The 69,691-nt window shown below is 39.3% G+C and overlaps 1 protein-coding gene across 23 annotated transcripts; it reads right to left on the reverse strand.

Moving 5' to 3' along the window:
- Nucleotides 1-246: 246 nt before the first annotated feature.
- CAPRIN2 (caprin family member 2) lies at nucleotides 247-48,391 on the reverse strand. Of its 23 annotated transcripts, none has more exons than XM_013057837.2 (20): nucleotides 46,811-46,946; nucleotides 45,888-45,999; nucleotides 44,369-44,431; nucleotides 33,655-33,719; nucleotides 32,069-32,155; nucleotides 27,198-27,436; nucleotides 25,583-25,665; nucleotides 23,693-23,860; nucleotides 22,544-22,587; nucleotides 20,979-21,653; nucleotides 18,419-18,541; nucleotides 16,967-17,048; nucleotides 15,717-15,772; nucleotides 12,542-12,646; nucleotides 10,305-10,451; nucleotides 7,067-7,235; nucleotides 5,508-5,690; nucleotides 4,693-4,793; nucleotides 2,482-2,545; nucleotides 247-1,171 (listed from the first exon to the last, which is right to left on the reverse strand). In XM_013057837.2, exons 6-20 carry the CDS (start codon nucleotides 27,395-27,397, stop codon nucleotides 603-605), a joined length of 2,769 nt encoding a protein of 922 aa, XP_012913291.1. In that variant the 5' UTR covers nucleotides 27,398-27,436; nucleotides 32,069-32,155; nucleotides 33,655-33,719; nucleotides 44,369-44,431; nucleotides 45,888-45,999; nucleotides 46,811-46,946; the 3' UTR covers nucleotides 247-602. The 23 variants fall into 23 exon arrangements, with proteins under 23 accessions (XP_012913291.1, XP_012913292.1, XP_044928863.1 ...); XM_013057838.2 differs by lacking the exon at nucleotides 46,811-46,946 and adding an exon at nucleotides 46,334-46,413; XM_045072928.1 differs by lacking the exons at nucleotides 33,655-33,719; nucleotides 45,888-45,999 and adding an exon at nucleotides 48,099-48,388 and having other exon boundaries at nucleotides 5,508-5,630; nucleotides 46,811-47,076.
- Nucleotides 48,392-69,691: the final 21,300 nt, after the last annotated feature.

Consider the following 69,691-nt stretch of genomic DNA (forward strand, 5'->3'; position numbering starts at 1 on the left):
TTAAAGATAGCTAACAAGTAACATGTCCAGCTTCAAGGAGAAATACATTATGTAAGAGCCAATGGGAAACAGGAAATCTTTTGATGAATGCTATGTATAATATTAAAGTAAAAACTATTATAGTCTTATTTTAAAATAGAATGAACCCATGAATAAATACCCATTCAAAAGTTATCAGTGATGAATAGTAAAAATGAAATATTTTACCTCTCAGCTAAGTGTTTAATCAAATAAGAACACTGAAGGTGCATGTAACTTTTTTATTGAGGCACAACAAGGCATTATAACTTGCCTGAACTTGAGGCAGTCAGTTTAGTAAGCTGAACGTTAATACAGTTAAGGATTAAGTGCAAACAATATACATTCACAGCTTGACTAGCGAGGCTACATCACAATTTATAAAGTGCCAGATTAGTGCTAATTGTCATTCGGCTTGAAATTTTTCACCTTGGGAAGGAAAACAAAAAAAAGTAAGGACTTCCTCCTTCCTCTAGAAATGAAACCATCTTCCTAAACCAATCAGTCACAAGGGCAAAGAATACTTCTCCTTTAACCCCACTAATTAGAACACCATCCTTTTACTATCAATTCTGCACTGACTTTCAATCTTGATAAAGAAGGTAGCCTGAAAATGTAGAGTATTTCCAACTACTTCCATAAATTGCTCCCCTGTGCAAACGTAACCATATCTGGTCTCCCTGGAAGAGCTGCAGAATTGCATGATTGCTAGCAGTTTCATGGTCTGGAGCACCATCATTGGCATAGGCAGATACCAAGACCTCTTCATTCTTCATGAGGTTGACATACAGTGGCACATTCACTGCCAGCTTTAGCATGTGAAAAATGAAAACGTAAGTGCCATTCACCGGGCAACTAAATCTACCAAGCTGAAGATCAAAAGTTTCTCCCAAGTTGTTCAGAAGAAGATCAAACACAATAGGTTGGTCTAGAGTTCCAGGAGCAAGATTAGAGGTTCTGGCTGCTGAGAAGGCAACTCGCATCTGCTGAGGCAGGGGATAGACGTGTACTGGCAGTATGGTGGCTGCTGGATTTGTCACGGGCACATCCACAGGGGTCATGCTACGGGAGTCTCCTTGTCCAGAGTCACCACTGTTAAAGGTTTCGTTGTCTCTTTCTGGGCTGCTCACCTGAGAAGAATCACTCCACCCTGCTGTTTTATTAGCAACAGTGAGTTTCTCATAATGAAGCAGTTAGCTTTGAACACAATATTTAACATTAGTCGGCTACTGAAACACAGATAAAGATACATTTTATATAGTAAATTCTAACACAAAAGCAACAAAGTATAGCTACAGTATACTTCTCTAGATTTTTCTAGCAATACGCTTGTATACTATTCTAAAGCCAAAAAGGACAGAATATGATCTTATCTAGTAGCCTCATTTTTTTCAAGTTTTTTTTAAGAAAATGAGCCTCCTGAAAATGTTAGCTACCTTACTAGTTAAGATTAGCGAAGTCTAAAACCCAAGTTTGAGCATTCTTTTTACCTTTTTATGGAATTCTCACTCCATTCTTCTTTCCTCAAATCCACCCCCAAATATCTAATGTATGAGGACTCAAGAAAACTGAGATTACATAAAAGAACCAACTTTTAGAACTGCTGGCCAAAGATATTTTGTTATGGTACTAAGACCCACAATGAATGTTCATTCCACATTTCCAAGTTAATGTGATATCATGACATTCTAATGCTTTAAGTGCCATACAAAAACACAGCTCAGATATAAGGCCAAGGCAGTGTGAGTATCGACTACTTTCTTAAAAGGGTAAGATTCTGCTTTCTTGAGATAGTTAATCTTCAGTAGTTCTTAATTTTCTCAGTTATACTGAATCTTTTAATAGTACCGTTACATTTTAAGAAATACAATATCCTGCTGTTAAAATTTCAAGTCATGGTATCTTTTTTTTTTTCCTTAAGATTTTATTTATTTATTTGACAGAGAGCACATACACACAAGCTAGGGGGTGGCAGGCAGAGGGAGAAGCAGACTCCTCACTGAGTAGGGAGCTGGATGCAGAACTCAATCCCAGGTCCCCAGAATTTGACCTGAGCCGAAGGCAGATGCTTAACTGAGCCATTCAGGTGCCCAAGTCATGATGTCTTAATTTTTTTTATTCCTATCCTTCAATGTAGTGACATTAGAGTATCTAGAAGTTCCCATTATTACAAGAACCATTATCCTGAATCATCCCATGAAACTATCTTTTAAGTATGCATAGTGAATATACTATGGTGTCAGGCAAACTGAAAAGAGCACACACACAGACTTTTAATTAAATGCACAACAGATTGCCACAGCCATTCCAGTAGTCTAGAATCTCCCAAAGGTCTTTAGTACTGCACTTACACAAAATGAAAACTTTAAAAGATAAATGGTGAAACAATGCACTTTCGGGAGAAATTCACAGAAGATAAAGATCTAGAGGTATGTTTCAGGTAACCCAGTTAATTATCCTTACCTCTTGAATTTGTCCGAGGACCGCCAGATGTCCCTCCTCGCTTGTAACACTGCTGGAAATTATCCTGAAATGAATACATAATATTTAACCTTGGCATCAAAAATGCAAGATAATAATTAGTTATTTCCCAGTGTTACTGGCTGGTAAAACTTAAGATCAAAAGTCCCCTTAGCCTTTTATCTGGCCTTCCGCAGAACCACAGTGGCTCAGATGTTTTCAAACACCAAGAAAAACAAACAAAAGCAAGGGCCACAATGGCAATACTTGCTTCATCTGTTAATTCACCTGACCAACCAGGTATGCTAATATTTGCAAAAATGATAAGGCATCTAGGAAACACTATGTAAAAGATACAATGCTAAGTTATGAGGGAAATTCCAAAATATGGCATGGTCTTCTATCCCTTATCTCAAGATAAAAGGAAATAGTAAGGCAAGAACAGACTATTTCAATCTTGCCCTATTTATAAATCAAACTGTGAAGACAATTATGAACTATGTTAGGGTTTTGTTCAGTTTCAATACAGGAGTCAATAAGAATTATATTGTATGAATGTATTATTGCCTGAAAAGTAATTTAATATCCTCACACAAAAAAAAATTTTTCAGGAGGCAACATTTCAAACAACCTCCCAAATATGGTGAAAGTCAGCCTCCAAAAAATTCATGAAAAGAATATTTAATGGTATGATTAGGTTAATACACGCAATAAAAAAATCAAACAAGAAGGTACACAATAAATAGTTAAGTCTATTACTCCAAACTCCTCATCTTCCCCATAGCAACCACTATTACTGTCTTATGTTTCCTCAGGAAGAAATTTATGTATAGATTTATTTATTTTTAATGTAAAGACCTACACCTAACATGGGGCTTGAACTCACGATTCTGCGACAAAAAGTCATGCACACTCTACTGAGCCAGCCAGGTGCTCCAGGAACGAATTCTACAATATTGGTGTTAAGAACAGCTCCAGTGGGATTCCTGGGTGGCTCAGTCAGTTAAGCGTCTGCCTTCAGCTCAGGTCATGGTCCCAGAGTTCTAGGCTTGAGTCCCACACCAGGCTCCTTGCTCAGCAGGGAGACTGCTGCTCCCTCTGTCTGTCGCTCCCCAATTTGTGTGCACGTGTGCTCTCTGACAAATAAATAAAATCTTTAAAAAAAAAAAATCCTTTAGTCTCATTTGAAATAAAAAAAAGAAAAGCTCCATTACTGAAGTCTGTATTAATCAACACATTCCCTTCACATACATGTTATTAGAACTAATATTTGCATGCTTGATATACATCTGGCATTGTGGTGCTAAGCATTTATATGTATTAATTCACTTAATCCTCACAACAGCTTAGAGTATGGTGAGTAACTCGCAGATGAGTCTTCATCTAACAGGTGAAAACTAGAGAGCTCAGAAAGTTTATGCACCATACCCAAGGTCACACAACAAAGGAAGGAAAGGATCATACCCAAGTCATTTTAGGTGATTTTTTGTGTTCTTTGAAGTGTGTTCTTAACCCCGTTTTAATACTGCCTCTGTATAAACATCTACTTACCTATCACTGTAAGCTCTTCAAATACTTTATATATTACAAAAGAACTTATAAAGGTTTGTAAAACCTCAAAACTGAAAATCCTGATGCATACAGTCACATCAATATATGACCAATAACAGGGAGAGCCCAAGATCTCCCTTTATTATTATTTTATCTTTTATTATAGTTGTAAAGAAGATCTGCTGAGTTATTCCAATAAAAATAAACCAAAAAAATTAAACATATCAAAAAGGCCTTTCCTGCACCTGGTACCTAGAAAAGTTAAATTGAAAGCAATGTACAATGAAGTAAAGCTCACAGGATCTGGAGTTAGGAAACTTGGGTTCTCATCTCCTTTCTACCACTGGCTTATTGAGTGACCTTAGACAAGTTACTTGTTTCTGAACCCCAGTCTCTCTTGTAAGGTGGAGGAGTAAATGAGTTAATACAAACAACGTGATAAAGGTTACACAGAACCTTCCAAGTTCTGTGTAACAGGCAACTGTCATTCATCCTCTATGGGTTACTGGAAAAGCTTCCAACTCAACTACTCTCCACAGTCCTGACAAGTAGTTCTAAAACAAAGAACGCCTTATACAAAATAAATTGTGACTCTGCTCTAGTTTAATCACCAACTAAACATCAACAGCTGTACAACTATTCAACTACGACAACTATTCTTACCCTTTGGGAATAAGGTGTTCCAGGATATTCTCTAGCTTGGAACTGTAGCTGGCTATAATTTCCATTGGTAATTGAAGGTGGTCCTCTATAAGTATCAAAACCTAATAAATAAACAACTTAAATAAAATTATGGGCAAAATTATAATGAAGTTTAAAATAGTCTAATTCTATACCACTTTAGACGTTAAACTGACCCTATAATACCATAGATTTATTCCTTAAGCAAACTCTGACATTGCTTCCACAATAAAACAAATATTTATAAAATATCACTGACTTCAAATAAACCAACTGTAGAAATTAACTGCGTGAATACACGTGGGATTCAGAAAGTGGGGTAGCTAAGGCCTGTCTAGAGCACTTCTGCTAATACCAACCAGTGACAGAACACGTGGAACCACCTCTAAGACTTAGGAGAATATCACCATTATAGTCTCAAAGTTTATGTTTTTATCTACAGTATCCTCTGTTAGACAAACAACTAGATAGTGGGCATTGCCTAGTTATGACATATTTTGAACACTCAAGTCAATTAACAAAGGAAAGTACTTAAATATGAAAAACCAAAATTCATCACAGGAAAAACAAAATGCTCAACTTTTCACTTCAGTAAGTCACAAGATCAATCTGCTTTTCATACAAAAAGTTCCTCTGTTGTACAGACAACAGATATATTAGAAATACTGCATTTTGCAGGAATAGGGAATTCTCTACCATAATATGGAGGGCAACTAAAAAAGGAATAAGATAAAGTAAAAATAGTTAAATACATAAACAAAATAATTCAGTATAATGAAATTTTGTTCAGAGCATACCTTTATAACCACCAGGGGACCGATATGAATTGGTTAGTAATCTCCCACCACGAGTACATCCTCTAACAGATCCCCGGCTATTGACAAATGGTTGAGAGGGTCTGGGAAATACATTCGTCTGTGCTGGGTAAAAGGCAAGGCTACCATTGCTTACTTGAATAGTTCCATCAGGATAACTTGCTGCTTAAAGAAACAGTTTTAGAGTCCAAGAGTTAAATGGTAACAAAGATTTAATATTCTTTATACGTCAAAGTCATTGTATATCAAAACCTTCAATACAATTTTCTCCTTTAAAAAACTACAGTTACTATATATATATGTATGTTTACAGAGATCCTGGAAGCTATACATATATATACTTAGGTAACAGAGTATTATTCAGCCTTACAAGGGAAGGAAATTCTGACACATGCTACAACATGGATGAACTTGAAGACACTATGCTGAGTCAAACAGGCCAGTCACAAAAGGACTAATACTGTATAACTGCACTTACTCTAGGTTAAGCACCTAGGCCAATTCATAGAGTAGAATGGAGGTTTCCAGGGGGTTACAGGGAGAGGGGCTGGACAGTTGGTGTTAAATGGGTAGAGTTTCAGTTGGGGAAGATGACAAAGCCTAGAGAAATGTTGGTGTACAACACCAGCTGTACAACAATCTGGCTGTCACAGCGCTATACACTTAAAGGGTTAAAACGGTAAATTTTGTTATGTATATTCTATCACAATTCAAGAGAAAAAAGGCTAAATATTCTAGACCAAGGAGTAAAAGACAATGAATTTTAATTCATACTGTGACTGAGAAAACATGTGACAAATATGCCTTACGTAAATCATCTGCCCTTTGTTTTCACCAAAGTACAGATGAGAAGAGAACAAGGTCATGGGTGTCTAGGTCCAAGGATTTACATTTAGTACCTCTTGTTAGATTAACCAAGTACCCAGAATGCCTAATTCATTTGCTCAGGCTTGAGTTTTAGAAAACTCAAAAGGGGTCTGAAATACCAAGACTAAAAATCTACAGGTGTTTATTAAATTAGGAATAACTATAAAGTTGCCTATCCTTTCAGTTATTAGACTAGCATGAAATAGCAAGACAGTTTTTCATCTCCAAGCAAACAGTGGAATAAGTACACTAAATTGTATCTTCACCTTGATCAATGCTTTATTTAAGAGGGGCAAAGGGAGGAAAGACCAAACAGCTGTCTGCACTAAAAGATTTAACAGGATGGTTTCAAACCCTTCCTAAGAGCAGCTATATAGTACCCTATGTACCTCTCCATCACTGTCCATGACAATCAAAGCAATCAGATTTGAAAATGCGAGCATACTTCAAGGTTAAATCAACCAAGTAGGTGCTACCTCTATAAAAGTAAAAATTAAGAGGTGAACTTAACTAAATAGAAGAGAAAGCATTTAAGTGTTTCCCAACACTTGAACATGTGAGGAAATAATGCTTAACTAGTCAAGAAAGAACCCCTCAACTATCACTACTGCGCTGCCTTCCATTCGATTAGCTGTCATCTAAGTCTTCAAAAATATCCTATGCAAAGATCTTACCAGTCTCTTGAGAAAGGACAGTTTGTTCTACATGTATAGCTGGCAGTTGGCACTGGGGTGGTGTTTGTGTACTTGCTGTAGTAAAACTTTGATTGTAGCCAGATGAATAAGGGGATTCTTTTATTTCTTGTTCTTTCCGTGGAGGCAGAGGTGCATTAACATTAAATACCTTAAAAGACAAGGGTATGCCGAGTCATTTGCGAAGTTTCATAGAAAATTATTAAGGTTGACAGCTAACAAAACTACAACCTTCAAAAACTTCTATTTGATGAGCAAAGGACTCGAACTGACATTTCTCCAAAGAAAAATGGTCCATAAGCACATGAAAAAATGCTTAACATCATTAGTCATTAGGGAAATACAAATCAAAACCACAATGAGATACCATGTCATACCCATTAAAATGGGTGTTACCAAAAACAAAACAAACAGAAAACGTAAGCATTGGCGAAAATGTGGTGTAAATAGAACTTCTTGTGTTACTGGCGGAAATGTAAAATGATGAAACCAACTGAGAAAAGAGTATCATGATTCCTCAAAAAGTTAAGCATAGAAATAACTGTGTGATCTAAAGATCACACTTCTGACATATACGCAAAAGAATTAAAAGCAGAGACTGAGGTTTTGTATGCTAAGATTAAAACATCTATAGTTTGGTTCTAATCTATATAGTTTAGATATTTATTACACAGAAGCACAAAATATTATTCATAACAGGCAAAAGGTGGAAACAATCCAAGTGACCATCAATGGCTAAATGGATAATCAAAATGCAATACAGGGGTGCTTGGGTGGCTCAGTCGGTTAAGCATCCAACTCTTTATCTCAGCTCAGGTCTTGATCTCAGGGTTGTAAGTTCAAGCCTCATACTGGGCTCTAGTGTGTGGAGCTTACTTTAAAAATAAGTAAATAAATAAATAATAAAAAAGGGTAGTATAGCCATGAAAAAAGAATGAATTTCTGATCCATGATACAACATGGAAAACCTTGAGAATATTATATTAAATGAAACAAGTTAGACACAAAAAGGACAAATACTGTGATTCCATCTATATAAGTACTTAGAACAGGTAAAAGTCAGAGGCAAAAGTAGAAGAGGTTACCAGGAGCTGGAGGGGGGGGGAATGAAGAGTTACAGCTTAATGAGTACAGTTTCTGTTTTGGATGATGGAAACATTTTGGAAATAGTGGAAGTGGCTGTATAACCCTGTGGCTGTACTGAATGCCACTGTATTATACACTTAAAAATGGTAAAAACACTGAATTTTATGTCATGCATATCTTACTATGGCAAAGAAAACACTTCTATTTGGTTTCTAATAGATATAAACTCAAGTATAAAAATTAATCTTCCTCGGGGCACCTGGGTGGCTCAGTGGGTTAAAGCCTCAGCCTTCAGCTCAGGTCATGATTCCAGGATCCTGGAGCCCTGCATCCGGCTCTCTGCTCAGCGGGGAGCATGCTTCCCTTCCTCTCTCTCTCTGCCTGCCTCTCTGCCTACTTGTGATCTTTGTCTGTCAAATAAACTAAAATAAATAAATAAATCCAAAAATTAATCTTCCAAATAAAAAATTAATCTTCCACAGCTAGAATATCTTATGCATACTGAGAATGAAAGCTACACAGGGCAAGACTACTTTCTCAAAAATTAAAAATGAATAAAAAAAATCTCCCATCTACTAAATTTCTACTATATGGCAGGCAATGACATGTCCAGACTCTGGCCATTGTCTATAAAATAGCACTTCCATTACTCTCTAGTCCCTTATCCTGCTCCATGTTTTCCTATAACACACAGCACTTGATAGTATTATATGTATGAATATTTTCCTCTCAAGCTCTCTACTATGAAATATAAGGTCCTTGAGCACAAAGATCTGTCTCGTTTTCATTGCTAAAACCCAATCCCAGTGATTAAGAACTGTGTCTGATTTCATTACTACCTGTTTGTTGAATGAATGAATAAAGAAACAAATGAGAACGAATTCATACTGGATAGGATTCAAACAGGTACAGAAGACAGACTGGCATGAGCAAAAAAGATATACTGCGACAGGAACATACAAGGCAAGTACATGAAACTTGCCTGGAAGGTCATACCAGACTTCGAAAGTTACTAAGTGTCAAGCAAAGGACTTTTCAATTGCATTCGGTAATACATCACTGTTTGCTTTTAATTAGGAACGAGGAAAAAGTTAGTAAAACAAATGTGACAATACTGTACAGGGTGGACTGACAGGGTAAGAGGGAGAACAAAAACTGAGAGATCCAAGTGTCCAATGAGGAAGTGATAAGATCAGTGAATTCAGGTGTCTGAATTTATCAATCTATCTCCCTGAACTGTACCTGCTTTCCATGGCTACTCCACTGGCTCCACCCCTCCACCACTCAAAGGTACCCTAAGTGGGGCATTAAAGTATCATCAGATACTTATTGGCTAAGATTTTTTTTCCCCTAAAGAGCTGTTTTATATTATTCTGTTTCACAGAATAAACATAAACACAGTTGTATTATTACCTTTAAAAAATGTTTAAACAATTTGTAGAGGAATATGAATTCAGAATACCAAATTGGAACAATTCTCTAAAAACTAGCAGAAGACCAAAATGAAATCAAAATAAGTTTCAGGAATGACAGAACACCCAAGGATGTGTTCTATATTTCAGGTTTGATGCTATAGAACACCACTAGTGTGATATTAGTAATGGTTAGTATTATTAAGCTGTTCACAGAAAATTGTGTTTCTCGGGGCACCTGGGTGGCGCAGTCAGTTAAAGCATCCAACTCTTGGTTTCCACTCAGGTCTGATCTCAGGCTCATGAGATCAAGCCCTATGTCAGACTCCATGCTCAGTCTGCTTAGGTTTCTCCCTCTCCCCTCCACTTGAGCTCTCTCTCAAATAAATCTTAAAGAAGAAAGAAGGGCGGGGGGAATTATGTTTCTCAGCCACACAATTCATTTAATTAATATGGATCCTCAGCTTTGCCTGCAACTCATTTTCTGAGAGGGAAAAATATTCTGATAAAATACCCATTAAAAATTCTCAAAGCTTTGGATTTAATACTCTTCCACTACAATTAATATTTGCATTGGACAAAAGTAAATTATCAACCCAAGTAAGAGTAATACAAAGGCCAAGTTCTTCACATACTGAGTACCCAGTAATGGATGTAAGAGAAACAATGCCTTTTTTAACAGGAATAATGAACTGCAGTCAACATTCACATTTCATACTCACTGTCTGCATGGCTTGAAAGGGCGCTGTGTTAATGGTTACTGAACTACTACTTGCTGGAGGTGACTGGAAGCCCTGTTCAGAGCCCTTTGACATGGGAGGATTTGGAGAAGCTAGTGAAGACGGTTGCTTGCTTGGGGGCACTGCTGCCTAGGGAGAAAAAATGCAGCATCAGCCAATCACCTGCCACATAACAAGCAGTTAACTTACACTAAACCCCAGACTGGCATAAGTCAGCAAGTTTTATAGGATGACATTTGGACACAGGAATGCAGAAGAATAGCTTTGCTTACAATTTCAAATCCCAACTGCTGAGGATGCACACCAGCATTTGCTTTCCACAGCTTGCTGACTAGGTGAACAAGTCTTACTATTAATCAGTCTAACAAATGAGGTGCTCAACTTTTTATGACTACTTAGTCCTTTCCAAACCCTGAAATGGTATTTTCCAGCTAAGAATCGAATATTACTTCAAATCTATAGAAGAATTAAGAAAAATCTTAGGTTAGTTGCTTAGTCAGTGTTAATTTTTCTTGATTTTGAAGTCTTGTTCCTAAATCTCTAAGTCAGCTGTCTAAAAAAGAAAACCAAACCTGACCTAACTTAAATAATCCTTGCCTATAGTAATAAGCAAGTCCTTGATATAACAGACTACAAATCCAAAGGCTTAAAAAGATTACCAAAATCCAATCCCAATCAGATTATGAAGCAGAGAGCTGTGACTCACTTGGTCACACTTTCCTCTTAACATGAGGAACCAAGTAATTTTAATTTAGACCAAGTCTGCACAATAAAACTTAATATGTATCTGTATTTTCTTATATTCTATAATGAGCACATTCTCTTGTGTAATGTTTAACCAAAAATAGTAAAACCAAAGAGTTGCTAAATTAATCCAAAAAAATCATGGTATCTTGCTATATCTACTTCAAGGTTTTGTTCAAACTTAGCAAAAACGATCACTTTAGAATTGAAAGCACAAACTTGATATAGTTGACCCCTGCAAAATACAGGTGTTAGGAGTGCTGACCACCCCCCCACCACAGTCAAATCTGCATAGAACTTTTGACTCCCCAAAAACTTAACTATTAATAGCCTACAGTGACAGGCAGCCTTACCAGTAACATAAAAAGTCTATTAATACATATTTTGTAAGTTGTATGTTTTATATACTGTGTTCTTATAATAAGGTAATCTAGAGAAAAATGTCAAGAAAATCATAAGGCCCATCAAGTGATGAATGGGTAAAGAAAATGTGTTATGCAGTTATGTGTGCATGCACCACACACACACACACACACACACACACACACACAATGAAATACTATTCAGCCATAAAAAAGGAATGAAATCTTGCTATTTCCAACAACATGGATGTAGCTAGAGAGTGTAATGCCAAGCAAAATAAGTTGACCAGAGATGACCAATGCCATGTGATTTCATTCACATGTGGAATTTAAGTAACAAAACAAACGGGCAAGGGTGGAGGAAAAAAAGAGCAATAAACCATAAACAGACTCTTAATCGTAGAGAACAAACTGATGGTTACCAGAGGGGAGATGGGTTGAGTGAGAGATGGGTATTTAGGAGGGCACTTACTGTGTTAAGTACCAAGTGATTTAAGGAAGTGCTGAATCACTAAATTGTACACTGTATGTTAACTAATTGGAATTTAAAACTTTAAAAAAAGAAAAACATAAGGAAAATACATTTCCAATACTATACTGTATTCATTAAAAAAAAAAAAAAAACATGTTACAAGTGGACTTGCGCAGTCCAAGCCCATGTTGTTGAAGGGTCAACTGTACTATCAAAATGCTCCTGAGAAAATTACCCAAAAAGAGAATATAACTCTTTCCAACTGAGGCAGTGCTAATACTAACACTAGAAACTTACTGAGCCTTCAGTAACAGTAGATTTTCCACTAAGGATTCCTTCGATATAAATACAGTGAGAAACTTGATTAATCCTACCTAGAACTTTTCACCTTTTTTGACATCAGCAATTCAGACATATTTATTTTATCTGATAAGGCAATCACTATTAAGTCTATTTATATGGCAAAGTCACAACAAAGTTACCTGTATAAGCTCCAAAACCACAACATCTACAGAAAGCAATACATGAGTAAAGTATAAATGTTAAATCATTCAACTGACTGTGCTTGCAATGCATATGGTAAGCTGGTTCTGCTATTCTTTAAGAAAGAAAAAGAAATTAAACAATTGGTCTCTTATTACCTCAGGAGTCTCTGAGGTCATAAATTCTGTTTCAGATCCCGAAGAAGCCTGATCGGTAGCAACCAAGCAAGCATTTGAGCTACAAGTAACTGAAGAAGCAGCAGCCTAGACACAGGAAAATACAGTAAGACATTATAAAACACATGTTTTGTTCACTTCTTACTTCTTGGGCCTTAGGCTTCCTGTTACTCTTATCAAGCACTCACTAGTGCCAAATACTATACCAAACACTTTATACATACTAACATACTGAATCCTAACAATAACCCTGTGAGGTCGAAACAACTATCCCTATTGACAAAAAGGAAGAGGCAAAGAAAGGTTAGGTAATTTACCCAAGATCACACGAAAATTAACTGTTAGAGCTAAGAGTTAAACCCAAGAAGTTAGCTAAACCTTTCCAGGGCTGGTCACCAAAGCTACACATCTAATCCCATCCTCACTGGTCAAGATTCTTGGCCCTGGAAACCTGGGCCAGATTTTCCGTCTGGCACTCAACAGCAGTTCACCAGAAGCAGCTCAGCGTACATGCAACACTCCAGGCACCGCTCTGCCAGGGATCTTACTAACTATGCTTTCACTCAGTGCTTCCAATGTCTTAAAGAGACAGGTAGAAGTACAAATAGAAAGGATACATAAAGCACAGTGGCATCAAAATTCTAACAAAAAATTAAAGCTATTATTAAAAATTAAATATTTGTGAAACAAAAATTAAAGCTAATATTTATAAAACAAAAATTGAGAGCACAGCAGAACTACGGTTTTGACAACTACCACCAATAAAAATCTGAAGTAAGGGGCGCCTGGGTGGCTCAGGTTAAAGCCTCTGCCTTCGGCACAGGTCATGATCCCAGTGTCCTGGAATGGAGCCCCATATCTCGTATCCCAGTGTCCTGGAATGGAGCCCCATATCTCATATCCCAGTGTCCTGGAATGGAGCCCCATATCTCTGCTGAGCAGAGAGCCTGCTTCCTCCTCTCCTTCTGCCTGCCTCCCTGCCTACTTGTGACCTCTGTCTTTCAAATAAATAAATAAAAATCTTAAAAAAAAAAAAAAAACCTGAAGTGGCTAGAAAAGAATTCGTCGCACAAAGATAATAGAACATAACATAGATCTATAAAACTCTAGCAATTGCAGTCTGAAGTATCAATGAATCTACTCCTTTTATCTAAATGCTTTGAGATGTGACCCTCAAAAGCCCAAGTAACATAATTGGGTACACTGGAAACTAATGAATGGCTATCAAATATCTGGAGCAGTTATGTATCAGTGACCTTCTAGAGGTGGTCACCAGAAAAGCCACTTCCTGGGAAGGAAATGGAGACCAACTTTAAAAAGGTCTTAAGAAAAATCATTTTTAAATCCTTTGAACACTTTATATACCTAAATAAATAAGAATAATTTAGATCTGACCAAAATATTAGAATTATTATGAGGCTATAGTGTTTCTAAAATTAGGCCTTTCTTCTGGCCCTCTCATTAAAGTAACAAGAATTGGGCCTGGCTATCGTGGGGACATAACTCTCTCTTGCCCGAGAGAGTTGTTAAGGCAACTCGAGGCACTTGATACTTAAGCTGTTCAATTTTAGTTAAAAGATTCACTTAACAACAAAATAGAGACACATTCTTCACATCAGTACTATTCAGAAGTTATGGTAGTTCAGGGCACCTGGGTGGCTCAGTCGGTTAAGTGGCTGCCTTCAGCTCGGGTCATGGTCTCGGGCTCCTGAGATCGAGCCCCACATTGGGCTCCCTGCTCAGCGGGAAGCCTGCTTCTCCCTCTTCCTCTGCCTGCTGCTCTGCCTACTTGTACTCTCTATCTCTGTGTCAAATAAATTTTTAAAACTTTAAAAAAAAGAAAAAAAGTTATGGTAGTTCTTGCTTACAAATTATTGTTAAGCAGACCAGCTGAAGGTAGTTTTAGGTTAGTGAGTAAACGTGACCTGGAGACCAGTGGTTCCCAAAAAATGGATGTGCAGGGGCACCTGGGTGTCTCAGTGGGTTAAAGTCTCTGCCTTTGACTCAGGTCATGATCTCGGGGTCCTGGGATTGAGCCCCACATCGGGCTCTCTACTCAGTGGGGAGCCTGCTTCCTCCTCTCTCTCTGCCTGCCTCTCCGCCTACTTGTGATCTCTCTCGCTCGCTCTCTCTGTGAAATAAATAAATAAATAATCTTTAAAAAAAAAAAAATGGATGTGCAGATTCACCCAGGAAGCCTATTACCAATACAGATGACTAAATACACCCCTGGAAATTCTGATCTGACAGGTCAAGGGCTTCTGATGCAGCCACCCAGAGCCCTGCCCCTGAGAACTGCTAAACAAGACCAGTGGCTTTTCAAAAAACTTTACCTTGTCAAAATGAAAGCCTCGTGTAGAACCTAACAGCTAAAACAAGATAAAATGGAACACTCAAAGCAATCAGTGAGGTGAGGGACTCAACTCAACAAATGCATTTTGAAAGCTGAGCCACACCTTATCAAACTAAATATAAACCACTGTAAACAAATGGTATTTACTCAGAAATTTCTGGACAGGAAGGCAACAACTGTTGAGCCATCTGGTCAAAATATTTAACCTGTCAGAGCTGTTACTGTTAAGAAAATTGCCATAAGGTTTTCAGACGGATCATGAGAAGTTTGTTTGTTTTTCTTTTTGTTTTTCTTTCTTTTTTTTTTTTTTTTTAAGTAATAAGCAGAAAAGCAGCAAACCTCAAACTCACTAATGATGGAAATGCAATGTGGCATCAGGGATCTCAAAGATCTGGTCCCTCAGGTTAACTCGTATGTATGGAGGGAGGTGGGAGATTAGCTAACCATGGGTTAATCAAAATGAGTAACTTTCTTTAGACCCTTTACAAGCTGCTATACCAAGTGACTTAGGGAGCTCAATGGCAAAGAAAGATTCCCAAACAAAGAACCTCTGTATTCTTCAGACTTGCTTTTTCCTTACTAGAATCAGCTAGCCTTCTCTTTTCTAACAGATATCTTCTTCCCCATGGTCGTTAGGTAACCTTTCGAGTACTAGCTATACTTAATCTAAAAAACTAGACATCCCTAGAACATTATTTTCAATAATTTAGTAAAGTATATTAGAAAACAGCAAGTCTAATCATTCTTATCCAACCAAGAGTTTCTTCCCTGAATAGCCAAAAAAGATTACTTTAGAGAAGTTACCTGTAACGGCTCTTGAAGAAAATCACTTTGACTGGATAGATTTTGTTCTGTAGATGCTGCGAAGAGTGAAATCAACAGTAAACTACTGAGGAGAAAAGTTTATGCATATCAACTGAGTGGAAACAAAAGTTATCACTTTACAAAAAAAGCAGTGATGGAAGAACTAGATCCCAAATTCACCATGAATTTTCTATTAAGAGTTTTAAAAAGTCAGAGGATCAGTGATCAGCCCCTTCTATAATATATAATGATGCTTTAAGATTAGAGGGGCAAAAGCAGCATTCCAAGTCTCCCAAAAGAACTATTACTCTAAAAAATAACTAGTAATAGTAATCTGGAAGATAAAATCTGAGCTATCATGAATAGAAATCAACTACTTACAGTCCAGTTCCAAGTTTCAAAATAAGTCTTAGCTGAGTCACAGATCTTTGAGATTTTTTTCTCTTTGATCATGTATATTAGTATAATTTTCAATTATACAGTTTTGGTTTAGTTTCTTCTTGTTAATGTCCATCACTTTTGTTAATTACTCTCTACTCTCCTTACTTCACCCATGAATTATTATACTAATCTTCTAGTTGGTGTCTGCTCCTCACTACAAACTGGACTATGGCTTTAAATACCTCATTCCTCCCCTGAGATAAATGAGTGTAGAGCAGGAAGTCTAAAGTTTGTACAACAGATCAGATTCGATTCTAAGCTGCATCATTAGTTATTGTGTTAATTAATGTACCAAATGTGAGGTAATTTCACTCATAATGAGGACTGAAAATTTTCCACACTAGATTTACAGAGTGGAAAGGACTCCAGTCACTTCAGAAAAACATATATTGCAAAAACAGCCATTGCACATCTCCATTCAAACATCTGGAGACTTTCCCTAAAATGCAAACAGAGGGACACCTGCGTTCCAGAGTCTTGGAATCAAGTCCCGCATCAGGCTCCTTGATCAGCAGGGAGCCTGCTTCCCCCTCTTCCTGCCTCTCCCCCCTGTTCATGTTCTCTCTCTCTTACAAATAAATACATCTTAAAAAAAAAAAAAAAGTATTCTAAAAGATAATAAATGAAATGTAAACAGATCAGATGAGTATACTAATGTCTTAATGGTAATTTACCCTTACATAACTGATGACATCTAGATATTTAGAATAAATTAGCACACATAGTCTAATGCTTATAAAATTATTTGTAAAAGAAAACAACTATTAAACCTATGCAAGTTTATTCTGAGTATTAGGATGAGTACATACCTACGGGGCTACCTGGAGTAGTTGAAGGCGGCTGTGACGATGGAATTGCACTTGAAGGTTTGTCAAAATCCAGAATAGATTCCTAAAGACAAGATTTTAAACCAATACTACAAACAATTATTCATTTAAAAGCTAATACCAAGGGGTGCCTGGGTGGCTCAGTGGCTTAAAGCCTCTGCCTTCAGCTCAGGTCATGATCCCAGGGTCTTGGGATCGAGCCCCAAATCGGGCTCTCTGCTTAGCAGGGAGCCTGCTTCCTCCCCTCTCTCTCTCTGCCTGCCTCTCTGCCTACTTGTGATCTCTGTCTGCCAAATAAATTAAAAAAAAAAAAAAAAAAGCTAATACCATTAAACTATTCATGATGTCATCCATAGCTATTAGCTATAAAGAATCTAGCTAATAACTACCACAAAATGTTAATAACCTAGTCTTCATTAAGAGGAAAAAGAGAGTTTAAAATCTAAAGTAACTGTCAAACCTTAAAATTATGTCAAGTAATTCCAAGGCTTACCTTGGGGGGGGGTGGAGATAGACGAAAACAAAAACCCCCACTTGACCTGAGTTCTTAAACATAAGCATTAATCCTATAACCTCACTTTTATTATGCCCAACCGAGGAGGGTTTAATTATCTTATCTCAACCACTAAACTAGCTCATGCAGTTATTAAACCTTTCCTAATGAGAAACCATTCTCTTCTCCCATCTGCCTATCTTGGTTCTCCCAGAAATGTTTCCAACATTTTGAATACTTAAGCTACACTTGTAGTGATCACCTTAGTTTTTTCCTTTATCTTCACATAACCTACGTAAGTAAGGAATTCCCTCATTTTACAAGTAGAGGGTTATAGGCTAAATACCTTGCCACAGATTTTACAACTAGTAAGTAGCAGAACTGAGATTAAACACAGCTCTACTCCAGAATTCAGGATCTTTTTACTACACAAAAATATCTTATTTGTCTACTTCCCTCAGTAATTACCATACTATTCTGAAACTCTGGAAGACTCAGTACAACACAATTTAGCACCTAACTACTGCCATAACACTACAATCTTCTACAACTGGAATAACAACTTCTTGAAGGTGATAAATGTCTTGGGATTTTGTACACACAACAGCACCTACCAGATACCAAGCAGAGCAGGTCCTCACAGTCTGAGTGGAAATTACCAATGATCTACAGCAGAAATTATTTAAGCACTTATACTTTTTAAATGTTTAGTTCATTACTCACAATAAATTTAGGAATAAGAACTCATTTTTCAAAAGACACTGAAACAGTGAAGTAGCCTTCCTGAACTGTGTAAGCTAGGAAGCGGCAGAGCTTCCTAGGATTCACCCATATTCTGAACACCAAAATCTATGCTCTTAACAACTTCATTGTAATGCTTGAAATCAGAAACTAGTAGCCCCAGGAATATCATTCAAGATTCATTTAAGAATGACTCATACTTGCATAAAGTTACAAGTTCCTTGAATCTGGGTCATCAAATCCTGCAGTTTTTCTTTCCTCAATACTGGATCCTTTGGAAGGGTCGAGGAAGAACCTACAGGCTGATGCATAGGCTTAGGCACCTACAAAATAAATCCATAATGTGTAAGAGTGAAATTCTCATCCAACATACTAATTCAGTAAACTCAGCTAGCTATCGCTGTGTCTTAATGAAATCAAGACACATAGCAAAATCCATTTATTGGATTTATCTTAGATGAAGAATTTCTCCATAAATGCATTTTTTAAATAGTTAAACCCAACTTTAAACACTTTTTCCTCTTCAGAACACCTTTAATGGCAATATTTCTAAAACACCCTTTTTTTAAAGGGAAGACCGAAAATAACAGAACTTCCTTGCCAAAATTTTTTCATTGTAGATAATCAGCTTATGTCCTTTTAAGATGCCACTAAGAAGACACATAAATGATTCTTTCTCAGAGGAAAAAATTACTACCACGTTAAATATAAACCCCATTGTTAAACATCTGATTTCAGAAAAATTAAGGTATAAAAATATATACATATACACCCTAAAATTGAGGAAATATGCTATTATATTTTGTTACCAAATAAGTATATTTTGGGGGGCTACTTATGTTTATAAAGAGGCTAGCCTTTACACTAAATCACTTACAATGCTGTATACCCTGAATTAGACCTAATGCTTGTATAGTTAACTTCCTACAGCTGCCAGTGAGCCTCCCCCTACCAGACCAGCTCTTCACCTTCTAATTCACCAGGAAGTCACACAGCTAAGCCTGTCCAAATCATCATGAAGAGATGTGAAGAGATCCTCTTAGGAGGAAAGTACAAGCTTTAGTGATTAATTTCACATTATCTATCTAGTCTCTTGACCTGGAACTCTATTTTGCCCTTGACTGTATTTATTCATGTTCTAGACAGCTGAGATTGCAAGACAGAGAAACGGTATACTGTACAGAAAAGTGTCCTCTCAGTCACTGAAAGGCCCTGCAACTTCAATATAATGCCATCTGTACCATCAAAAGCAAATTAAATGAGTTTCGGCCTTTCCAACAAAGCACTGATTTTAAATATTACTCAACAAATAGCATAATATTCTGGTATGTAAAGGCTCAGCACTGTAATGGAATGGAATTTTAAATTAGGTTTTTTAATTTTTTAAAAGATTTTATTTATTTATTTGACAGAGAGAGAGAGAGACCACAAGTAGGCAGGGAGGTAGGCAGAGAGAAGGGGAAGCAGCCTCCCTGCTGAGCACAGAGCCCAATGCAGGGCTCGATCCCAGGACCCTGAGATCATGACCTGAGCTGAAGGCAGAGGCTTAACCCTCTGAGCTACCCAGGTGCCCCTATATTAGGTTTTTTATAACAGCTTTACTAAAATACTAAATTGGTTTCTAAAATAAGTTTCTCAAAATAGTTATATCACAATTACTGTTGTGTGATACCTAGTTAATGAAGCAAGACTATCAATCTTCTACAGGGTCAGAAAGAAATTAAAATTGATACTAGCATTTGAAGAAAAGAAGAAAGGCAAGCAAAAGGAGACAACACTAAAATTCTCTTGCCATAAGGTAGGGACAATTTATTTATAAAATTCAATGCTTTGATTTCTCCACATAAATGTTTTTCCTACTGTTAGAAGACCAAAGATTTATCAGAAAGCCTCTGGGTAAAGCGACATGGAAGTGCAGGGAACATTATGAGAAAGAGACCAGAGACGGAAAACACTGGGAAGATGAGAAGTTCATATTTCTTAGCAAGCAAGCTTGAAACAACTTTACATTTCAATAGGAGTAAAGACCTTGTAATTTAATAAACTAAATAGCAGTGCATCCAAGGATTATTCGCTTTAAGTCTTATCTTCCTGAAATGGGTTATTTATCATTAATTGAATAAGGTCTTATATTTGAACTAAATCTCATACTCCAAAATCTAGTTACAGAATACTAAAATCTATAGTTTCCATCTCCAGAAAATTCTCATTTCAAAACAGAAACAAAACTAATTAGGATCCTACCTCACCTTCTGGAATGTCGACAACCACAAAACCACCGAAGAATACAGGCTAATCTGAACGACTGCAAATGAGTGCAAGAGTAACAAGAAAATACAGAAAAGTATAACTTCTGTCAGAAGTCATGTGTGCCAGGCGGAAGATAATGAGTGAAATATAGTTTAAAAAAAAAAAAAAGCCCCTCATTCTATGGCATGTTTTTATTTTTCTGACTTGTTTGTATTATGATCTTATCCAAACCATCCACTATTTTTATGTCATACCATGTCGTTAAAATTAGGGCATTCAAACAGTATGTTCTAACTGTGGAAATTTCATCTCAGGTTAGGCTCAAAACACAAACTAGGTCTACTTCCAATTTTCTAGGGAAAACAATAAACTACACATCAAAGAATTAAGTGAAATAATTTATATACTTAACATGGGTCTCATAAAATTTTTTTAAGAGGACTAAAAAAGTATTACAAGTTTTTATTTATGCCTACATTGACCAAAGCAGACTGATAAGAACAAACTCACATCTTTGGGTTCTGTATTAAACTTCCTGGGCAGGAGCTGGTCATTTGGTATGAGGCTTGCTGGAGCTACCCCCCAGGACTTTGGAGAAATCTGTGATTGCGGTGTTAAGGGGTGTTTTTGACTCTCAACATTGTTTTCCCAGGATTTTGAAGTCTCTGGCTGCCTTGAATCCTGGTCTTCACACACGGTAGTGGTCCATGACTTGGTGATGTCCTGGTCATTCTGCACAGAAGGTGTCCACGACTTTGGAGATTGCTTCTTTGGATCCTGTTCTTTCTGCAGCTGAACCGGCCAAGGCTTTGATGTCTCCTGCTTCTTCTGTTCTTCTTGAATATATCCTGTTTTGGATTTAGGAGCTTCTTGCTTCCACTGGCTAGGAGCTGGCTTAGGTTTGGAGACATCCTGCTTCTTCTGCTCTTCCTGCAGAGTGGACCTGAGTTTTGGATCTTGTTTCCTCTGTTCTAAGGAAACTGCAGGCTTTGATACCTCCTGGTGCTTAACAGAAGGCTCCCAGGATTTGAAGGATTCCTGTTTCTTTTCCTGACCATCTGGTTCAGTAAGCATATCCCAACATTTGGGGAGATTTGGTTTTCTAGCATAATCTGCTTCCCAGGATTGCTCTTCATCTTGTTTGCTTGAATAATCTACTTCTGTCATGTAGCGTCTGTTAAGAAACTAGCAGAGAAAAATACGTGCTTGAGTCACAAAATTTGTAAAAGACCTTGAGGGGAACACTGAATTCTGTTAGTATTCCTATGTCCATTGGTCTGAGTCACTATGCTAATGGGAAATTTCCGTCTCTATCATACTTGAAAAGACCATCCTACTTTTTTGTCCATTCCTTTTCTCTCAATTAACAGAAATACCACCTTCAATACTTCAAAAGTAGCAATCTGTACCTGACTCACCTAAAACTAGTAAGAACTATACATCACAGTGCCAAGTTTGCTTGATTCAGGTTCTTTTACCAAGGCTGTTCTGCCTCTGCCAACCTTAGACTATTCTACCTATCTGACTCCCTAAAATGTTAAGGCAGAGGATAGTTCAATTATACACATTTACACTATTTAACCTTAAGTGTTACGTTTCCTGAATTACCAGCCTTTTATTTCTTTTACATCTCAATTTTACTTTGACTCTGACTCTTCCATTCTTTTCAGCTTCCAAAAATTTTAATGTCACTTCAGAAAGAGAACAAATATTCAATTACCAATGTGAGTAAATTCTGACAAATGCAAAATCCTTCTTTAAATTCTAACACAAGGGCCAAGCACAGCAGCTAACACTTGAGCAGTTACTGTGCACCAGGCCAAATTCTAAGCAATTTAGAACTGAACTCCTTTAATCCTCACAGTAACATGAAGCAGACATTATTAGTATCCTCATTTTACATAAGAGGACAACAGACACAGCTGGACTTAACATCTTACCCAAAGTCACTAAGCTAAGTAAGCTGCAAGCTGGTATTCAAGCTTAAGAAATCTAGTGTCAGAGCCTCAGCTCCCAAACATACTATACAAAAGTCTCAAAATCCAAAATCAGCAAATTACCTTTCAGAAACTTACCTCCTGGGGTTGTATCTCTGGCTGTGCAAGTTCCATAAGAGACTCTGGAAAGATAATACTCCCTTGAGTACTAAATAAACCAAATGTTTTAGGCTGATTACAACTATAATCATTCTAGTGACATATTTCAGAAGAGTAAGAGGAAAAGGATAGTACAATGAAATATATTCACAGCAGGAGTAATCCCCACTCTTGCTTGTTGGTCAAAAGCATGTGGTCTGAAGCTAGCTGAAGCTAGTGACTCTCCTTAAATGCCAATTTTCTAAAGTCAAGTCCCAGCTATAAACTGATTTTTGATTGAAAGTAAGACTATCGAAAAAAAGAAAAAGAAAGAAAGAAAATAAGGCTATCATTTCTTATGCACAAATACAACTCCTTTCAAGTTGAGACTATAGCTCCAAGCCATGGGGTAAAAATTAGTCATCTCAGCTTGAAATACAGGCCTTAAAAGAGCCTCTTATAGGCCCTTAAAGGCCTCCTAAAAGCCAGTTTAAGGATAGAAGGTGGTAAGGGAATGGAGACACTAAAGCATCAGACTTAGTGTTAAGAACTAAGAGAAAATAAACATGAGAAATAATGTGAACCGTGCTAGTAGAGGCTACTGGAAACCTGCCCTGGACTACCTACACAGAATTGGAATTTTCTAAATAAACTGAGTCCCAACAAACAAGAACAAAAGTGACACTGATTCAAAGTATCTCTTCCCCCAAGAAAAGTGGAATTTTGAAAAGTTTATTCCCTTCACTGACTTTGGCACTTTTTTTCCAAATCTGTTAACTTTATTTCTGTTCTCATTCTACTACCATTCTGGATTCTACTATGACATTTTACACAATTTTAAATTGAATTATCTTACTAGCAGTTTAATAAAGAAGTCCATTCAAATTCCATAAAGGCCTCATTTGAAAAGTAGATTCTCTTATAACAAAGAATAACCTTATGTTTCTGCTAAGGTTCAATCTGTAAATATGGTAATAAAGCCTATAAACATATTCTAAACCTAAGTTTATCCTGCTGTAAGTAGGTATTTCCATGCATAAGAAATTGACAAATCAAAATAAGGCAATCTTTTTACAATGATTTGACTCATTTTGTGCTAAGTATTAAAAAATGCAACCACTTTAAAGAATTTCTGAGATCACAACAAACCTGACTCTTTGACAGATTCAGTTTTCAATAACTGTTTTTTCTTCTCTGATTTTATTAGCATTTCTTCCTCCAATGATACTTCTTTTTCCTTAGCATTTTTTGGGACTGGGATACTCTCAAAATAGCCTGAGTTCAGCAATTTAGACAGCAGATCTTTCATGTGTTTGTCTAAGAAAGAGTGATTAAGACTTAGTTATCACATAACCTAACAGTTCATGAAAATTATTTGGACAGAAATCCTAATATAATTTTATCCTAGTTACAGTATGCCATAATATCCTACATAGGGGGAATTCAAAGAACTGGTCAGTACCATGAAGAGTAAATATGCAGTACATCTTTGTTTTATGCTGAACCAAAATAAATTTTAAAGATCAGAATTTCAAAGTTCAGCAAGTCACTTAAGTTTCTCTGGGCCTCCATTTCCACCATTTGAAATGGGTTCAAGCATTTTAAGTGTACAGTTTTAACAGATACAACATAGGACGTTACTCCCACCAGAACCAGGATATAAAACATTTTCATCAATTCAAAAGTTCCCTCATGCCCCTTTTATATCAATCCCCTCCACCCACACCCTGGGGAACCACGGACCTGCTATCATTCTAGTTATATCCTTTCTAGAATTCCATATAAATGGAATCATTCACTATGTACTCATTTTTTGGTTTGGCTTCTTTCACTCAGCATAATTACTGAGGTTCACATCCATGTTGTTGCATGTATCAACCTTTCATTCCTTTATTACTGAGCACATTCTACTGTATGGACATACCATATTTTGTTTATCAGTTATCAACTGATGTACATCTAGGCTGTATTCAGTCTGGCGCTATCATTAATAAAGCTGATACGAACATTCATGTACAAGTACTTATGTGAATGTACGTTTACAATTCTCTTGGGTACTATGAGTGTAATTGCTTGGTCACATAGTAAGCATTTTATAAGAAACCACCAAACTATGTCTCCCAAAGTTATTCATATCATTTTGCACTGTAACCAAGAAAAAAATTTCTATGATTTAAACTTGGAAGGACTTGGGAATTTTGAATAGTTATACTGCATACTTAGATATTTTTTAAAAGGAAGCAATCACTAGTAACAAAAATTTTTACTCACTTCTAGCATTTTCATTATCCTAAGCTAGTACAAAACTATGTATTTCGGGGTGCCCAGGTGGCTCAGACATTAAGCGTCTGTCCTCAGCTCAGGTCATGATCCCAGCTGGGATGGAGCCTAGCATCAGGCTCTCTGCGCAGCAGGAAGCCAGTTTCTCCCTCCCCACTCTCCCTGTGTTCCCTCTCTCTCTGTCTCTCTCTCTGTCAAATAAATAAAATCTTTTAAAAAACAAACAAACAAACAAACCTATGTACTTCATGTCTATTTGTACTTAGTCATTTGGCCAAAGTCTATTAGGAAGCCAAAAGGACTCTTTCTCTCTAAATCATTTCCAGATAGATAGACAACAATGTTTCAATATACCATGTACCCATACCATTTATATTTTCTTAGATCTGGTAGATAAGCCTTACCATTAACAATGTGTGGATTTAAGATTCCTAAATAGAAAAGGTACTACCATGCAAAGAACTGAACCCCAAAATGGTTAAGCCAGCATGAGTCCTTAGCTCTTGTTCCCAAATCATAGTGACTTGCCACTTCAAAACTCTACTTAGATTCCATTCTAGTGAGTGTAATTACAAAATAGCTGCTTTTAAAAGAACTAAACAGAGATCATTCTCCAAATGAAGGAAGTATTGCCTGACATGTAAATTCTAATGGACTGACAGTTTCAGCCCTCAATATCAAAACAAACAACAAAACAGCCCTAAACTTCGAAACAAAGTCTAGTATTTACTGCTTAAGTCCAGATAAGAGAAAACTCACATGTCGTTCCTACCACTGCTTTCTCACTACCTTCCAAAAGGTCCCAAAAGTACAAGGATGACTGCTCCATCTGGTCTTCAACACTGACAAGGAAAAGCAGCAGAAGCACAAAAGTAGCTTTAAAGATACATACATATATATATACACATATATATGGAGCAATACAATTTATACAGTATAGCTCCATCAACAGTCAAGACATTCAATGTTAATTTTGTCTTTTTACTCTCTCAAAATGAAAAAGTTCAAATTTTATAGAAGATGACTAAATACCCAGTGAGGGATTTCAGATGTAAACATTTTCCCTTAAAACAAAGTATTTTACCAAATAGAACTATTAAGAAATAGACAAAGCAGAGTTTCTAAGGTTGTCAGTGCAGTGTCATTAATTATCAACCATACATCCTAGATGAAAGAACAGTGGAATAGCAATACTAAGAGCTATATTTGACTTTAAAGACAGCAGTTTAGGGGCACCTTGGTGGCTCAGTGGGTTAAAGCCTCTGTTTTGGGCTCAGGTCATGAACTCAGGGTCCTGGGATCGATCCCTTCAACAGGCTCTCTCAGCAGGGAGCCTGCTTCCCCCTCTCCCTCTCTGCCTGCCTCTCTGCCTACTTGTGATCTCTGTCAAATAAGTAAATAAAATCTTTTGAAAAATAAATAAATAATAAAGACAGCAGTTTATTTTCCAAATTATATTTCACTTACACATATTAAAGTAAGCCACACTCCCTAAATCCATTAAAGTGAAGAGAAGAAAACACCCAAATAGATAAAGATGATGGACTAGATGATCAGAATGGAAATAAAAAAATACATATATATGGTTATATATAGGTTAAAATTAAGTTTTATTGAGTTTTTTCCCCCCAATACAGGACTGATTTCCAGTAACAACTGAAATCTGACTGTGCTTTAGCATGGCCAGCAGGCACAACACAGGAAGGACCTTTATCTAACAAAGCAGAAGCACAGAGATCTATTCATTAGCTGATTTCCTCCATCAAACCAGAAAACAGCAAATGGATAACTATGGGGGGAAAATTGGGTAGCCTCAATTTGCTGACTTTGTCTCTTAAATTATCAGATTTGTTTCTCAGTACTTATTCACAGCATAAGACAACCACCAAAATAATTCTCACTTTGAAAGTTTAATGATACTGGCCAAGTTAAATTCCATTTACCTCCACTTAAGTACAGCAGTAGTAAGAAGGCAAAGACTCTCAGGTAATACAAGAGCCCGAGATAATTACAAAAAAAAAACAAAAAACAAACAAAAAAAAAACTTTAAGTATAACATATAATCAGTCTTATAATTAATACTTGTACAGAGGCAAACTTGTATCATTTTTTAAATCAAAGTTACAACTGAACAAGCATGTTAGTGAGATCATTCAAACTGAGTTTCCTTCTGGTCCAGCCAGTGTTTCCCAGGGTAAATGAAATGAATATTTTCTTAATTTCTCTCTCTCAATCTCTCTATACATATATACTATAATACAAACATGTAATTATCTATATGCATATATATGTATAAAACTATAAATATAAAAAATTTTAAAATAGGCTAAAATATCGTATGTTTTCTTTTAGGAAAATATTTTCATTAGCTTACCTCAGACTTTCATTTCTTTCAGGGCAGGTCAGTTTTGAAAATTTAATGAGGTAGTCAAGTTCTTTTAAAGGCAAATACACTGCACCATTCAAGCCCCCTTTGAAATCCTTCTGTACATGTTCCTGTGTCAGGTTCTGTAATACATACTGAACTTGAAGTATAGTACGAAGTTTTTTCTTCTCAGCCTCAAGCTTTAGCATGTGCTCCCTTCTCTGGGCCTTCTTCTGAGCTTTAAGTAGCTGTTAAAACAAATGCTCATTAAAGTTGACAACTTTCTACGACCCCATATTAGTAGTTCACAGTCCACAAAAGTCTAATTCCAAAGGGTTGAGATCAGATGATAAATGACATACACACACACACACACAGTGAAACTGCACATTCATTTAACCCCTTTCCTTTTCAGTTGAGGAAGGGACAGAGTATTAAGTTGGTATGCCTCGGGTAACCAGAGCTGAGAATGTCCAAACATCTCCAAACTCCAGGTTGTATTTAGTACCTCTGACACCACCATGATATGAAACAAAGTACCTATCACTGATACGCACAATAATCCCAAAATTTAACTTTTCCCTATTTATGTAAATCAAACCTTTTTTAGACGTAGGATTTTAAGAAAATGCTTTGGTTTTCAAGTTTGGGGTTTTTTTAAATTACTCATTCTAGGAAGATATTTCAACTGAAATGGTCAATCTTCAACAATCTGAAGGTGACTAGCCAAAGCATAAGGAATTGAAAACCAAACAAAAATAAAATGTCTTACAAGCATAACGCTAAAACATTCATACCAAATAGTTTTTAGGTTAAACTGAGGTATTTTCATAATAGTTCATCAGTCTGGATGGAGCTGTATTTTTCATTATTTAGCTAACCAAACATATACGGTCAGTTAGCAGAACATAAATTTTCCATCAAACAAATATGTATGCAGACTAAGCAGCACTGAGTCTATACTCTAAAGCTCAGAACCATAATCCCTTAAAGTCTGATATAACACATGGGCCCCAGAAGTCCATAAACTACCAATTAATAAAAAGTATCATCTATTTCCAGTAAGAAACCTAGAAGGTCTTTTCTCCCCAGTTGTTCCTCTAATTGTAGTATTTCCATCATACTAGATATTTTCCAAGTTATGAAGATTAAGAGAACAAACAAAAATCTAAAAGAACATTTTGCCTATATGAGATTAAAGTACTTTGGTATATCATCATATTTAAAACTCTACAGAAGACATGTTCATAAATCCTAACAGATTAAAATGAGAGGAAACCTCAGGGGAAAGATTCATTATGGCATTATTAATTCCTTTCTAGGGGGTATGAAAGTCACTTAATAAATTTAACTTGTGCTACTACCAAGGACAAGAGACAGTAAGTAAAGGTAAAATTCTGAGAATGAGAAATGGACTGGTTGGGATTATGTGAGCTAGGATATTTTCAGGATGGTAAAGGCTCAGAAATGCCTTCTCCAAGACTTCAATATGGACTTACCCCAAAAACATTTACCACAACTACAGGACTCCCCATTTCTGCTTGAGAGGAGGAAAGTGAATAGAGGGGGCAATTCTAGTTCTCCAAGACAGTGGGATTCTTCTGGGAAAATTTCATGATGGTACAAGGAAAAGCAACTGACACAGAGGGCATCTTCAAGTTTATATCCTAGGATTACCTCAGAACTGTTCTTAGCCATTCCCTAGGCTGTAGTAAATGTTCTTACAGGCTCAGGATACCCTGAACTTCCCCTATCAAAGTACCTATTAAATGGTTACCTTTTATTTAGATGTATCTCAATTAGGTTTCAGATCTGTGATGACAGGGACTATATCTCTGTTGTTTACCAATATGTATCAATAGTGCCCAGCAGAGAGCCTGACAGATGACAGGACCTCAAATATTTATTGAATCAATCAAGTGCCAAGAAAGTATGTTGTTTTCTACACCATAATCGGGAAACTACGGACAACAGACTATTTCTCCTTATTTCTATAGAAACTAAGAAATCAGGATACATTTTCTTCTCTTCTTTCAGCTGAGGACTGATTTGTAAAGAAGGAAGATCACATGAAGTGATTCCTCTTAGAATGATAAATTTCCACCAATGGACAGAGCTCATGTCTTGAAGACAGATAGAGCTGGGAAGAAAAGAAAGGCTTCCAAATTTAGTTTGAAGGGATAGAAAATGTTATACACTGCAAAACTGACTCCCATAAAAAGAGATATGACAAAAGAAAAACTCTAGTAAAAGGAAAGTCCAAAAATTACTATGCTAGAAGGTAATTGGCAAGCAGCTTTAAGGCATGTTCCAATGTACTTTAACACCTCACCTAAAGTGAAAGTAAACCCACAGTATAAATGAGAAAAAAAATAACCTAATGGTTATCAATATAATTTGGTGAACTGGTAACTACCTCTAGACAAGAGCAGTGGAAGAACATGTATATAGAAAGATACTATATCCTAATATAAAGAACATGGTACTTAGGAGCAAAAAATAGAGCCCTATCCTCACTCTACCATTAACTGGCAATATGATTTTTTCCTTTTGTTCTTAGCATCATATTTCTTACCTATAAAATGGCACTATAATGTATCTATTTCCTAGGTTGCTAAAAAAATCAAGTGAACTTACATTAAGTACCTGGTACATGGGAAGTGTTTTTTTAAAAATTTAAATCTAAAAATTTAAAAAACCATCATACTTTGAAAAAATAAACACCTGAATAAAAAACTAAAATTATCAAATAACTTCAGTAAAGAGAGGTAATAGAAAATTTTAAGTATTACAAAAGTAAACTTCCAAACATCCAACCAGAGAAAAGAGATGAAATGTTTACTTATAGTGAAGTGGGTCAAAACTAAATAAACCTAACATGGGATGGGTAATCATACATGTATAAGAAAAAACTTGATTTAAAAGTAGTATTTAGGGGTGCCTGAGTGACTCAGTGGATTAAAACCTCTGCCTTTGGCTCAGGTCATGGTCTCAGGGTCCTGGGATCAAGCCCCACATCCGGGTCTCTGCTCAGCGGGGAGCCTGCTTCTCTATCAATCTCTAATCTCTGTCTATCAAATAAATAAATAAAAATTTTTAAAAAATAAAAATAAAAATAAAAGTAGTATCTAAAGTAGTATCTAAAATAGCCTACAAATATTTAAGTAACTGTGGAATTCACAGAAAGTACTAGAATTAAGTGATAAATGAGTAAACTTGAGTTAAAATACACTATGGTTGTCACCATAGTATCACCTTAGACTTTTTTTAATTATTTTTTTTATCTTTTTTTTTTAAGATTTTATTTGAGAGAGATTGAGATCGAGAGAGAGAGCACGAGAATGGGAGGGTCAAAAGGAGAGGCAGACTCCCTGCTGAACAGATAGCCTGATGCAGGACTGGATCCCAGGAGCCAAAGGCAGTCACTTAACCAACTGAGCCATGTAGGCGCCCATTAGACTTTTTTTTAAGTAGGTCCTCCCCCAATGTGGGGCTTGAACTCACCACCCTATGATCAAGAAAGAGGCTCTTTTCAACTGAGCCACTATGTGCCCCAATCTTAAACTTGCATTAACAGAATTATCCAGAAAACAGAAGGTAATGGCTCTGTATCCAGCTACTTCACATTTACACACTACCTTCTGAAAGTTAAGTCAAACATCCAGAGAAAGCAAGGATATTACAAAGATTGAGATGGTAGATGTCTTCAGACTAGAAATTATTATGTTAGCTTTTTTTGTTTTGGAGGGTTTTTGATGCCAGAGGATAAAAAAGAGAATTTTAGTTTACCACACAAGAAGAAAATATCCAGGGGCACCCAGGTGGCTCTGTCAGTTAAGCATCTGACTTAGGTTCAGGTCATGACTTCAGGGTCCTGGAATCCAGCCCTGCATTAAGCTCTGCACTCTTTCAGGAATCTGCTTATTTCTCTCCCTGCTCGTATTGTCTCTGTCTCTCTCTCAAAATAAATAAAATAGCCTACAAATATTTAAGTAACTGTGGAATTCACAAAAAGTACGATCTTAGGAAGTATGCTCCCCACCACAGAAATGAATTTACAAAAAAAAATTTCCTTAATTGTTAAAACATGATCTCTGAAGGGCCTTTTAATACAATTCTAAAGCAGCTTAGAATACCTCATTAATGAATGCTTAAGTCTTCATATTAATTACTTCATATTAATTACTAACTAAATCTGTCAGAGATAAAAATTTCAACTGCCAACACAAAGAATATATCAAGCTGTGAAACCAGACTCTTAACAAATATCACAAATCTTCCTGGTATTAGCTATCATGGTCTCAAGAAAAAGTTTACCAATTCTGTTTCCTAATATGTTAAATAATGCTAAACCTATAAGCATATGCTACATAAATTTATAAACCTATATTCTAAAATCTCTTCCATAGAACTGTCTGGGTGGCTCAGTCGGCTGTGTCTAACTCCTGACTTCAGCTCAGGTCATGATCTCAAGCCTGTTTATATTATCCCTCTTCCTCTGCCCCTTCCTCTCCCTCTTACTTTTCTAAAAAATAAATGAATAAAAATAAAAAAGGACTGCTTAAAAATAAATAAATAAAATCTTGCTCATAAATGTATTTATTAAATAGCTGTTATTACCCTTCTCAATGGTTGCCATAACACCACAGTGAATACATATTTAGAGAACTAATACTTTATTCATGGTATCTCATATTCAGATATGATTTTGTGTGAGATTCCAGAAATCTGGAAACAGTAATTCTTCATTAGCTATTGTCAATCCCAATAAAATATCAGCAGGAATTAGATGGAAGATAACCAAACATCATTAATGGACACTAATATTCTCCTCAAGATCAATACAGTAGTTTCAGAAAAAGCAAAGAAAACATACTCACATCTTGGCTCAGTCCAGAAAAGGTTTTCTGAAGTTCCTTGGCAAATTCTAAGTTATGTAATACTTCTTCATATTTTTCTACCGCTTCCTACCAAATAGGATAAGAAAACATCAATTCTGTTAACTTCTAAGTACCAATATGTCAGAATCTAAGTGTTCCTATAAAAATAATAGAGAAGACTTAAAACTTTATGAACTAGCCCATTTATTATATATACTCAAAAAAGTAAGAAGGAGATAGAGCATTTAATAGAAGTTACATATAAAGTTAAATTTAAAAATTCAGTTTTTAGGGGTGCCTATGTGGCTCCATCAGTTAAGTATCTGACTCTTTGTTTTGGCTCAGGTCATGGCCTCAGGGTTGTCAGACTGAGCCCCTGCTTGAGATTCTCTCTCCCCCTCTGCCCCTCACTCCCTCCAAATAAAAAATCTAAAAATTAAATATAAAAATTCAATTTTTAAAAAGATTTTATCCATTTATTTGACACAGAGAGAGAAAGCACAAGCAGGTGGAACATGCAGAGGGACAGGGAGAAGCAGGTTCCCTGCTGAGCAGAGAGCCTGACATGGGGCTTGACCCTAGGACCCTAGGATCACAACCTGAGCCAAAGGCAGAGGCTTAACTGAGTTACCCAAGTGCCCTAAAAATTCAATTTTTATACCAGAAATCTGAGCTATAATAACAGAGCTGAAGCTGAGTTCCTATCTATAAGATATAAAGTCACAGAGATCTGTTGTTCTTAGGAGCAATAAGCCATCAGAATTCCTGTCAATATTGATTCACTACTCAAATACAGTACACAAGAAGCATAGTAAGGATCACACAGATGAATAAGCAACTTCAAAAAATCGGAGGCGCCTGGGTGGCTCAGTTAGTTGATCATGCAACTCTCAGGTTTGGCTCAGGTCATGATCTCATGGGTCATGGAATTAAGCCTCATGTTGGGCTCCACGCTCAGCAGGGAGCTTGAATATTCTCTTCCTCTACCCACTGCCAAATGCAGGCACTCTCCCTCTCTCTCAAATAGTTTTCCAAGAAAAAAAAAAAATTTATTCTATAGTAGAAAAGATTTGTAAACAATTACCTGTAACAGACAAAACTAAGTACTGTAACAGAAATACTGTAAATTTAAGGGTTTTTTTAAAATATCATAGATGAACAAAAAAAGATTTCATTGGTGAACAAAGTTGGTAATTAGACAAAGGGTAGATTTTTTAATGGGACTTTAATTGAAATCTATATGGAAGAACAATAATATGAAACAGAAGAAGATAGGGAAATTGTCTAGCCACATAAAAGATATATTTTAAGGGCGCCTGGATGGCTCAGTCATTAAGTGTCTGCCTTCGGCTCAGGTCATGGTCCCAGGGTCCTGGGAACGGGTTCCACATTGGGCTCCCTGCTCAGCAGGAAGCCTGCTTCTCCCCCTCCCCTCCCACACTTATGTTCCCTCTCTCGCAGTGTCTCTGTCAAATAAATAAATAAAATCTTTTAAAAAAAAATTTTTAAGTCTTCATAAATACAGTATTCCACTTATAGCTATCTACCCAAAAGAAATGAAAATATTTGTCCACATAAAGACTTACATGCAAATTTGTATAGCAGCATATTCCTGATGGCCCCAAATAAAAACAATCCAAATATCCAGCAACTGGTAAACGGATAAACAAAATGTGGTATAACCATTCAAAGGAACACTCATCAGCAATAAGAAATGAATTACTGATATATGCTATACCAAAGGTGAACCTCATAAACAATGCTAAGTCAAAGAAACCATGTGGGAAAGACTATCTTATAGAAAGATCCAGAAAAGAAACTTAGAGTTAGAAAGCAAGTAAGGACACAAAAAGGAACTTGGAGGGGTTACGGAAGTGTTTGAAAACTGGACTATCATGAAGTTGCATACTCTACAAATTTACTAGAAATCATTCACATACACAATTAAAATGGGTTAATTTTATGTACGTGATACTTCAAAAACCAGTTTTAACATAGTCTAATAATACTAAATATTTTAAGATTTTATTTATTGGGGCACCTGGGTGGCTCAGTGGGTTGGGCCTCTGCCTTCGGCTCGGGTCATGGTCTCGGGGTCCTGGGATTGAGCCCCGCATCGGGCTCTCCGCTCAGCGAGGAGTCTGCTTTCCCCTCTCTCTCTGCCTGCCTTTCTGCCTACTTGTAATCTCTATCAAATGAATAAATAAAATCTTTAAAAAAAAAAAAGATTTTATTTATTTATTTGACAGAGAGAGGGAGCATGAGCAGAGGGGAGGAACAAAGGGAGAGGGAGAAGCAGACTCCCCACTGAACAGGGAGCCCCCCACCCCGCCCGGGGCTCCATCCCAGGGCCCTGGGATCATGACCCGAGCCAAACGCAGATGCTTAACCAAATGAATCACCCAGGTGCCCTGATCTTTACAAAGATACAGAACAGTAAAAACTCCTATGATACTACCAGTATTAGCATAGATTAGTAAAATCATTTTGGAAGAGTATAGCATTTTTATATTATGAAGTTAACTACGGGCATACCCTGCAGTCCAGGATAGGTATATAACCTGAAAAAACCTTGCCTTTGTGTCTCAGTAACAAGTGTTAAGCTTGCTCAAAGTAGAAGATGGTCTACTTACAAAACTACTACTGAGTAAAGCAATTTAATTACTTTCATTAACATAAAAATCCTAAACTTAATGAATGAAAAAGGCAAACTGCAGAACATATAATAAGATAACATTTATTGAAAGATACAAGAGGGTGCCTAGGTGGCTCAGTCATTAGGCATCTGCCTTCTGCTCAGGTCATGTCCCGAGTCCTGGGATCGAGTCCCACATCAGGCTCCTTACTCAGCAGGAAGCCCGCTTCTCCCTCTCTCACTCCCTTTGCTCGTGTCCCCTCTCTCGCTGTCTCTCTCTTTGTCAAATAAATCAACTCTTTAAAAAATAAATAAGTAAATAAAAGATGGAAGAGAGCAATTCTGACAGATTTCAGGGCAACAAGCAAGTACTATTAAAATAAACCAAGGAGGGGTGCCTGGGTGGCTCAGTGGGTTAAAGCCTCTGCCTTTGGCTCAGGTCATGATCTCAGGGTCCTGGGATTGAGCCCCACATCCAACTCTTTGCTCAGCGAGGAGCCTGCTTCTCTCTCTCTCTGCCTGCTTCTCCACCTACTTGTGATCTTTCTCTGTCAAATAAATAAATAAAATCTTTAAAAATAAATAAATAAATAAACCAAGGAAATGGTGGTAGAGAGTTTAGAGTCAGGCTACAGCAAAGATAAAGGACTGGAAGGAGCTTCAGTGGTGCTAGTAACGTACTGCTGGAGTTGAGTGGTGGATTCTGATGCCTGCTTTATGGTGCAATATAACCTACATACAGCACTTCATTGGGATCATGTTTCATAATAAAAATAACGAAGAAGCATTCCAACTACTGAGCCAAGAATGCACAGACAACACAATCAGTATACATCCCTCAGAGGTATGTTAAAACCAGAAGGGAATATACTCCCCACCCCCCGCAATATTTATCCTAAATGGTATTAACTTTGATTCAAGAAAAGCAGCATCAGAGAGAACTATCTCAACTTTCCATTATCCAATGTGATCCATCCTTTCTTCCTCCCTTTCCTTGTTTACTGGAGAAGATATCCTTCTACCTGTGCCCTGGATCCTTTTCACTTACCCTTTCGTAAGAAATCTTACTCTGTGATTCCCGTTTAAAAATCTTTGAGTTTTTCCCTCTCAGCTCATGCTTAAACCAGCATTTTAAAAAGTTCAAGTCTCCTCCAGCTTAAATTAGAAAAATAAAAAGTGTCTTTTTGGCAACCACCTCCTTCCAGTCTCAGAAAAATTTCAAAAATGTCTACACAGTCCATTTCCTCTTCAGCCCTAATCAACCTGGACTCTGTTTCCACCATTCTACCAGAATTGTCTTGGCCAAAATCAGCAATATCAATCCACCTTTCAAACCCACAGATCTTTTATAGCTCTTGTTTTGGTTTACTTCTCAGAACTTCAAGATGAAGTCATCCTCTGGCTTTACAAACATCTGTTTTTAATAACACTACACTTCCATTCTTCTCCCATTTCTCCAGCTATTTGCCAGTAATTTTTCTATTACCTTCTCTCACCTCAGTTTTTAGCATTTATGAAATAAACAGGACCTACATCAGAGAGATGTTGGGCAACTCAAATGATTTCATAATTTATAAATCACTCAAAATGATGCCTGACCCCTAAGGTAAGTTCACTAGAAGTATTTTTAGCCGTTATTATTCAAACATCAATAATCCTAGGCTCTTTTCCTTTCTATGTTCTCACCCAAGACAGTCTCATCTTTTCTCATGGTTTTACTTAGCAGCCATACAGATGACAAATCTGTAGACTAAACTCTGTGCTCCAGGGCACCTGGATGGCTCAGTTGTTAAGCATCTGCCTTCAGCTCAGATCATGAGCCCAGGGTCCTGGGGATCCAGCCCTGCTCACCGGGAAGCCTGCTTTTCCCTCTCCCACTCCCCCTGCTTGAGTTCCCTCTCTCACAGTGTCTCTGACATAAATAAATAAAATCTTTAAAAAAAAAAAAAATCCTCTGTGCTTCAAACCTGTATCTTAAATACTACACATCAACCCTTAATGTTTCACAGGCACATTAAAAACAACCATCCAGGGGCGCCTGGGTGGCTCAGTGGGTTAAGCCGCTGCCTTCGGCTCAGGTCATGATCTCAGGGTCCTGGGATCGAGTCCCGCATCGGGCTCTCTGCTCAGCAGAGAGCCTGCTTCCCTCTCTCTCTCTGCCTGCCTCTCCATCTACTTGTGATTTCTCTCTGTCAAATAAATAAATATAATCTTTAAAAAAAAAAACATCCAAAATTGGGCTCTTTATCCTAGCCTCCCAGTGTTTCAGGCCAGTGTTCTTCTCCCCCAGTGTTTCCAGGCCCAACAAATGGTTTTTGCTATCAATCCAAGTGTTCGAGCCAGAAACCCGGAAACCATTCTTGGCTCTTCCCTCTACTCCTACATCCTGTCACCAAGCTATGTTAATTCTACCTCTCAAATCCAGCTACTTTACTCAAACCCCTCTGCTGCTGCCTTGGTACCAGCAAGATACCTATAGCCTCAGACCCAGAATACAGTCAACCTTTATCTGGTCTCCTTACACCCACACTTACCATCTCTAAACCATTACTCATGCTACAAAGTTATTTCCTTTAATTATAAATCTGTAGTCATGCTCTGCTTAAAACCTATCCATATCATTTCTGATAACCTTAAGAAAAAGCACAAAGTCTTTAAATGGCAAACAAAGAAGTGCATGTGGCTTCCCCCCTCTAACTACATTACTCTATCCATATTGCCTTTCTTTCCAGTTTCCTAGAAAGGCTCTTTGTAAAAACATTCTTTTCCTACTCAGGCCCTCAACACATGCTGGCATCTGCCTAGCCTGCTCTTCCTCCTTTCCCATTTTAACTTGCTAAGTCCAATACATTTTTTAGGTCTTAACTAAAGCACTTCTTTCTCAAGGAAGCTGTCCTCAATTCTCCAAACTAGGTTAGATTCCTCATTATAATCCATTATCACCCCGTACTTCACCCTAACATCCATCATATTTGTATTTACTTATTCCCCACCTCTCTTTTCCAGCACACTATATCCATGAAGTCAAGGATCACATTTGCCCCTTAGGTTATATCCCTCACATTAAGCACAGAAACTCCCAGCAAAATACTTAATGTATTATTGCTGAAATAATAAAAGGAAGTTCAGAACATGATTATAGCCTCAAATATGCTAAAGATTCTAAACAGAATTTTTAAAATTTTGAACAGAATTATATTCTAAGACTTTGGTTTCAAAACCAATAAAAGAAAAGGACACTAGTGGGAATAGGACTGGTGAACTGAAAAGGAAGGTCTCAAGACAAGGATATTAATTAGGAAGGCTACATAACATTTGGGTGATGTGACTGGACTAGGCCAGTTGCTGTGGGACTACAAAGCAGAAGAGATTCCGTATTATTTAATGAGGTTTGCATTATGCAGTAAATTTAACATAGGGTCAGAGTTCAGCAACTAGAGATGAGTACCAAACCCTAATTCTTAACCCTAATTCTTTAAAAATAAAAACTTCAATGAAGCTGAAAGTGCCCCTTGCTATTTGCTCACTCACTCACTTGAATCTCACTTCTCCATTTCAAACCCAGGCTGAAACAAAATAGACATTAAAGTTGTTAAGTTGGACTCTAAAAAAACCTCATTAAGACGATCTTCTCAGGGCGCTTGGGTGGCTCAGTGGGTTAAGCCTCTGCCTTTGGCTCAGGTCATGGTCTCAGGGTCCTGGGATCGAGCCCCGCATTGGGCTCTCTGCTCTGCGGGGAGCCTGCTCCCCACCCCACCCCACCCCCTGCCTGCCTCTCTGCCTACTTGAGATGTCTTATCTGTCAAATGAATAAATAAAATCTTATTTAAAAAAACAAAACAAAACAAAAAAGACAATCTTCTTACTAGGTGCCTGGGTGGCTCAGTCAGTTAAACCCAGAACTTCAGCTCTGGTCATGATCCCATGGTCAGGGATTGAGACCCACAGGCTGCTCCTTGCTCAGCAGAGAGTCAGCTTCTGCCCTTCCCCACTGCTCAAGCGCTGCTGCCCAGGCCAGCTCCCTCTCCTGGTCTTAAATAAATCTTAAAAACACAATCTTCTCATGGGATGCCTGGGTGGCTCAGTTGGTTAAGCAGCTGCCTTCAGCTCAGGTCATGATCCCAGTGTCCTGGGATCGAGTCCCACGTCGGGCTCCTTGCTCAGCAGGGAGCCTGCTTCTCCCTCTGCCTCTAGCCTGCCACTCTGTCTGCCTGTGCTTGCGCTCTGTATCTCTCTCTCTCTCTCTCTCTCTCTCTAACAAATAAATAAAAATCTTTAAAAAAAAAAAAAAAAAACCACAATCTTCTCACTGTTTCAAAGGAAAAATCTAAGGTTCATGCTAAAAATCTGAATGAAATCTTTTAGTCTTTAGCTTAGTCTTGACAAGTTACTTCAAAGTTACTACCAAAAAACGTTATAATAGCCATGCAGATCACAGACAACTTTATTTACAATATTAAAAACATCATTGGGTTAAAGAAGAAATACAAATTGAAATTACAAATTTCTAGCCTATAATACTGAAAATACAGTATCCAACTTATAGCTGAAGCAATGCTTGAAGGAAAATTCCCAGCCTTAAATGCAGGCCAATGGGGGAAAAAAGGAAACAAAGGAATTAAGCACTCAATTCAAAGTTAGAAAATGAAGCAAATAAACCAAAAAAAAAGCAAAAGATAAAAGGAGTAGAAGAGAAAAACTAAACCCGGACTCCAGCTTTAAAAAAACAAAAAACTAGCTAACTTAAAACATAACCACACAAAACTAGAAATAAACAGAAAGTACCATAGACTTACACCAAAAATTACTTTGCCCCAAACTATGCAAAAAAAATTTTTAAACTGGATGAAATAAGTGATTTCCAAAGAAAAGTTTTGAGAAGTTGACTCCAAAAAAAGGAAAAAGCTTATCAATTTCAAAAAAAAAAAAAAAGTGAGAGAGAGAAATAGAGAATATTTTCAAATACCTCCCACCCAGAAAAAGAACCAGGCTCAGAGTTTCAAAGAACAATTCAATCCCTAGGGGCACCTGTGTGGCTCAGGCTGTTGAGAACAATTCAATCCTTAAAGACAACGTATCATGGAAACACTGACATGGTATTTAAAAAGGAAACAGCGGATGAACAGACGGAGCAGGGCAGGCAGACTTTTAGAGCAGTGAAACTATTTTACATAATATTGTAATGGTGGATACATGCCATTATACATTTGTCAAAAATCCACAGAATGTACAAAACTATAAGCTAAACCCTAACGTAAACTATGGACTTGAGATGTGTCAATTTAAGTTCAATTACAACATACATTACTACTCTCGTAAGGAATGTTGGTGGCAGAGGAGGCAGTGCACATATGGGATCAACGGCTGTAACTCTAACTTTCTGTTCAGGGTTGCTTAAACACTCAAAAAAGTCTATTAAAAAAAAAAAGAAAAGGGCAAGAATAAAGTCCCCAAAAGCATCTATAGCTAAGCTAAATTGTATAGAAAATAGAGGAAGAGGAGGAGGCAAGGACTGCTTGCTTATGGAGACGAAGTCTGGACAGATACATAATCTACTAGGAATCATTACAATAGTTCCCCCTTATCCACTGGGGATATGTTCCAAGACCCCAACAGATGCCTGAAACCAGAAAGTACTGAACCTCATATTTTATTTATTTATTTATTTATTTAACTGACAGAGAGATCAGAAGTAGGCAGAGAGGCAGGCGGGGGTGGGTGGGTAGCAAGCTTCCCACTGAGCAGAGAGCCCAATGAGCCAGGCCCTCCAGTACTGAACCTCACATATATTTTTTCTTTCCCTATACATACATTCCTACAATGAAATTTATAAATCAGGCACAGTACAAATTAACGATAAAATAGGACAATTGTAACAATATACAGTAACAAGGGATGCCTGGGTGGCTCGGTCAATTAAGCAACTGCCTTCAGCTCAGATCATGATCCTGGAGTCCCAGGATCAAATCCCACATCCCGCTCAGTGCTCAGTGGTGAGTCTGCTTCTCCCTCTGCCCTTCCCCCCCACTCATGCTTGCACACACACTCACAAGTAAATAGAATCTTCAAAAAATAAATAAAAAATATTTCCTAATTTCTGAACTATGTGAATTATTACCAACTTTAAAACTTAGTTAATAAAGGAATTTGTGATCAATTAAATAAGATCAAGCTATCCACTAATCTATTTGACAAAATTGGGAATTGGGAACCTTATCTAAGGGATATGATCATAACTCTGAGCCCAATACTTTATGTTCATCCTTTTGCACGTGCTGATGCATATACCGTTTGCCGCCCATTGTGAAACCCTGGAGCCAAACCACAAGCTCCTGGACCGGCCCCTAGGTATGTTCTAACTGCCACACAGCTCACTGCCCCATTTCAGTGGGAAGCAGCCAGAAAGGTCATGGCCCCATTCCCTAACACACAGTGAAGGTTACTATTTCAGGGAGAGGATCAGTGAGGGACAGGTGAGGCTAGGTAGGGAAAGATACAGAGGGGGCTATGTGATCAGGCTCACTGAAACCCCAAAATATGGAGATATGGAGAAACCAGAGGTAAGGGGACAAATCCGACCACCCTGCCCTAGGTATGGGGGGGGGGTGTCTTTATGATAATCACCTGTAACCAACAAAGAATAATCAGTCCCTAAAAAGGAAGTAAGCCATTGAAGGTGTTACCAATAGAGATGTTAAAAGGCTTTAAGTTCTTGGGTTAGCTTTCCATATAGAAGACCAACCCTAAAGGCATATATTTGACAACCCTGTTGGGACCCCTCTCACTTAGAGCTTCTTCTCTATCTTCACTTAATAAATTTCTATCACTTTACTCACACACACACACAAAAGGAAACAAAAACTTAGAACTTTTTAATTAAATACTACACTACTGATGGTAGTTTTCTGAGGAGTCAGATTACAAATTTTTCTTCTTCCCATTTACCCACATTTTCTAAATTTCTACCTCAAATATACATTGCTTGTATGAGGTATTAGTTCTCAAAAGTACTGCAAACTGTATGCTTAATTATCTCTAAAAACCTAATATTCAATCATTTTATATTTAGTAAATCTAGACATAGTAAGTATATTACATGTCTACTTTATGCTCTAAACTATCCTAAGTACTAGGAAAACAACAACAGACAGAATCTCTACGTTAATGGACCTATATTTTCAGAGAAAGAGAAAATAAACTTTACAGTTGGTGAGAGAAGCAAGGCAGGGCGCCTGGGTGACCCAGTCAGGTAAGCATCTGACTCCTGATTTTGAGTCAGGTCATGATCTCAAGATCATGGGATGGAGCCCCAAGTAGGCTCTACACTCAGTGCAGGGTCTGCCTGAATCTCTCTCCCACTTTCCCTCTGTCCCTCCCCCCACTCTAACGCTCATTTTCTCTCTCTCAAATAAACAATCTTAAAAAAACAAAGTGCTAATGAGTCTGAATGGGGGAACGGAGGTATTGTGTTGTCAGGACAAGCCTTACTGAGATGACCTTCAAATAAAAAGGTGAAGGAGGTGAAAACTGAGCCATTTAGACATCTGGGGGAAAAGCACCCCAGGCACTAGGAACAGCATGTGCAAAAGCCCTGAAGCAGAAGCATGCCTGGATGTTTGAGGAACAGTAAGAAGGCCAGTGTAGCTGGAATGAAATTAGTAAGGGATGGAAGCACAAGAAAGACAATAAAGACGTGAAAGGAAATAGGGAGCATCTTTCATAGGACTTTATTGGCCACAGTAAGGACATTTTGCCACCATAATGGGAGCCAATGGCGATCTGAACAGAGGAATGTCCAACTGACTTGCATCTGAATAGATTACTGAAGTTACCATGTTGAGAACAGACTTGGAGAAAGAGCAGAAATAGAAAAACCTGTGAGGAAGCTATTACAGAAATGTAGATGAAAGATGATGTGGCTTGGACCGGATGGCAGAAGTGAAATTTGAGAAATGGCCGGTTTCTGGATTTACCTTGAAGGTAGAACTGACCTTGCTAATAGGCTAGATGTGTGGTATCAGGAGAAAGATGAGAAATTCCCCAAGGTTTTTGGCCAATTCGGTCCTTCTAGTTTCTCAAGCCATTAACTGACATCACTAAGATTAGAGGAGGAACAGGTCAGGGTAAAGTCAGGAGATGCCAAATAGGCAACTGAGCACAGGAATCTCAGGACTTATCTATTGGCAGTGTAAATTTGGCAGTTATCAGCACTCAACTCGAGAATTCAAAGCGAATACTATAGGGACACCTGGGTGGCTCAGTCCATTAAGCAGCTGCCTTCAGCGCAGGTCATGATCCCAGGGTCCTGGGATTGAGACCCACACCAGGCTCCCTGCTCAGCTTCTCCCTCTGACAGCCTCTCCCCCTGCTTGTGCCTGCCTGCTTGCTCACTCTCTCTCTCTGACCCAAAAAAAAAAAAAAAAAAACCTTTAAAAAAAAGTACTATTAAAAAAAAAAACAAAGTGACTACTAGAGAAGCAACATGTAGCTATGAACACAGTAATAAAAGACTGAGATCAGAGTTTGCCTGGCTGGAAGTCAGAAATATAGCTTATCCTTGACATAAAGAGCTCCCAAGAAAACCACCTACTTCCCTAATCCTAACCCTCTTATTTCCCAAAAATCACATACTACTCTAACAGAACACTTCCTTCAAGGATATTTACACAAAGAAAGTATTATCACTTTAAAAATTATTGAACACACCATGACTACTTGAAAACAAAGCTATGTTGAAATGCTGGATGTCCAGCTAAGTCCCCTCACCAGCTATGTGACCACATCATTCTCGGAGCTCACACAATTCAAATCTGTGCCTCAGCGAAATTATAATTTACTACATTACAAAAATTCTAGGCCAGTGCAGAGGAGTCAAGATGGCAAGGGAAAAGACCTTCAATGCCAGTATCCGTGATACACAACCAAAAATTTTAATTAAAAAAGATGAAGACAACAGATCTACAAACTAGATCAAATAACTTAATTTTGTCCCTTCTTAGCCAAGAGATATGACCAGGCAAACATCAATTAAGCACTTTTTAAAAATTCCATATTGCACAAACTTTCATGACATTAGATAAACTTGCAGTGACCAGGTATACCTAAACAATATTCTTGAAAGTTGCAAATATTTTATAGTAAGGTTTAAAAAAGAAAAAGGCCAGATAGCAGATAAACACGCCTCCTGAGAGGTGACATAGCAATCTAGAAAAATAGGGAGAAAACACAAAAGGGCTTAAGGGGAAACAAAAGGAGAAAACCTATGCAAGCTAAAATAAATATTCTTTGACATTTTACAGCAGAGAGATGACCCCTTTAAAATAAATCAGTTAACAGTGGAAAATTACTCTTTCCTCCAACTTCTCCTTCAGTCCACACCAGCAAAAGTTTAAATCCATAAGCTAACTCTTAGTGATGGTCTACATTTTCACTCTTAAATTAACAACCCACACCCCCATTCATACCACACCCCCATTCTGCTAGTGCAAAAGAAGTCTGTAAGATCTCATAAAGACAGTCTTTTGAAAAATCCAGTTGATTTTCTTCACTGGTCTTATCAAATATTTGGTCTCACCAAACCCATTTAAAGTTTTATTAAGAAAAAGAACAAACAAAAACAAAAAACAAAACCAGCAAGTGTGACTGAAGGATCATAAACCACTTACCAACTGGTCTGGATTAAGTTGCTCCCCATTTTTCAGGCGATCCTTATAGTCTTCCAGTTTGAGCTACAAAAGAGAAACGTAGATCTATTATAGTCTGATATAAAACTCTGAAGAATGAAATAACAGACTGATTCTTATGAAAACAAAGTTCTTGAAGTAAGCTATTAATCTGTAAGATATAGTTTACTGTATGTAAGGCAAGCAGCAATTGTAGGTAAGGTTTGTCACAGAAAATATACTACACACAATCAACATTAATTGGAATTAGAAAGGTTAAGCAATAGTAAAACTCTTTTCTCTTCATGGCCCCTATTTTTTTTTTTTAAGATTTTATTTGACAGAGATGGCAAGTAGGCAGAGAGGCAGGCAGAGAGAGAGGAGGAAGCAGGCTCCCCGCCGAGCAGAGCCCGATGCAAGGCTCCATCCCCAGACCCTCCGATCCCAGGACCCTGGATCATGACCCTGGATCATGACCCACGCTCAGTGGCTTTAACCCACTGAGCCACCCAGGTGTCCCCATGGTCCCTATTTATAATAGGACTACTTAACACAGAGGACTTAATAGTCAATCCTATGCCCCTAACCCAGTGGTGCTCAATCAGGGACAATTTTGACCCTCAGGGATCTACACAAATGTCTAGAGATTATTTTTGGTCCTCACTACTTGCAAGATGGAAAGGAGGTGGAGAGGGCTACTGGCATCTTGTGAGTAGAAGCCAGGGATGCTGCAAATCATCCTACAATCCAGAGGATAGCCCCTCCCCCAACCAACAAAATTATCTGGCACAAAATGTCAATGGCATTTAGGCTGAGAAATTCTGCTCCAACTTCATGCTTGAAGTAGTAGTTACTTGTTGAATTATGTGGCATTTGTCTAATAGCAAACGTTTTTTTTTTTTTTCAGATTCTGTTTACTTATTTGACAAGAGATCACAAGCGAGGGGGGGGCAGGCTCCCAGGCTCCCCGCTGAGCAGAGAGCCCAATGCAGGGCTCAATCCCAGGACCCTGGGATCATGACCTGAGCCCAAGGCAGAGGCTTTAACCCACTGCACCACCACCCAGGTGCCCCTCCAATAACAAACTTCTTAATGGAGTATAGAAATGTAAAAGGTATTTTCTCTAGCATTATAAATAGCCTTAATTCAAAGCTCTTTTTCATATTAAATTTGATTATTTCAGTACATGACAAATGGCATTTATTGTCCCATAATAATGACCGGACCCACTTATGGTATTCTAAAAGCAATATTTAGGCTCCTCCCCATACTGGCTTCACAGCTTTAAAGTACTTTTCCAGAAGCTTGAAATGAAAGCATTAGTACTGGCCAGATAAGTATTCAAAATTAATAAGAAGTACTATAGTTAAGCTAGAGACTATGAATTAGTATTCACGTAGTTTCTCTGCCTAGGGAGGAAGACATTAATGAGTCTCCATCAACACATCCTGCTTTGAATAAATCCTGCTTTGACTAGTTTCCCATAGTGGCAGGGAATTTGTGCTGACCCACGCAAGCTCACCTCATCGCACTTGCAATCAGCTGCGTAACTGCTTGCATTCAAAAGACAACTGGTGAGAGCTAGGGCTACAGAGAAACTATTAGTAATTGGCCTTCTTCACTATCTTCACTACCTTGGGGTGGGGGAAGGAAAAGAAACAGTCAAGACTTAATCTCTTCACACTCCATTAAAGCAACTTTCCTAAGGTTGAACTAGTCATAGAATAAAAATATGTAAGAGTTCCCAGGTCCAGATAGTCACTCACTCACCTTACTATCATAAGCAAAAGAGAATCATGACACAACAAAGCAACGTGCAGTACTGTTTCATAGGCTACATGACTCAGGAAACAAGCAATGAGCTGGATTCTTTACATCAGCATTTGCTGTAACGTTAGACTGATTAAAGGAGTCTCTTTATAAGGCTTTCTACAATGTTTCACCTACCAATCTTGAAGGATCACCTACCAACACAAAAACTAGTGCTAAAACATTTTCTGGCACTACCATCGCTGAAGCTTCCAAAGACTGCAGCAGCTATACTGCAATATCAACTGCTGCAGAAAGTCACAGGGAAAATAAGCTAAAAAAAAAAAAAAAAAAAAAATCAGGCTATTACTTAACTATGAAAAGAAACATTAATACTATACTCAAAGAATTAATCTGACATCAAGTTGCTAGCTCTTCAAGTATTTCAACAGCAGCATACATCGTAATTTTACTATGAAGAATATCTGTATTTAGTTGTGCTGAAAAGTCAAACAGAAAATGTTTGATATACCTAATATTTAACCTGCTTTTATGTTTTCAGCCAGCTAAATCCCAAGGTTAGTTACATCTTTTATGAAAGAGGATCTGTGAGCCCTGACAGAAAGCAAAAACGTCAGTTCCCTGACCCTTATTAAAGATGGTACATATACAAGGATGGGAGGTGGAGAAAGTTACCTTCTTTTTCTCGATGTTTCTAATTTTGTGTTTAAGGCATATGAGTCCATTATCAATATATGTCTCATATGCTTGGGAAGGAGAGGCAGCAGAACTGAGAGCAGACTGCAAGGGGCTCATGGCCCGCTGGCTTTCCCCATGCTGACTGTGGTTCACTTGAGGCTTGGCTGACTTCATATTCCCCTCTCTTCCCTCCTCTGAACGGCCTGAAGGTGACTGGTAACCAAAAGGAGATGAAGAGAGTTGCACCATTGAAACAGATGAAGCTGAAGAAAGGAGGAAAAAAGTCAGATATAAAAGTAAATTCAGAGTAGAGGCATACACAGAAGCTTTAACTTCCCTGTGAAGTCTAGACCCAATCCCTCAAAATTCTCTTCCATAGAACTGAGCTCAAAACACAGTTATGCATTAGGTACTGTGTCTCCATTTCACTACTTTTCATGCGATTAGGCCAAGCACTACCGCCTTTATGTAGGCAAAATCTACAATACAGAGGATGTTTCCAGAAATTCAACTTTCCACAGAGGGAGAACTGCTCATCAAGCAATGGCTTCAGAGCTCCTCTTTTCTCGTAAGGGCAATCCACATTCTGAATAATTTCTATGGTAAAATGATGACACACAAAAAATAAATTCTCCCTATTAGAACCCTAAGGCAGTCTTTCAAATCTCTTTACATTATCCCTCACCACTAACCCCAAGCCCAATCAGAACGCCATTTAAGAGAACATCCCGAACACACAATTCTTTTAAAGCCTCATTCACTAACTCTAGAGCTGCTTCTTGAACAAGACCCCGAACTTCCTTTCACTTGTTCTGGGGCCTACAAGGCAAGTCCGTCACCACTGGACATTTGTAGCGAGTTACTTGCAAGGGCCCCGGGTTGGTTTTCCGTTCCGTTAAGCCATAACCATTCACACCACACCAGTGTAAAGGCTCCTCCTCGCGAGCCTTACACCGCCCAGGTCAGTGGTCCACACACGCCCCCCCACACCCCGCACATCCCCTTCTGGAGCACCCCCAAACCAAGGGCAAAACAGGCCCCATGCAGGCCAGCGCTGGTCCTCAGTCCCCGCAGGGGCAGGCGTGACAGTCGCCTCTACGGGGCGCCACTTGAGCGCCCCGAGGGCACCGACCCCCGCCCTTCCCTCAGCCTTCCGGACGCCAAGGCACCAGGCTGGGGCCGCTTCTGCAGGTGCCTCTGAGGAGGTCGACCTGGAAGAAAACGGACTGGCCACCTGCCCTCGACGGCCCCGCCCAGAGGACGCCGAGCCGCCCTTCCACCTCACCGCCGCCGCGGTCACCCAGCTCTGCCCACCCTGGCCGGGGAGGGGCTGGGGGTGCCGCCTCCCCACGCCGAGTCGACCCAGGCCGCCGCAGCTCGGCTTCACCTCCGCAGGCCGCCGAGGCCGCCGCTGCCGCAGCCCGGGCCCGCCTTCGAAAGCCGGCGGGAGCCAGGAGAGCTGCGGAGGTGGACCGGCGCCACCCCGCACTTGCGTCTCCTCCTCCCGCCTCCTCCCTCTCCCCGCCCTGTCCTCGCTGGCGGCGTCTGCGGCGCCCGGCGCTCCGCCGACTCAGCCGCTCTCGCCCAGGCCCGCCCTTTCCGCCCCGCGGGGCTTATATAGGCGCGCCCCGCCCCCATCCGCCGGCACGCGCATCCTCGGGCCGCCCCGGCACCGCCTCCTTCCGGTGCTCCAGTCCGCGCCGCCGCCGCGGGTTTCTCTCAGCCGGGGAGGGCGTTTGTTCCAGCCGCGGCTGCGGCGGGAACTCGGTCGCGAGAGGGCGCGTTCTCCCCGCGATTGCGCAGATTGCGGGGGGCCCCGGGTGAGCCCGGTGTGTCGCCGAGAGCCAAGCGGCCGTAGACCCAGCAGCCCTGCCCGACCTTGCTGATTGCATGCGGTAACTACTGGATGTGCGACCTTGCACAGGTGATTTCGATCTTCGGAAAAGGGCAGCGCGCCCTTCGTGGAATTGCCAGTGAAACGAGCTTGAGCCTCTGAGGGTTTAGGTGCGCATTCTTGAAATGCTGGCGTGCCTTTGCCCTCCCAGATTCCGTCCTTCGCAGTAGAATGGGGGGTGGGGGGGGGATCACTGTTTCTTCAGAAAGGACTCAGCCTGTGAGAGCAGAATGCCCCGAATCAACACTGCTGTAAGAACGGAGTGAGTCTCCGCGCAGCCCTCGATATAAGATTATGTTTATTTAGGCTATGTCATTTGCTGCTTTGGATCTTTTGGCGCTCAGAGAAAAGACTGATAAAAATCCTGGTAAGGTTGCATAGAGTTAACAGAAAAAGCTGGAAATACACGGCCGTTTCTCATACCAAACAAATGGGGGGGGGCACCCAGCAACATCTGGGACCCAAATTGTGTCCCTCTGTTATACCACATCGAATTTATTTAGGTCCTGTCCCTGAGGCTCTGATAAAATTTTCTGAGACAAGCAAGAAAAGAAGAGAGAAACATCAAAAATATAATCAAGGAAACAGTGGTCCAGTTTAAAAAGTGTCAGCCAAGCCCACACAAAAATTATCGTGATTTTTAACATTTCTTGATACAGTATTTTTGCCACTTACTACTATCTGTGTTCTCTTCACTCCCTCCTGAAGTAATGTACCTGAATGTTGCATTTTTGGCTTTGAATTTCTGAATCCCATATGTGACCTTGAGGGTAAAACAAGTATTAAACTGTCCCTATTTGTTTCATTGTCTGTAACTAGAGAGAACAGAAGCTGCTGAACATGAAAGGAAACAAAAGAACTGGACATGGTTTTTAAAAAGATGTGAAGGACACACTTTTGGATCAATGAGAAGGCACAAAGTTACAGCACAGGTTATGACTGTTGTAGTCTGAACTAATAACTAAGAATGGTGTTTCAGTCATATTAATCATGATATACTTGCCTTCTAATTGACCAGGAAAAAACTATTTCTTGCATCATATAGATCTGGCCATATGTCCTAAATATTCCATTAAATGGAATAATTTGGAGTAAATCTGTACGGATTTATTTCCCAAAATGGATTCAGAAAATGAATTGTGAAAGAATGCAAAAACAGAACTAATTAAATTTCAAGTCCAGTAAGGTACAGCATAACATACCATTTGCAGGAGATTGTAACTCAGTAGAAGTAGGTAATGTTGCAGTGATGTCTTCAGAAAAAAAGAAAAAAGTAATTCAGAAAAAAAAGCTTTCCTGCTAGAGAAAATCTTTTAAGCCAGTGAATCTGGCTTGTTTCAGAACGACATGCCCAAAACAAAAATTTATGGCCTGTTTTTCTCTCCCCCATTCCCCATTCCCTGTTTTCTACAGCGCCTTGATTTGTGTTGCCAACTATGAGGCAGTGTTTGTGAAAAGTCATGTCCAAGCTTAGCAAAGAAATACTACGTTTAAAATGATTTTTTTTTAAAGTGTCATTTCCAATCCATAAGGAAAGAGCACAATATTTGCTCATTCAACAAATATTTATCATTATATACTACATCTCAGTAAACCCCGGGGGAGGCAAATCTTTATTGTGCATCTGCCATGTGCTGGGTGATAGGGATCTAATGGTGAGTGAGACAGGTGTAGCCCCTGCTCTTTGGAGCTAAGTGGGGAATTCAGTAAAAGCGGCAGGAATGGGGTGACTGAATGGCTCAGTTGTTAAGCCTCTGCCTTGGGTTTGGGTCATGATCCCAACGTCCTGGGATAGAGTCCAGGCTCCCTGTTCAGCAGGAAGCCTCCCTCTCCTACTTCTGCTGCTTGTGTTCTCTCTCTCACTGTGTCTCTATCAAATAAGTAAATAAAATCTTTAAAAAAAGAAACTGCATGAATAAATAGCAAAAACAACCAAGTCAAAAAATAGAAAAACAAAAATACTAAAGACTTATAATGGATGGTTTGTTTAATTTCTATAAAAACAGCTGAATTTTACAACCCTTGAAAATGTGAAGAGTAAATAGGCATTGTCTGGCAAATGTATGGTTCCTGCAGGGTTGGTTATCCTGTAGTCACTTAAAATTAATGTAGCTTCATGTTACTGAAACTAGAAGGATTAATTCACCAAAGGATGCTTAAGCTGGAAGCATATGAGTGGAGATACAAGAAATGATATTAAAATTTTTTTGTTATGGGTGATACAAATCCACGTCTCAAGGTGGCTCTACAAGGCTTTGCAAAATGTTAACGTGAAAAAAAAAAAAAAAGAAAGAGAAAGAGACCAAGAAAAATAACAAGAAGGCTGGGAAAGACAGCGATTCCCAGGAAATATTTAACCAAATAAAACTGTTTAAAATATTGCACTTTCACATGCTTTCAGTTTCATAAGGTGTCTTTTCAAATATATGAGGAGAGAAACAGGAAAGTAAAGGACTGGCCAATATAGACTTCAGGCAGAAAAAAAGTTGCCATAATAGTTTCAGGCATTTTTGAGAGAACTCCTTTAGCTTCTAAAGTTAATATTCATATGGGCTTATTTTTTCATAAAATTATAAAACCACATTCCCAGTGGTTCAGTTTATACTGTTTTTCTGGTATTGGAATTAATGTGCTAATAATACTTCACAATTTAAGCCCTTTGAAATAAAAATTCTTGGGCACCTGGCTGGCCCAGTTGGAGGAGCATGCAACTCTTGATCCTGGGGTCATGAGTTTGATTCCCACGTTGAGTGCGGAGATTATGAAAAAAATAAGCTGTATATACGTATGAATAAAAATTATTGGGAGAGAAAGGATCAGTGTAGAACTTGCGAATGTGTATGTAGTCAATGATATCAGTCTCATAAATAAATAATTTCTGTCCAACTTCCAAATATTGTAAAGTGTCAACAACACAGACTTTGGAGCCACACAAATTTGACTGGTTTCATTTCAGCCTCTACCCCTTACTTGAGTGATCTTGGGCAAGTCACTCAAATTCTCTGGGCCTCAGATCCTTGAGCTATAAGACAGACATAATAATACCTGCTTAACAGTGTTTTTAAAGACTTTATTTAACTTATGAACAAACATATCTTGGGGAGGGCTGGCTGGCTGAGTCCTTGAAGCATGCGACTTGATCTTGCGGTTGTGGGTTTAAGCCTCACGTTGGGTATAGAGATTACTTAAAAATAAAAATCTTTTTTTAAAAAAAGAAAAAGAAAACCATATCTCTTCGTAAGGGACCATGAAAACATACCCTTCACTGGGGTATCTTTGTTTGCTGCTTTTCTGACAGTGCAGAGCCCCACATTTCTCCTGGTAGCCTGAGGGGAGCTAGAGAATTTTAGGACTGCGAAATCCCTCCCTTATCTTGAAGATAAGACCAATAAAGCTTCTGGACTTCTGGGAGTTTTCCAGGACCTAAAGAATCTAGGTCTCTGCCTACTAGTGCAATGGGCATCCGAAGTTTTTCACCCTTTTTCCTTGCTACTTCCATGGAAAATATAGAAGTAGGCAATTAAATACACTGGCAGAATTGAAGCTGAAAGGAATAAACAATTCAGTATTACTACTTCTTCAAAGGAATTCAGTCAGTAAGACTTAACTAAAACAGTCTCTTTTGACCCCATAGTCCTTATTTTAGGAACCTCACTTATGGAAATAAGCAGAGATAGCCAATAGTTTATTTATTAAAATGTTAATTATAGCATTTTTTATTGATTAAAAATGATAACCTAGGCATTCAGTGATGGAGTAATAGCTAAATAAGATGACTCTGATGTATGAATTATAATTCCAGCAATACAAATAACCTTTTTAAAGAATATTCAACAACATGGTATTATATGAAGTTTTTTTAAAAGGCAGGATAATAACATGACATAAAACGGGTTATTTAGTACAGGGACCCTTGGGTGGCTCAGTCAGGTGTCTGCCTTCAGCTCAGGTCATGGTCCCAGGGTCCTAGGATCAAGTCCTGCACTGGGCTCCTTGCTCATCAAGGACCCTGCCTCTCCCTCTGCCTTCCCCTCCCCCTGCTTATGCATATTCTCTCTCTCTCTCTCTCAAATAAATAAAATCTTTTAAAAAAATAGTACACTTGTGATTTTGTAAAATGCTTAATTTTTAAATATGCATAGAAAAGGCTAGAAGATATTTTCCTGTTGTTTATAGCCTATGTTTATTCTAGATATCAAATGGGACAAAAATTTCTCTCCAAAGGTAACCACTATTAATTTTTGCTTACCTTCCAGATTTATTTCCAAGCAAATACCTGTATAATTTTATTTACAAAATGGGAATGAACTAAACATATATAGAAATTCTATTTTCACTTAAAATATAGTAACTACTTTTCTATTAAAACACATTTTATCTTTTTATTTACTAATGTCAGCTCTACACCCAACATGGGGCTTGAACTCAAGACCTGAAGATCAGGGTCACCTGGGTGGCTCAGGAGGTTGAGCGTTTGCTTTGCTTTCAGCCCCAGTTGTGATTCCAGGGTCCTGGGATGGAGCCTGGAATCCAGCCCTGAGTTGAGTTTCCTACTCATGGGGGAACCTACTTCTTTTGCTGCTCCCTCTGCTGGTGCTTTCTCCCTCTCCCTCCCTCTCTCTCTCAAATAAATAAAAATCTTTTTAAAAATTTTTTAAAAGGGCACCTGGGTAGCTCAGTCATTAAACCTCTGCCTTTGGCTCAGGTCATGATCCCAGGGTCCTGGGATCAAGTCCTAGGCAGGGAGCCTGCTTCTGCTTCTGCCCCTCCCCCTGCTTATATTCTGTCTCCCTGTGTCAAATAAACCAATAAAATCTTTAAAAAAATAAAAATAAAAATAGGGGTGCCTGGGTGGTTCAGTGGGTTAACACCTCTGCCTTCGGCTCAGTTCATGATCCCAGGGTCCTGGGATTGAGCCCCACATCTGGCTCTCTGCTCAGCAGGGAGCCTGCGCCCCCCCCCCGCCTCGGCCTACTTAAGATTTCTGTCTGTCAAATAAATAAATAAAATCTTTTTAAAAAATTAAAATAATAAATTTTTTTAAAAAGACCGAGATCAAGAGTCGTATGCTCTATCTACTGAAACTGGCAGGTGCTCCACAAATGTTAACTCTGAGTTAGCTTTAGGAGATAGAATTTCATATGATTTTAATTCTCTTCTTTTTACTTTCCTGTGAAAAAATTAGAAATTAGAAAAATAGGCTTTTAGGTGATAGCTCATTATTTAATAGAAATGTTAACCATCCAAATGGGAGCCACAAAAATAATATATGATAGTAAATATTTGAGTAAATGGTAATCCGCATAATTCTTTCTCTCATAAAAGGGCAAGAATCCTAAATGAAATAAGAAAAAGATATCTTGGGGCGCCCGGGTGGCTCGGTTGGTTGAGCGGCTGCCTTCGGCTCGGGTCATGGTTCCAGGGTCCTGGGATCGAGCCCCACATCGGGCTCTCAGCAGAGAGCCTGCTTCTCTCTCTGCCCCTCTCCCTGCCACTCTGCTTACTTGTGCTCTCTCTCTAGCTGTCAAATAAACAAATAAAATATTTTAAAAAAGAAAAGAAAAAGATATCTTAAAAGAGTACAACTTGGATTGCCTGGGTGGCTCAGTTGGTTAAGCAGCTACCTTCAGCTCAGTCATGGTCCCAAGGTCCTGGGATCCAGTCCTGCATCAGGCTCCTTGCTCAGCAGGGAGCCTGCTTCTCCCTCTGACTGCCTCTACCCCTTTTTGTGCTCGTGCGCGCGTGCTCTCTCTATCTCTCCCCCTCTCGTGAATAAATAAAGTCTTTTTAAAAAGTAAAAAATAGGGATGCCTGGGTGGCTCAGTTGGTTGGGCCACTGCATTCGGCTCAAGTCATGATCCTGAAGTTCTGGGATCGAGTCCCACATTGGGCTCCCAGCTTTGCAGGGAGTCTGCTTCTCCCTCTGACCTTCTCCCCTCTCATGCTCGCGCTCTCTCTCTCTCTCAAATAAATAAAATCTTTTTTTTTAAAGTAAAAAATAAAAAAAAATACAGCTTGTTTTGCTATTTGAAAATACTTCTTATTCACCATCACTTTGTTACCCCAGAACTCACATAAATTACTCATTTTTATAAGCAATAGATGTGATGCCAGTGATGAGGGAGCAGAAGGCTAGCAGAAGATGAGGCACAACCTGACACCCTGCAATGTCCCCCCACCCCTCACTCCTGGGTGGGACACGTGTGACATTCTTCCAGGGATCTCCCAACTATCTTAAGGTTAATACCTTGCTAGAGGGAAAAACAACCTGAACTTGACAATGGCTAGGCCTCTGGTATCTTGTAGGCATCTTGTAGGTAGATCATCTTTAACATATGAAAGTTCTTTTGAAACCTCCCTTTTCCTTACTTCCCCAACTCCTGAGGATATAATCAGCTGCTCCTCAAAACCCAGGGGCCACCACTCTTTCTGCCTGCAGGCCCTCTGCCCCGCTGCTTTAATAAAACCATCATTTTACACCAAAGACGTCTCAAGAATTCTTTCTTGGAGCTCTGCTCTGGACTCCACCCCATCAAACTTCACCTATATTCCATAACCACATCAACCAAGAGCACAGCAGTAGAATTACAAATAGATAAACTGGACTTCATCAAAATTGAAAATAGTCTGTACTTCAAAGGATACAGTCAAGAAAATGAAAAGAAAAAAGTTCCCTTGAGACATGTAACTGGCCATCAGTTTTGATATGGAAACACTGTGATACATAAATGTTACTGGAAAAGTTTTTAGAGTAAAATATGAAAGGCTTAAAAGGTTGGGAAAAAGCAAGCTCTGTGCCTTGTTTATTGAGACATGTTAAGGTTTTTTCCTTTGTATTTCCATTGTATTAGATAAATGTGAGTGTAGAACTGTATAAAAAAAAGAAAATGGGGCAACCCCTCCAGGTCCCCTTCCTCCTTGGGAGACTTGTACTATCACTTTGCTATTGTTCAATAAACCTTGCTTTGCTGCCCACCACTGTGTCGGTCTCTGTCTTCATTCTTCGAAGTGGCGTGATCAAAAACCATGGGCATCAAATCCTGCAATGTTTTGGGGGCTCGTCCAGGGTATCGGTCATCGTTAAGGACAACTAACCAGTAAAGGTCATCAAACTCCAAATTGTGGTGGTTCAGATGGACCTCACATGGACCAGATAAGACATCTACAGGGGACCCCTTGATATATTGGACAAGAGGAACCCTGACTGCCTCTCCATCCAAAGCCCCTGACCAGCTACCATTAGCTGTCATCCTTTTTCCCTAACAGCAGTTAAGGTTACCTCTTTAGAGAGGGGAATGATGAAAAATAACTGGAAGGCAGGCAAGCAGGGATAAGCCAACCCCCACCCCCAAGAGGAAACCACCTTTAGAAAGGATTTTGCACCACCCCGGAAGGAGCCCTCCACCCTTTCTTACATGATAGATAGAAGACAAAAACCTGATTGGATGGCAGGCACAGGGAGGGTTAATCAGATTAAAACAGCCTGTCCACAAGCCCATAAAAACCCCTAAAGGTAGACACTCTGCTGGCAGTCTCTCCAGGTCCTCTCCCTCCTTGGGAGCTTTGTACTCTCACTTTGCTCTTGCTCAATAAGCTTTGCTTTGCTGCCCAAAAAAAAAGGAGAGAGAGAGAGAAGACAATCCACAGAACTGGAAAAATTTTGCAAATTACCTATCTGATAAGGTACTGGTATCAATAATATATATTGTATTATATATTTTTTTTATTATCTTTTTTTTAAAGATTTTATTTATTTATTTGACAGAGATCACAAGGAGGCAGAGAGGCAGGCAGAGAGAGGAAGGGAAGCAGGTTACCTGATGAACAGAGAACCCGATGCGGGGCTCGATCCCAGTACCCTGTGATCATGACCCAAGCCAAAGGCAGAGGCTTTAACCCACTGAGCCACCCAGGCGCCCTTTTTATTATCTTTTTAAGTAGTTTCCACACCCAGCCTGGAGCCCAATATGGGGTTTGAACTCATGACCGTGAGATCAAGATCTGGACACTTAACCAACTGAGCCACCCAGGTGCCCCTTACATATTTTTATATAAGAATATATAAAGAACTTGTGATTCCTGGGTGGCTCAGTCAGTTAAGCATCTACCTTCAACTCAGATCATCATCCCAGGGTCCTGGCATCGAGTCCCCCCCCATCGGGCTCCTTGCTCGACAGGAAGCCTGCTTCTCCCTCTCCCTCTCCCACTCCCCCTGTGTTCCCTCTCTCTCTGTCTCCCTCTCTCTGTGAAATAAAAAAATCGTAAAAGCATTTCTCTATACAAATAGCCAATAAATACATTAAAAAGATGCTTAACATCACTGTTCATCAAAGAAATTCCAATCGAAACACAGTGAGATGTCACTTCACATCTACTAGGATGGCCCCAGTCAAAATGACCGATAACAACAAATGTTGACAAGGACGTGCCTCCATTGGTTGGAACTCACACACTGCTGGGGAGAGTGTAAATGGTGTTGCCAGCTTGGATAACAGTGTGCAGTTCCTTAGTTAAACATGCAGTCTCCATATGACCCAGCAATGCTAAGTATATACTCCTAAGCTATACACCACAAGAAATGAAAACCTATCTCCACACAAAAATCAAGACACAAATTTTCTTAGCAGCATGATTCAAATAATCAAAATGGAGAAGCAATCCAAACGTCCATCAGTTGATGTGTGGATAAATAAAACATGGTGTACTCATATGAAGAAATATTATTCAACCATCAAAAATAATGAAGTACAGTGGACACAGCAAAGCTGAACCTTAAAAGCCCTGCACTGTAAGAGTCAGACACAAAAGGCCACATGATTCTATTTATGTGACATGTCCAGAATGGACAAATCTATAAACAGAGTCGATTAGTGCTTGTCTAGGGCTTAGGGATAGTTTCAGAGGGGAAATGAAGAGTGACTGCTAACTGTGTAGTATCTCCTGGTGGGGGGATGAAAATGGACTAAGGTTGGGAGTAGTCGTGGTTGCACACTTCTGTGAATATACTCAAACCGCTACATTGTCAACTATACAGTGTTTTAGGTTGATTTGTGTCCACCAAAAAGATATGTGGAAGTGCCAATCCCCAATGCCTGAGAACAGAAGTTTATTTGGAGATAAGTCTTTGCAGATGTAATCAAGTTAAGGGGAGGTCATACTGATGAGAGCGAGCCCCAAACCCAACGGTGTCCTCTTTAGAAGAGAGAGATTTGAAGACACAGAGGAGAAATGGAAAAGAAGTCTGTAGGAAAAAGGAGGTAGAGATTGAAACCCCAGAGCTACAAGGCAAAGAGCACCAGGGGTGCTGCCAGAAACCAGGAAAAGGAAAGGAGGGATTCTTGAAGGAATCATGGCGGGATCGTGGCCCTGCTAACACCATGATTTTGGACATCTAGTCTCTAGAACCATGACAGAATACATTTCTGTTGTTTTAAGCCACTTAGTTTGTAGTAATTTGGTTTGTTGTTGTTTGTTTTGGGGAGTGGTTTTAAGATTTATCTATTTCACAGAAAGAGAGCACAAGCAGGGAGAGCAGCAGGCAGAGGGAGAGGGAGAAGCAGGCTCCCTGCTTGACAGGGAGACTGATATAGGGCTGGATCCCAGGACCCTGGGATCATGACCTGAACCAAAGGCAGATGCTTAACCGACTGAGCCACCCAGGCACTCCAGTTTGTAGTAATTTGCTATAGCAGCCCTAGGAAACTAACATATATGGTGTGTGGGGTCTATCCTAATAAAGTTGTTTGGTTTTTTTAGGTTATTTTTAAGGACTCTGGTTATAGTTTTGTCATAAGTGGAAATTTATATGCTCTAACGGGAGAGCATCGAAGTGTAGAAGGGGAAGGAAAGCCCTAATGATGAAGATTTTCTCCTGGGGAGGCCTGAACCCATGTTTCATGCATAGGAGTTGTTGTAGCTGCTGGGCTGTATAATCCGTTGGTTCCTGAGTCTTTTATTCTTTCTTGTCTCTGAATTCCTTGCCTCCTCTGGGTTTAATTCTGTAACTGGGCCACAGGCAAAGCAATCTTGCTTTCTCTGTTGTCTTACAGCACTTACTTCCTCTGTTTATTTCAGATGCTCAGATTTCCAAGGAAGAGCCTGGACTAGAAAACAGGCTGACATACTTTGCATTCTTCCAGACCCCAAAATTAGCCCCAAATAATGTTTATTATCCAACATTCCATATTGTTTCATTTGTACCTTTGGGGTTTTAATTTGTGGAGGTGACTGAGTGACAACACAGAGAGGCCAATGCTGTTGAAAGAAGATCTGTGTTACCTACATTTCCATGAGGAAGGCGCTGGCCACACAGCACAGGCCTCCCCGGGGGAGCATTGGGGTTTTTTTTGGGGGGGGGTTGGTTTTTTTAGAGATTTTATTTATTTATTTATTTGTCAGCGAGAGAGAGAGAGAGAACGAGAGCGCACGCACAGGCAGGCAGAGTGGCAGCAGAGGCAGAGGGAGAAGCAGGCTCCCTGCTGAGCAAGGAGCCCGATATGGGACTCGATCCCAGGATGCTGGGATCATTACCCGAGCTGAAGGCAGCTGCTTAAACAATTGAGCCACCCAGGCATCCCGGAGCATTGGGTTTTGGTGAGGAGGCAGAGGCAGGAGTGAGGGGAAGGCATAGGCCAGGGCCGTAACTGGGGTTTCTGCAGGAAAGACAAGACCAAGCAAAGTAACCAATTTAGAGCTGGTTGATCTATAATTTCAGCAGTCTCTGAGCTATAGAGAGTGGTCTCTAGTTGCTGGAGGATGGTTTAGGGCAGGCAACATACTGGCTTGGTGTGTGAGAGTTTAAGAAGAAGTGTGAGCTCCAGATAAACTGACTTGCCTAAAAGCACAGAACAGATACCCCATTGCTTTTTACCTCCAGAGCAAGTCTCCCATCAACCCAAATACATGGTCGGAGAGGGTAACAGCTAGATAATCTTCCCGGATGTTTGGAATTGTTTGGGAACCAAACCTTGGCTCCTGCTTGTATTTTCTTCAGACAATGGCTCGCTGAAGCCTTGCAACCCTCCTCCCTGCCAGTCTGTCCTAACAGGTCTGATCATGTCACTTCTCTATCATCACCAACAGATCAAAAGAAAATCTGAGTAGCTCCCTCCTGTAAACTTTGATACACATACAGTAAATGTACACACCTATTCTCCCACCACAAACTGCCTTTTTTAGCCAGATGTTTGCATACAGACACCACTGCACCTTGGCATTTTCTCTCCTGTCAGAGGATCTTTTCATGCCCCCCCCACCCGCCACTGCCCCACATCACTGTCCGAGGGCACTTCCTCATTCTTCCAAACCAGGTTGGCTGTTGAAATGTATTGTGACACCAGTTTATTGAACCCGTCCTCTAGCAAAGAAGACTAAGGGTATTTCTGACCTTTTACCATGACAACAATGCTGCGAGGAATATTCTTATTCATAAACATTTTGCACTTTTGTGAGTGTCTGGTGAAGAAATCCTTAAGGGCAGAATTATTAAGTCAGTTGTAGTTGGCAAAGCGTTTCCAAATCACTCGACTCCCCATAAAAGCAGTACCATTGCGATTCCCATCAGCATCATACAATGAGCCTGTTTACATCACTTTCGTGAACATGTATAGCATTTCCCGCATGCCCTGCTCACATTCCAAATACCCATCAGTGTGTTCCTGTGGTTTACAACTGTCAGCATCTGCATCCTTGTGCCTGAGGACCTACCCTTCCTGTCCCCAATTGCAGAAGGTGCACTGCAGGATTGCAGGGGAGGCGAGATGCACAGGAAATTACCCCCTTATACACACACATGCACACACACACACACACACACACACACACACGTGTGCGCCCATAACTGCCCTTACCCTGGGACTTTTCAGGTCCTTCATCCCTTAGGTAGGATAATACTGAAGTTTATATGTTGCATTATCTCCCAGAATTTTCCCACAAGGTAGCTTGGGTCTTAATAATGTCCCTTTCATTAAGCTGCCTTACTTTCTCTATGTCACTTCCCTACTTCTCTTTCCAGGGTCCCTTTTTAGCTGTCCAATTTGAAATGCCTTCCTTGTTTTTTTTGTTTGTTTGAAATTAAAATCAGGCAAAAGTGGGGTGAGCAAGCTCTACCTCCCCCAAAGTCATAGAGCTGCTGCTTATTATTTGATCTAAATGTTCCTCAGTTTCATGATCATCACAATATTGATAGTTTTCAGTCTATTGGAAACTAATTTCTTTAAAACCATACTGTTTTAATTAAAGCTTTAAAGCCAATGTCTGTGCCAGAATAAATTCAGTCAATTACCTACTTTAAAAATAAGAATATTTTGTTGGGATAAGCACTGGGGGTTATATATAAGTGATGAATCACTAAATTCTACCCCTGAAACCAGTACTACAATATATGTTAACTAACTTGAATTTAAATAAAAATAAAATATTAAGAATATTTATGGGGCACCTGGGTGGCTCAGCTGGTTGAGTGTCAGACTCTTGGTTTTGGCTCACGTTTGATCTCAGGATCGTGGGATGGAGCCCCATGGAGGGGGTGGTGGGAGACCTCCATGCTCAGCAGGGAATCTGCTTCTCTCCCTCTCTCTCCCTCTCCCTTTATCCTCCCCCCACTCTCTCTGTTAAATAAATAAATCTTAAAAACAAAAAGAATATTCACCTTAATCTCAGGAGGAATCCTGAGAGACTGCATACTGTCTTTCTGTAGGCTGACAGTGAAATGATTCTTGGGGAGTACCTGGGTGGCTCAGTCCTGGTAAGCCTCTGCCTTCCGCTTAGGTCATGATGTCAGAGTCCTAGGATCCAGCCCCACGTCTGTCTCTCTACTCATCCAGAGGCCTGCTTCTCCCTCTCCCTCTGCTAACTCCCCCACCCTTATTTGCTCGCTCTCTCTCTCTCTGTCAAATAAATAAAATCTTTAGAAAAAAAATAAAAAATAAGTGGATTTCAACCCCCAACCTTCCACTCTTCATTACTTGTAGGCAGGAAATCAAGGACTTTCTACCCATAGCCAGGTGAACAGATGCCAAGTCTATCAAGATACAATAATCATCGGGGGCACCTGGGTGGCTCAGTTGGTTAAGTGTCTGCCTTCAGCCCAGGTCATGATCCCAGGGTCTTGGGATTGAGCCCCACATCAGGCTCCCTGCTTGGCCGGAAGCCTGCATCTCCCTCTCTCACTCCCCTTGCTTGTGTTCCCTCTCTCACTGTGTCCCTCTCTGTTTAATAAACAAAATCTTAAAAAAAGAGATAATAATAATAATAAGGATAATATGAAGTCTAACATTTGGTACAGCAGACACTTGCATACCTTGTTCACCACAAAGAGGAGGAAGAGAAATTAAAGCAGTCCTGGCCCCCAGGTTCGGCAATGAAGGAGATGAAAAGAACCAGGTACATTGATTGGAACTATATTAGAATTTTTTATTTCTTTAATAAAAAATAGGCTTCTTGAATTTCCCATTGTCCTCTTTTTCTTATAAATAATTACCACTGCTTTAGTTTTAAAAGTACTTTTGGATAAATAACATGCTATTCCATGTTGCTTTAAAGACTAGTTTTTCTAAGAAACCAATGAGTTAAAAAGTAGTAATTATTCAAATAAGCTTATTTACATGCTAAGACTGAACAACAAACTGGAATCTGACCTGCAATAATAGGATAAAATAGCAAGTGAAAAAAATAATATAACAATAACTATGTGCTCATTTCATGTAATTTAATACTCATGGCAACACTATGAGTTAGTTACCCTTGTTCACAGAAAAGGAAGTTAAGACTCAGGGAGGCTATGGGGGTGCCCTGGTAGGTTGGTCAGTAGTTAAGCATCTGCCTTCGGCTCAGGTCATGATTCCAGCGTCCCTGGGATGGAGCCTGAGCCCTGCCAAGCCCCACATTGAGCATCCAGCTCCCTGCTCAGCAGGAAGCCTACTTCTCCCCCGCCTACTCCATCCCTCCACTTGTGTTCCCTCTCTCTGTGTCTTTTTCTGTCAAATCAATAAATAAAATCTTTCAAAAAACAGAAAGACACAGGGAGGTTGAATAACATCTCCAAGTCATACAAGAGTATGTGACATTTAGTGATTTTCTTTTTAATCTATTGATTTTTTTATTTCTATCATTTTTTTATTTTCAAGAGATCATTTTATTCTTTTAAATATGGCTATTAGGGGCACCTGGGTGGCTCAGTGGGTTAAAGCCTCTGCCTTTGGCTCAGGTCATGATCCCAGGGTCCTGGGATCAAGCCCCACATCCTACTCTCTGCTCAGCAGGGAGCCTGCTTCCTCCTCTCTCTCTGCCTGCCTCTCTGTCTACTTGTGATCTCTGTCAAATAAATAAATAAAATCTTAGAAAAAAATATACGGCTATTAAAAAGCATTTTATCCTTTCTTCCTGAATGCAAAAGCTTCTTTTTATCACTTAGACCATAACTCATGGGTCTTAACTTTTTTGATTCATCTACTATCTTGGTTTCCTCCAAATTCTTTTCTGTATGTTTTTGTCTCTGCATTTTCATGCTGGAGACTTCCCTCAAATGTCTTCTAATTCTTACGTATTCATGTATAGTTCAGAGTGAGGCACACCAAGACCTAACAAGAAAATCTGTGTGGGGGGAAGTGGTAGACTTCCTAAACTTGGCAAGGGAGTAAAGTTAGTTAGGGGAAGAGGCTTGAGAACCTTACTTTGCAAGGTACTGATTTCCACTTAGTCGCTCTGCTTTCTGCAGAGCTCCCCATCTTTCCCATCTGCCTGAACTTGGAGTCCCTCCATTCAATGCTTTCTCCTCTCTTTCTGCCTGCCTCTCTACCTACTTGTGATCTCTCTGTCAAATGAATAAATAAAATCTTAAAAAAAAAAGATATGACTTACAGAGATGTGATAAAGTATTCATTTGTAAGCATATTGAAGCATTGGCTTTTCTATGTACCTGAACCCTCTGAAATTCAAAAGGTCTCAGTAAGTATTCTTTCCTCCATGGCAATCATGGTCATTTGCATAAGTTCAATAAGAATCTCTTCTCCTTGTAACAAGACACCATTAGAAACATTGGTTATTTTACCAAGGTTTTGACTGGAATGTCATATTTGAGAGAGACATGCATAGACTCAGATATGACCAGACAGCTTTAAGGAACTAAGGTTGACTTTATGAAACATGGAGCCATTAAGGCCCTTGGATATGTTGGCCTGATACCTGGCTTATAGCATTCCCAGCAGCCTCACCAGGTGAGCAAAGAACGTCACCTCCTGGCAGGAACAGGAACCTCAGGATACTCTGGGGACCTCAGGAAGAGGAATCTACCCACATCTACAGGTATTGCAGGCATGTCTGATGGCAAGTACTGGGCTTGGCTTCTGACCTGGAGAGGCTACTAAAGTTCAACCTAGAGATTCTTTATAAAAGCTCCAGCAAAGCAGATTCTAAAATATCTGTATGAGCAATCATTCCTGCTGAGCTTATGTAAATAATTACACTGCTTGTTAAAACTGGACTTCTTTTTCAAACAAATAAGTCTTACTTGGCTATCTCTGGAAATGAGGGGTTTTTTTAAGATTTTATTTATTTATATGACACAGAGAGACAGCAAGAAAGGGAACACAGCAGGGGGAGTGAGAGAGGGAGAGGGAGAAGCAGACATCTCACTGAGCAGAGAGCCCAATGCAGGACTGGATCCCAGGACCCTGAGAATATGACATGAGCCAAAGGTAGACACTTAATGACTGAGCCATCCAGGCGCCCCATAAATGAGGGTTATTATAGAGAGAAAAATTATGTTTCAATAACATGCCTTTGTGGATGTTAAATTCTAGTTGTGATTGTCTTTGAATGTTGCCTAAGCTAGATAACTTGAGGTAAACTTGAGAGACACTGCCACAATAGCTTGTGTATAGACAATCTCCTTGCTTGCCATTCTGTGGGGACAATAGGACCCCATGGTATATGATTACTTGAACAACTGGGAAATGGGGTAGATTCCCCAACAACTGTATAACTCAGCTATCACCTTGACCAATTCTATGTAGCTGGGATGACAAAATCACTCTTTAAAAGCCTAAGCAAACCCCATAGAGATAGTGGATGGCCCCGCTTTCTTTATGATTAGATTGGATGATGCACATGGGGATGCCTTTATCTCCTGAGACAAATTTTCTCCCATTTGCCAGTGATGCCTTGTAATTAGGATATTGTTAAGGTTGGACCTCAAACAAAAAGGGCTTCGTGATGGTTTCATCCCTCAAAGTCTTTTATCCTAGAAGTTTCCTCTACAGACATACAATTGCAAACAAAGGCTTTATTTTTTTTTTCTAAAGATTTTCATTTATTTGAGAGAGTGTAAGTGAGCAAGCGTGAGCTGGGTGAAGGGCAGGGGGGAGAAGCAGGCTCTCTACTGAACAGGGAGCCCAGTGCAGGGCCTGATCCCAGAACTCAGGTACCATGACTGAGCCAAAGGCAGATGCCCAACTGACTGAGCTGCCCAGGCACACTAGCAAATAAGGCTTTAACTAAGCATATGACAGCCCTCCTGGTAGAAAGAGCCTCAAAGCTCACTCTAGGACTTAAGTTAGGGCTGCAACATAAAATAAACAAAACAGGATGCTTGCCCAGGAGGATGCTAAATGATCCTTCCCAGGCCCTAAATGCACTCAGCCAAGAATTAAATAAACTCAGAGAAGGTCTTCTCGAGAACCACTATTGACTGTCTACTATTGCTACACCATTCGGGGTGTGAAGTTTCCTCATGTGTTGTTTTAACATGACAGTTAACTCCTGTTAAGATGTCCCAATTCATAGGGGACATTTGTGACCAGTTAAATAAGATCAAGATATCCACTGATCTATTTGATGGAATTGGGAATTGGGAATCTTTTCTAAAGGATGTGATCATAATTTTGGGCCCAATACTTCATGTTCATCCTTTTGCACGTGCTGATGCATATACCGTTTGCCGCCCATTGTGAAACTCTGAAGCCAAACCACAAGCTCCTGGACTGTCTCCTAGGTATGTTCTAACTGCCACACAGCTCACTGCCCCATTTCAGCAGGAAGCAGCCAGAGCGGTCATGGTCCCACTGCCTAACACGCAGTGAAGTTTACTATTTCAGGGAGAGGATCAGCGAGGGACAGGTGAGGCTAGGTAGGGAGAAGTACAGAGGGGACTATGTGATTAGGCTCACCCAAAATATGGAGGTGTGGAGAATCCAGAGGTAAGGGGACAAATCTGACCACCCTGCCCTAGGTGTGTGGGTGGGTGTCTTTATGATAATCACCTGTAACCAACAAAGAATAATCAGCCCCTAAAAAGGAAGTCACTGAAGGTGTTACCAATAGAGATGTTAAAAGGCTTTAAGTTCCTGGGTTAGCTTTCTGTAGAAGATGAACCCTAAACGTCCTAGAGACCCCTCACTCTTGAGAGCATTTTTCTTTTTAAATATTTTATTTACTTATCTATTTATTTGAGAGAGAGAGCACAAGTAGGCAGAGCAGCAGGCAGTGGGAAAGGGAAAAGCAGGCTCTTCCCTGAGCAGAGATCCTGATGTGGGGCTCAATCCCAGGAGTCTGAGACCATGACCTGAGCCAAGGCAGAGGCTTAACCAACTGAGCCACCATGCCCTTGAGACCTTTTTTTTGTATCTTCACTTAATAAACTTCTATAGCTTTACTCACATAAATAAATAAATAAATAAATAAAAGCTATGTTTACACTAAACTGTAGTCTAAGTGTATAATAACATTATGCCTAAAAATCAATGTACATACCTTAACTTAAAAATGCTTTATTAGGTATTAAAAGTATTAAAAAAGGCTAACCGTCATCTGAGCTTTCAGGGAGTTGTAATCACTGATCATAGATCACCATAATATAAAAGCAATGGAAAAGTTTGAAATATTTTGAGAATTACCAGAGTGTGACACAGAGATGCAAAGCGAGTACACGCTGTTGGAAAAAATGGTGCTGATAGGCTTGTTCAATGCCACAAACCTTCAATTTGTTAAACTGCAAAAAAATCTGTTTACAAAAAATGCAGTATGTGTCAAGTCCAATGGAAGTGCAATAAAAGGAGGTACGCCTGTTTATAGAGACACATTTATAAATGTACATTTATATAGAACTCACTGGCATTCACCCACGAATCCAAAGTTAAAGGGACCAGAAAGAAGTATGCTTCCCTGCCGCCTTCAATTCATGCGGTTAAGGGCATGTAACCTGAACATGAGTCATGGAAGTTATTCTCCTCAAAATCAAACTTAAACCCAACACCCTTCCTGATACAGAAACAGACCTGTTCTCACCCCATCTTTCATCTGAAATCTTTCAATGGCTCCCCATCGCGTCCAGCAGAAGGCCCCCAGTTCATGAGAAAACTCACAGACCCCCTTCCAGACCGGGCTCCCTCGGCAACCCTACTGCTATTTATTCTCCCGCTACAATGAAGCCCTCCAACCACACAAACTGATTCCCCGGACTGACCAACCTCTCCTTCATCCGGGGTCTTTGCGCACATCAGACCCCTGGCCTGAAGGCTTCCCCTTCCTCCCTGTTTGTCTACCTCACTCACAGGCAAACTTAAGTCTCTACTGAGGTATCACTTATTCAACAAGAAGGGTTCCAAAGAACCCTGACTTCACACTTCTCTTCTCTTATCTCAGCCCACTAGTGGTCCAAGTCATTGAGCAAGTTGATGAAAAGAATAAAGCCCAAGCCTTTGGTGGCCTCTGCCAGCATTCCTCCAGCAACACTAGCTGAGCTCCACCATGTGCCTAACAATGGCTTAGAAACTGCTGGTTAGAAAGCAATGGATTTGACTTAGATTTGTATATAAACATACGAGATGATTTTGTGTTAGCTGATTTCTCAAAAAATTGATTTTTGGCAAATATGATCTGTCAGTCTCCAAAAGAGAATATGTTTAAAATCTCATTTCAGTTAGGGCACCCGGGTGGCTCAGTTGATTAACAACTGCCTTTGGCTTGGGTCAGGATACCGGGGTCCTGGGTTCGAGTCCTACATCGGCTACCTGCTTTGCGGGGAGCCTGTTTCTCCCTCTTCACTTCCCCCTGCTTGTATTCTCGTGTGCTCGCTCTGTCAAATAAAAAAATAAAATCTTTTTTAAAAAATCTCATCCTATTACACATTTGTCTATTTCTCCTTGTAGTTCCACCTGCTTTTGATTTGTGTGTATCACAGACCTGTGGGTTCCACATGATGTCATAATTATTATATATTCTTGGATCGATGTTCCTTCTATCCCTATGAAATGTTTTTTTCTTGATCTCTCTTAATATTGTTCAGTGTGATACTATTTTATTATATGCCTAATAAATATTTTTAGATGTCTTTTTCTAATCTCTGTGCATCATTTTAAAATAGCTGTAATCTTTACCTTCTTAGACTTATTTTTAATTCTTTGTAATAGATACTGAGAGAAAGTTTCAGGGCACCAGAAGTTCAGAATACCAAGACACAGAAGCCAGTTAAAGGGAACTTCCATTTCTCCCTTTATTCTCTTAACCAATGCTGGAGATTCCTCAAAAAGTTATATATAGGGATGCCTGGGTGATGCAATCAGCTATGCTCCCAGCTCTTGGTTTTGGCTCCGGTCTGATCTCAGGGTCTTGGGATGGATCCTGGCATCAGGCTCTGAGGTCAGGGAGTCTGCTTGCATTTCTCTCTCCTTTACCGCCCCCCACCACTCTCTCTCTCTCAAGTAAATAAATAAATCTTTTTCTTTTAAGTTATATATAGAATTATCACATGACCCAGCAATTCCAGTCCGAGGTATATACCCAGAGAAATGAAAACGTATGTCCACACAGAAACTTGTACATAAATGTTTATGGCAATATTATTCATAATAGCCAAAAAGTAAAAACAACCCAAATGCCCCTCGATGAATACATGCAGAAATTGTCATATATATGTACAGTGGAATATGATTTAGCTATAAAAATTAAGCAAGTACCGATGCATGCTATAACTTGGATGAACCTGGAAAACATTATGCTAAGAAAGAAACCAGACACAAAGGTCACATAACTGAATGATTCCTTTATAGGATAGATCCAGAGTAGGCAAATCCATAGAAGACAGAAAGCAGAATAATGGTTACCAGGAGGTGAGGGGAGTGGACAGTGATCACTGCAGTGTATGGGTGTCTATGATGAAAAATGTTTTTTAATTGTCTTTTTAAGATTGTACTTATTTGAGAGAGAGAGAGCATGAGCAGGGGCAGTGGCAGGCAGAGGGAGAAAACAGCTTCTGGTGAGCATGGAACCCTATGTGGATGGAACTCGATCCCAGGACCCTGGAATCATGACCCTAACTGAAGGCAGACGCTTAACCAACTGAGCCACCAGACACCCCTATGATGAGAAAGTACTACAACTAGAGAGGGGTGGTAGTTACACAACATTGTGCATATGCTAAATGCCCCAGAATTGTGCATTTTATAATGGTTAATTCTGTTATCTGTGAATTCACCTCAAAAAAAAAAAAAAAGAATACATTGACCAACACTAGATATTGACTTCTGCTGGTGAGAGGAATTACTTTTTGCTAACACGTAAGCAGTTCTGATCTCATTTACTTCTGCAGGCAATGAAACAGAGGGTTTGTCTGCAATTTACAGCCAAATATGTGGCATGCCAACTGTCTGCTTCAAAGGGGGAAAATGATTTCTTTTTATAACCTCTCTTGGGGCAACAATTATGGCCTGTGGTAATAATTCAGTTGTAATTCTAGTACTCGAGTTACATAGGAGAACTGGCCGAATGGGCAGACTCTGCTTTAACAGCAACATTAAATAACAAAAATGAATAGTTTCTGAATAAAGAAAGGCTTCTTAGGTATTTGGCAAAATTTACCCTGTTCTTATCTCATTTTGTGATATACATGATTTACCTTCAGGAAGAAGGGACTGCACACATCTTCTTGGGTAAGTTATTTCATGGCTGATTTTTCTGAACTCAGGGATCTTCAATTTTTTGCAGGTAGG

The sequence above is a fragment of the Mustela putorius genome, unplaced genomic scaffold (genome assembly GCF_011764305.1).
Source record: "Mustela putorius furo isolate JIRA1106 unplaced genomic scaffold, ASM1176430v1.1 tig00537227_pilon_pilon_pilon, whole genome shotgun sequence".
NCBI classification, from domain to species: domain Eukaryota; kingdom Metazoa; phylum Chordata; class Mammalia; order Carnivora; family Mustelidae; genus Mustela; species Mustela putorius.

Bases quoted from the DNA above. Each gene is read 5' to 3' on its own strand.
- CAPRIN2 (XM_045072927.1), bottom strand. From the start codon at position 47,062: ATGGTGCAACTCTCTTCATCTCCTTTTGGTTACCAGTCACCTTCAGGC. The intron at 32,156-44,368 runs GTAAGTGGTTTA...CCTATTTGGTAG, and splicing joins AACTTAATCCAGACCAGTTG to GAAGCGGTAGAAAAATATGA. The intron at 21,654-22,543 runs GTAAGTTTCTGA...TTTCTCTGCTAG, and splicing joins CAGAGATACAACCCCAGGAG to TTTCTTAACAGACGCTACAT.